A 71,526-nucleotide genomic window follows, 5' to 3' on the forward strand; every position below is an offset into this window, starting at 1 on the left:
TGTGTTCCTATAAGGCATCAGCGAGGCTGGCATGGGAGGGGTCTGACCAAGAAGACAGGCCATAGAGCAGGAGACCAGCAAGTGTGAGAATCCAGAGCAAGTCACAGAAGTCATCTCAAAGCCATTCTTGGATGACAGAAGAGGACCTTGAGAGGTCGGTTCTAAGAACAAACCTGCTTCCTGTTGGATACAAGGAAGCTCTTCTTTGGCCTTCATGGCTCTGATGGAGTTGTGACCCTTGCCATCTCTGCTGCCTAATTGTTTTAGAAGACAGAGTTCTCAATCCTTTCTTTAATATCTTCTCCCTTGGGACAAATCAGAAAGACATGTGGGTATAATCAACAAAATAGTGGGGGGGGGGGTGGACATGGAGGGCAGGAAGCACCAGGATGCAGTGTCTGCTGTGGGATTCCAGCCCTATTCTAGGAAGATGGTGACAGTTCAGTTGTTGGCAGAGGTTGAAGTGAAGAGGGGGTGAAGAGGAAGCTTTGGAGGTTGGGGGTTGGTGAGAATGCCCCTAACACTGAGGTGGCTAATGTCTGTCATTACACATTCTTCACTGAACTCTGACCTACATATTGGTTTTGAGGTGGCAATGTGTGAGTCCCTGTAGCTCAGCAGTGTCACCTATGGAGGAGTGCCAATGGAAAACCAATGGGACACATGAGTACACTCCACAGTCAGATGGAGCCACCTGGCCTTAGTGTCAAGTACAAGGCAGACTGTAGTGAGACACCACCAGGAAAGTGCCTCCTGCCAGGGACCAGTAGCATTGACTTCAAGTTAGGTTCTAGAGAAATCAGAGCTTGTGACAATGACAATGTCGAGCATGTGTGTGAGAGCAGAGGTCTCCCTGTGACTCTGTACAGCAGGGCCTGACAGACAGCACACACACACATACACACACACACACACACACACACACACCGAGACAGGGCAGGACAGAATGGCAGCCACCCATTTCTTCTAACATTGCAAGCAAACACGCCCTACAGAAAGTTAAGAGGTAAAAATCCCATCATGCCTTCTACCAAATGGAAAGGGGGAGGGGAACCCTGACTCACTACCTGAGGTGGGCTGACAGGGTGCTCCCAAAAACTGATGGTAAGGAGGCCCTGATTTGAGTACCTCATAGGGATGCCGGAGGAGGCTGGGTGGACAGTACTCTTCCCCATCCTTATTTCACAGACAGGCTCAATCTGGCCAGTCCATAGTATCCAAAAATTCCAGTTCATATGGTCCTTAGGGTCTAGACTGCATCATTGAGGTAAGAGAAGCTAAACCAATAATCCCTGTGTTGCTGAGACACTGAGACTGCCCCAAATATTGTATATTTACTGTTAGCCTTGTCTTGTTTAACTCCAGTGAGACAGCAGGGCAGGACCAGAGAATTTAAACAACAGGCTCAAGGTCACACAGGTAGTCTTCAATGTCATAACATCCCAGGACTCAAATCCAGTCACCCTGAGTACAGAGCCTGAATTTGAAATCTACACTTCAAAGTATGTCTCTCTAAAGGGAATCTTGCTATCAGTACAACCCTCTGGCCCAGAAGGGCACGAGTCGCTATAGCCCTCGAGGACTGAGTCTTGTGCTGCCCTGACTCACCTTCCTCCTAGCTTGTGAATGTCCCCCCTGAGGTAACACCAAAAGTGGAAAATGGAGAGGCCTATCTAGATAAGAAAGACTATAAGAGATTTTCAGAGGGAGAAACTAGGAAGATGCACACACCAGGACCTAGACAGTGCTGAGGCCTGTGAGTGGGGACCCAGAGACTTCAGCAGACTTCACTGGGAAGAGGAAGAAGCCCAGTCAGTACGAAACAGACAAGGCTGAAGGGCACGGCACTGTGAGGAGCAAGCCTGGAGAAGGAGCTACGTAAGTCTTCTCTCCTGTGCTTTGTTCCTGAGCCATAGAGATGGCACAAAAGACCATGACACTGGGCTGGGTGGCTGCCATCTTGTTGCTACAGATGGCGCTTGCACAACGCCCCAGATGGACCCTGAATGGCAGGCCCCGCGTATTCTCAGACCTGAGTGTTTATGAGATCAGGATTGTGCAGGACTTCCTGATGAACAGAAAGGAGCTGCAGCTACAGCCATCTGAGACACCAGCTTTGGGCAAGAACTCAGTGTACCTCATAGAAATGCTGCTACCCGATAAGGAGGATGTGCTGGATTTTCTGGACAAAGGAAAAAGGAATCCTGTGCGGGAAGCCCGTGTCGTCATCTTCTTTGGTGCTCAGGAGCACCCTAAAGTCACTGAGTTTGCTGTTGGGCCCATGCCAACACCAATCTACATGCGAGAAATAGCCCCCGGGCCTGGGCACAATCCATCCTGGGCATCTAGACCCATTTCCAAAGCAGAGTACAGCCTCATCCACCGTGTCCTGACAGAAGCCACCAAGCCTCTGCATCAGTTCTTCCTTGACATCACTGACTACTCACTAGACGACCATACTGAGGAAGGCCTGATCTTCACGTATATGGCCCCCCATAGCACAAAGTCTAGCAAGCGCTATAGCTGGTTCATATTGCAACGCTATATGGCGAACCACTCCCTGCAGCCCACAGGCCTGGAGATCCTTCTGGATCATGGGAGCACAGATGTGCAGTACTGGGAAGTGAAGCAGCTCTGTTATAATGGGAAGCTCTACAACAGCACAGAGGAACTGGCTCAGAAATACGCAGATGGAGAAGTGAGTGCCATGGTTCTCATGGACTCGGTTGGCAAGGACACAGAGAAGCCCCTAGTCTTCTCTTCCTCCAATATCCCAGAGGAGGCCATCAGCACGGCTAGACCCAGAGTGTCTGAGCCCCATGTTCCTGGCTATAGCGTAGAGGACAACACCGTATTCTACAGAGATTGGATCTTCTCCTTCCGGCTAAGACCCTCCTCTGGCCTGCAGATCCTGAACGTGCATTTCCAGGGTGTGCGTATTGCATATGAAGTCAGTGTACAAGAGACTGTGGCACAGTTCGGAGGACATATATCTGCAGGCACTCGGGCCAAGTACATGGATGTGGGCTGGGGTCCTGGCAGTGCTACTCGCCAATTAGCTGCTGGCATTGATTGTCCAGACACAGCCACCTTCCTCGAAGTCATTCATCACTATGACACCGACAAACCAGTCTCCTATCCACAAGCTCTCTGTCTCTTTGAGATGCCAGCAGAAATGCCAATTGGACACCACTTTAACTCCAACTTTAGAGAAGACTTTGACTCTAGTGCAGGGACAGATGGACACATGCTGGTGCTACGGACAATCTCAACAGTCCACCACTATGATTATATTTGGGACTTCATTTTCTACCCTAATGGGTCAATGGAGGCAAAGATGCGAGCCACTGGTTTGGTCCATGCCACCTTCTACCTGCCTGAGGAGATGCGCTACATCTCTCAGTCACAGACCCATCTATTCAGCAACACCCACACCCACCTTGTACATTATCGTATTGACCTGGATGTAGCAGGTAGGATTCAGGATCACACCAACTCAGATACTCAAATACTACCCACATATAACTTCGCTCCATAGGTTGGAGCTAAAGAGTCCTTGGCACAATATCAGGAGACTGTTTTAGCCATGTTCTGTGCAAAAAGAAACACACACTCCTGGAAAATGGTGGTAGTAAATAGTACCTAGGGTTACCCTGATTGTGGAGTGTGCACCTTATTGACTCTAGAGTAGAATGTTGCATAGGGAATTCCATGGAAATTAAACAATGCTTTAGCCTAGCACTTATGATACCATCTGGGAGTGCTCAGTGTGTTTCTTATAACTGTCATCATAAGAAGAGAAGTAGTGTTTGGCATCACATCCCATAAATGAACAAGGCCACCAGAACCAGATAGGTGGTTTCCATATGCTCATTCTCACTGGGTCCTCTGGTCAGGACTACAGACAGACTGTCCTCAGGCCTGCAGAAACAGGGGCTCCCTGTTTTACATGATTAAAAATAGACACACTGGAGTAGGCTCTCCAGAGAATAGTGGGATCACAGTGACAACATCACAGTTGTCAGGAATGACCCTCGAGCTGTCCTCTGGTTCTCTGGCTTCTGGTTTGCTTGTTCTTCTAGCCCATGCTGCCAGCCTAGTGTCTGGCCCTAGCCTGGCTTCTTGACAATTGTCTATGGTTATTGTCTAGTTGGAGACCCTGGGGTAGAGGAAGCCAGATTCTGTTTCAACAGCTGATTCTTACCCTTTCCCCCTTCCTGCCTCCAGGCACCCAGAACAGCTTCCAGACACTGCAGACCGTTCCGGAAAGCACCACCAACTCTGAGAAGCTGAGCTCTCACGGACTTGCAAATACCCTAAAGCAAACAAATTACAGCCAGGAGCACCAGGCAGCCTTCCACTTTGGAAAGCCGCTTCCCAATTACCTAATCTTTAGCAACCTCCATAGAACCCATGTGGGCCACAGGAGCAGGTACTGCCTGCAGATCTACTCCAAACTCCATCAGGTGCAACTGCCAGACTGGCAAAAGAAGCGAGGTATCTCTTGGGCCAGGTGAGTTTGGGAACCATGGCCATGGGTTCCCCATAGTGATTATGTGTTCTGTTTGGACTTTTGTCCTGGAAGGTTCATGTCTGTGTTTGGATCTGGATATGTACCCATGTAAAGTCCAGGATGGGGTGGAAATGCTTACAGAGATCCTGGCCCTAAGATGGTGATGGGCAATTTTCCAGACCCCCTAGGGTATAAATATTCATCATGGAGAAGGACTAAATTCTCCATCCTTGACACTGGGGGTGTTACCTGGAAAGAGGCCAGATGCAACTCCAGTGCCCAAAGCCGTTGGCTTCTTCTCTACCTGTAGGTACCCCTTGGCTGTGACTGAGTACCAAGACTCTGAGAAGTGCAGCAGCAGCATCTACAGACAAAATAATCTTCGGAATCCCCCCGTGGTCTTCAAGGATTTTATTCAGAATGATGCAAACATTGAAGATAAGGTAATGTCCCAGTACCCACTGCCCACCTCAGGCCTGTCACCAACCACTGCCTAGACCTGTCGCTGGTCCCAGATGCTGTACTTATTGAATGGTAGGCAAGTTCAGGGGTCATAGCAGATGTGGAACTGAGGATATCCAATGAGGTCTGCAGGCACAGCAAGCCAGAGTGACGTCAGATGGCTAGTACTCAGCACTGTCCTGGTCACTGAAGCCTTTGTCTCTCCCATAGGATTTGGTGGCCTGGGTCACAGCGGGCTTCCGCAACATGCCCCATCCTGAGGATAGTACCAACACGACCACACCTGAGAGCTCTGTGGGCTTTGTGCTCTGGCCCTTCGACCTCCATGGCTTCTAGCTACAACTACAACGGCAGCAGGCACTGCATCCCTGGAGACAGAGCTTGCCTGATGCTCCCTCCTTTCAACCACAATAGGACCTATAACCCTGTACAAAGAAACCTGACTCAGCTCCTGATTAACAGCCCCAGATCAGCACAAGAGTAGACAATAAATCCTTCTACTTCTACCCTCAAATGTTGCTTCTTAATGGTCGGGTGTCAGGGAGGGAATGGGCCACACCCTCATGGGTGGCCATGGTTACCTTCAAACTTGTCTGCTGACCCCAGAAAGACATTAATGACAAGAGCAGAGAAACCTCCTAAGACACTAAAAATCTCAGGTAGGTTTTTCAACATTTGAGGTTTCCAGCTGTCTGTCAGGAAGGATGTAGGGAAATGTCCCACCTCAATGACAGCCATACAGAGGAAGCTACTACAGGGAAACCTAAAAAGATTATCAACACTCTTAATCCTCTGGCCAGTGTTCTACATCTAAGGTTTACTCCCATCAGCCCTCTAGAAACATAGGTAAAACATACTGCATGTGTTGTTGTTATCTGTGATAGCAAAAATGTGCAGAAGACCAACCTCCCATCTATAAGGAAGAATAGTGCAGTACACTAGGGCTCAGCCATGCTCAGGGCCAGGTGATAGAAAAGTATATGAGCGGGGCCAGTCTGTGGACTGTGGGAAAACCGCAGATTAAGTCGGAGGCTAAGATGGCAGATAATAGCACGCATGCGCGCTGTCTGTTTAAGAATGTGAGGAACTCATGCTCCATCTTCCCCAGGAATGAAAGGTAGAAGGCCTCCGGTGCCATTGAAAGCTGAAGGAACAGGGAAGGGGATTTTCCTTCATGGCTCGGTTAGAGACACAGCACTAACCACTCCAGGGCTGGAACTGGACCGAGGCAACCCTGGGCACCTGAGTTCAGATCCCTGGCTCCTACGAAAAGATGCACATGGGGCTGTATGTCTCTAATCCCAGCACAAGGACGCTTGCAGAGAGGCAGATCCCTTGAGCCTGCTGGTCGTCCATTATAGCAGAATCAGTGAGCTAGAGAGAGATCCAGTGAGGGACCCTGAAGAGAATGAGGAACAGCCACACCCTCCACAGGGATGTGTGTACATATGTGCATGGATACTGGCAGACTCCTGTGTGTACACACAAGGACACACACCCACACATATACAACATGTGAGAGAGAACAGAAGAACTGAAAGAACTAACAAGTCAGGTGTGGAATTTCCTACCCCGAGCCAAAGGATACAGACAGGGGGCACACACTGTCTCTCCAATACAACTCGGCATCTGCATGGAGGTCAGGGTCCCCAACAAAGAGTCTGAAAACCGAGAGGAAGCCAAGCTCAAGGGTTCAATAAGACTGATCCCATTTTCTTCCTCCTCCACAAGAAATGAATGCTGTGATGGACTGGCTCACAGGGGTTCACAAAGAGTACATTAGAAGCCAGACGGTGCCTTCTGTGGGCATGCCTGTTCTCTGTCTCCATCTCCGTCTCCCCTCTCTGTTTCCCTCTACTATAGTGGTGAATTAATTAAACCACTTTGGCTCCCACTGGGTCATGCAAGTGCTGCACCCACCCAAGAGCTCTCTGAATTCACAAATGAAACATGTACATAACACACACACACACACACACACACACACCAGTTGATTTTGATATCTCTTGATCAATCAGCTCAATGGCTAAACACTTCTAAACTCCCCTGCAGCTAGCAAATACTACCCTCCGGTATTCCTGAGTTAACATCTTTTAAAATCTATATTTCATCTCTGCTAACCCAGACCCAATCAGGGAAGAGACCCTTAGGTCCCCTTTTCATCTCGCTACTTCCTCATTCCCCATCTTGGCGTTTCTCCTCCTCCTCCTCCTCCTCCTCCTCCTCCTCCTCCTCCTCCTCCTCCTCCTCCTCCTCCTCCTCCTCCTCCTCCTTCTTCTTCTTCTTCTCTCTCTCTCTCTCTCTCTCTCTCTCTCTCTCTCTCTCTCCCCCCCCCTCACCCTTGCCCAAGCAAGCAATCAAAAAATTCCCACTTCCATCTCCCTGCCCAGCCGTTGGCTATGTGGCAATTCTTTATTACCAATATAAGCTAGCTGGGGACAGGAACCCTGAGGAAGCTGCTTTGGGGAGCCAAATTAAGACAAAGCAATTCCCAACACTCTCCTTCTCTCCTTCTCTCCTTCTCTCCTTCTCTCCTTCTCTCCTCTCCCTCTCTTCCTCTCTCCCTCTTTCCCTCTCTCCCTCTCTCCCTCTCCCCCTCCCTCTTCCCCTCCCCCTCCCTCTCCCCACAGCACCTCTTGCTTTCTGTCTTTCCCCACTTGTCTGACCCCACTGTGTGTGCAGTGGAGGCTTAGTTGTTCCTACTGAGTGGGACCAGAGGCATCCAGAGCAGAGTTCAAGGTCTGCTCTGACAGGACGCCAGTGATGTTAGCAAAAAGTAGGCCAGGAAGTACAAAACCTGAGTGAGTGGCAGAAAGCCACTTCACAGGACACTGGGGTGACAGGAGGACTCTGAGAAGAGGTGAGCTGCAGACACGCCTCCAGTCTGCCCCCATGGCAATCACTGGCTTCCAAGTTCTCCCTGGAGCTGAGGGCCTCACCGCCTTTGCCCGGCCACCCTTCCCAGGCTGTGTCAGGAAAAGGAGATTCCAAACCACGCTTCCACATCTCCGTCCTCGCAAACAAAGCTGGAAGAGAGTTATAGATGAGAAAGTGTAATGCAGGAGGCCAGCCATGAATGAACACAGATCAGGATAAATAATGTGAATTTGCCAAAGAATCAGTAAAAATAATATGTTAATAGGGGAGCTTATTGGGAAGAAAAGGCTTGCTCAGAGCTTGAAGGAAGTAAAAGAAGGTAATTGGGGGAATTATGACAAGGTATAGTCTACTTATAGGTCTGAAACTATGGAAGAATGAATAAAGCTTTAAAACCCTGCACAAGCTCAACCCAGACAACATCCCAGCACGGGATCCCAGAGGGAGCCAAAGCCTCACCCCAGCTGAGGAGCCTTTGGCAATCAATAGCTGCTGGGAGGAAGAGCCAGCCCTCTTTAAGGGTGTGGCCCCAGTAGGTTGATTCACTCAGTAGATAGCTACATATTCTAGAGTATATGGGTAGCACAAATTGTACTCAATTTAAAAAAGAGAAGGGAGTTGCAAAATTGGGTAGGTAGGGAAAAGGAATGGATCTGGTAGAGTTGGGGAAGGATAAAAATGACATAAAATACATTGCATGAAATTCTCAAAGAACCAACAAAAATATTACATGTTATGACACTAAAAACCAAATCCTGGGCTGGTCAATGATGGCGCACGCCTGTAATCCCAGCACTTGGGAGGCAGAGGCAGGCGGATCTCTGAGTTTAAGGCCAGCCTAGTTTGCAGACAGCCAAGGATCACACAGAGAAACCCTGTCAGGGGTGAGGAGGGGCAAGAAACAGGCCAAAATCCAGGATTCTAGGTTCTAGGTTCATCCATTTCCTATCATGGAAAAAGAGGGCTCATGCTGGTGTCTCCTCCCCTGAGGGTCCATACCTGATTAATGGTTGACAAGGGATGGGAAGGTATGTCCTCCAGTGGCAAGTTGCCCGTATTCAGGGATTCGAACCCTCACCATGCTCCCGCAAGCAATTGTAGTGAAGTTCGCAGAATACCCAGTGCACAGCAAAGTTGGAAGGAGCCTGTGCAGAACAGGAAAGGAGTGGGCAGGACTCACCTGTGTGTAGCAGGGGAAGGAGTAGGGGCATGACTTCAAAGCATCTTGTTTATGAATGAAACATCATAATGAAACCTCTCATTACATATGTGCTAATTGAAACATTTATGAAGCAGTAGGTGACAGAGAGAAGAGAGGTGTGAGAACAGGAGAGCTGACCCTGCCTCTTGCCTACTGCAGCACTAGGGAGAGAGAGCAGCCCCTGCACCTCGCCTGAACAGCACAGTAAAGCTGACCCCGATGTTGTGAGCACAGATGAGCCCCAAGGGTGTGAGAACAGGAGGGCTGACTCTGCCCTTGCTGGCGGCAGCATTGGACGGGCAGGAGAGGTCACCCCTGTGGTGTGGGTGCCTGAGAGCTGGTGGGCTGGCCAGCTCAGATACCTCTCAGGTCCGGGTCCAGGGCTTTGAATTGGCCCACCCTAACATTACCCCACTGATGAACTGCTGGAGTGCTTGAAGGGTCCGATCCTACAGATCCAAAACCACAGGATCTCCATGACACAGGGCAACAGCAGGATTTCTGAGAGGAGCCCCAGTGAGGTTCCAGTGTTCATAGAGCAGCAGAAACCTGTCGGGAGCCATCATAGGACAAGCTAATAACTAGCAGGTGATCTTCCTGAGATGAGTCTGTTTTGGATTAATAAATGATCCACAACAGATTTTAGATTAATAAATAATCCACAGTAATTCATAGGCAAGACTCAAGAGAAAATCATTTTAGGAAAGATTCCTGCTTTTAATTTGCTTTTACTGTTATTAATAAACATATATAACAATCACTAAATATTAGCCCACCCTTTTAAGCACATCTCTGCAGAACTATAAAGATGTACTTAGTGATGCTATATAGACAATAGATGACTTCTTAATTCTTAATAATGATCCTATACGAATTTCTAAAATTGTATCAGTATGTACTAGGCTCTTTTATGGTGGACTGCCATTACATCCTTTGTGATATGGTGGACTGCCATTACATCCTTTCTGATCGTCAAACGCAATGAAAACTCTTCCAGTCTCTGTCACCAGTTAATTGCTTCTACTGCTCGGAGCACATTCCGAAAGGTTGTAAAACCATTAACCAAAGGACATAAACAGGTAACTACAATTTATTATAGGTGTCAGAGCAGAAGATAAAATATTGACTGTGTTTATCTACACAAAACTTCAGTAATAACTTAGTTATGCTTTTCTCACTCTCCATGAACCTGTGGAGCTGAGACAGGGGATGAATGTTCAGTCAGATAATTACTCCTAGTAGATATGCATGATAAACATTCTCTGTTGTGAACTTCTTATTTGAGTTATGATTTGAACTTATGTGTAAACTTGTGATGAACTTTTTACCCTGAAAGATGTCTAAGTGCTGAGGACACAGAGAGGAATGTGAATTTCCTTTGCTCTACTTAGGAGCTTCCTGCTTTTCCCCTTTTTCTTAGAGAGTTTTCACAGGAAACTTTTACAACTTAGAAATAAACACTAAATTCACTTTTCCTTCCTGTGACTTCAACTAGCGGGCTGAAAGTTAGAACAGAGCAGCTCCTGCTGAGATAGAACAACAGCCACTTTACTTAATCCCTTGCTGTTTTAGGATGAGGTGTTATGTGCCAGAGACTGCAGTTTCTGGCCTCAGAGAAACACAGAAGTCAGGTTACAGCTACAGCAGCAAAGTAACTTAGACTTAGATAAGTAAACTTTTTTTTTATTATTCATCAATCCTAAGTATACAGTAGGACAAAAGTCTTACCCTCCACCAACCCTTTTCATCCTCCACTGCCTCAAGTAGAAACCTCAACAAAAAAGACCATGTTGACTGGGGCTGCGGCAGAAGCCAGAGGCCTTGTACCAGAGCAGTGAGTCATCGCAATGAACATTTGCAAGCAGAAAAGTATGGAGTACACTGTGGTATGCTACAACTTCCACAACAAGATTTTTTTCTTCTTTGTTGAGGAGGAGGTTGCAAGGATAGTGGAGAGGAGATGAGTGGGATTGGGGTACATGATGTGAAACTCACAAAGAACCAATAAAAAGTTTTTTTTAAACTTATAAAAAACTGAAACCTAGGGCATGGGAAGATAGTTCAGTTATTTAAATGCTGGCCTTGAAAACACAAGACATTAATTTGATCCCAGAACTCACAAGAGGGAAAGTTAGTTGCTGTTCCACACTTTTTGTTGTTGTTGTTGTTGTTGTTGTTGTTGTTGTTTTGAGACAGGGTTTCTCTGTGTAGCCCTGGCTGTCCTGGAACTCACTTTGTAGACCAGGCTGGCCTCGAACTCAGAAATCCACGTGCCTCTGCCTCCTAAGTACTGGGATTAAAGGTGTTGTTCCACAATCAGAACACTGAGCATACAAAACAAAGAATGGATATTGAAAGCTTCAAGGAAGAAAGAACAAGTTACACATAAAGTCAGATACATATCAATAGCACTTGACACTTCAGTGGGGATTTTGAAAGCCAGGAGGACCTGGATTGATGCTGTACAATTTATAAAAGACCACAGATGACAGCAAAACTATCAGTCACAATTGGAAGGACAAATAAAAACGTGTCATGATGAAAACAGATTTAGGGAATTTATGTCTTCTAAGCTAGCTTTATGGGAATCATTAGAATGACTACTTTGGTCTGAAGAAAAGATTAAACACGCCCAAGAGGGCACAAGGAATAAATAATCCCAGAACAGTAAACCAAAAGAAATCTAAGAAAATACCACCCCAACAGTAGCCACCAAAACAGTAGGAGTTAAGAAACAGTGTTCAGTAGTAACTCTCAATATTAATGGTCTCAAACCCCTCAAAACACAGACTGACAGATTGAATCAGAAAAAAGGATTCTCTTTCTTTCTTTCTTTCTTTCTTTCTTTCTTTCTTTCTTTCTTTCTTTCTTTCTGAGTCTCTTTGATTTTCAAACTGTGGTATAGCTTTTATTTATATGTAATTTATAAGCTCAGACATATTTCATAAAAGATGTACCAATTTCAACCCTAAAGTAGTGTAAGCTAGGCAGCAGAACTGGATAATGAATAAGAATTCCTTAGACTAATACAGAACCATCTTTTTTCTTGTATCCAAGAAACACAGCTCATATCAATGACAGATTATCTTAGGATAAAGGGATATAAACAAAAGGGTATTTCAAGCAAATAGAACAAAGAAACAAGCAGATATAGCTATTCTAATATCTTTCAAAATCTGTCTCAAACCAGAAATGATCAGAAGAGCTAAGGAAAAACATTTCACACTCACTGAAGGAAAAAAACTCACTGAGATGATGTTATAATTCTAAACATTTGTGAACCAAATACAAGGGCACCGTGTTCATGAGAGAGACACTGCTGTATCTAAAACCATAGGCCTTACCACTCTTGCCAAAAAGACATCCTGACAAAAAAAATAAGGAAACTCTGGGGTTAAATGGTATCATAAGTCAAATGGATCTAAATGACACCTACAGAAAACCCCATCCAAACACCAAAGAATACACATGGAACTTTCTCTAAAATAAACCATATATTGGGACACAAAACAAGCCTCAACAAGTACAGGAAGGCTGAAATAAAACCAGGCATTCTGTCTGACCACAAAGGAATAAAACTGGATATCAACAAGAACATAAACAGCAGAAAGTACACAGACTGGTGAAACCTAAACAACAGGCTGCTGGGTGAGAGCTGGGTCAACGGGAAAAAGCAAGAGGGAAGTTTTCAAATTCCAAGAATGAAAATGAAAATATGACAAAATCTACGATGCACGATGACAGCAATCCTAAGAGGGACGTTATAACAATAAACGCCTGCATCAAAAGGCTGATGAGATTCTGAATTCATAACTTAATGATGTGCAGCCTTCACATGGCTTCCCTGAGGCACGTTTCTGTACATGGCAACACACAAATGCACCTAATGCATTACCACATTGACCTGGATGGGATGGGGCAGCTGAGGCTCAACATAGACTTCTCCAGGCCTTTAGCTGCTTCTCGTTATCTCCTTCACTGCACAGAGACCAGAGGGATAGGACTCTATGAACAAACCAGGCTTACTCTTTCAACCTGCTACCTGGCAACATAAAACATGTGCCCCGAGAACTGTTGGCAGCAAACTTAGCCCGAGGGTAACCCTGTATGTGGGGTGTGAGTGTCCCGTGGCCAGCTGCTTGGTATGTATGTGATAGGGACACAGTCAATGCCTGTGAGGACAAGATCCTGGTGCCTAGCACAATAAGATACTTTCCAGTAACATCTAGGATGCTTGGAGTGTTGCTTGGATAAGTGATGTTGGCACCAAAGAATGGCATGGGAGTGATTTTGGAATCAGACCCACTAATAGAACAAGGCTATGAGACCACATGGATGGTTTCCATCCAAACGACTCTATTTTGCCCTCTAGCCAAACATTCCTCAGGCCTGTGGCAAACATGGCTGCCTCTTCTCCAAGGTCAAAAACAGCAAACAGGCTAGAGTACAGCTCTGTAGCAAACAGCCAAAGTTCAACCTAAAACATACACAGTTGGCAGGAGTGACCCATTCATTGTCCCCTAGCTGTCTGCTTTAGAATCTGCTGCACCTCCTATCCACACTGCTAATGCAATTCCTGCCCACGCAGTGCTTCTTGCTGCCAGCTGGCCATGACATGGCATGCTTTGGAGAGACCTGGAACAGAGAAAAGGTGTCTGCCCCAACACTGGACTCCCACCCTCCGTCTTCCCTCATGTCTCTGCATCGTCCAGACACTGAAAATGAGGCAGACCACCACCAACCCCAGGAGTCTGAGAAATCAAATCATGCAACACACGCTGGAGCAGACACAGTACTCCTAGGAAGACTTGGTGGTTTTCTACTTCAAACAGATTCTGCCCTAGCACCTGCTCTTTAGCAGCTCCAACAAGAGGCCCGGGGCCACTGAAGCAACTTCCGCCCGAAGATTTAGTTCCATCACCAGGCAGATGCTGCCCAAAGGCTGGAAGGAGTGAGTTCACCTGGACCAGGTGTGAAGGCCTGAGAGGAAGGATAGAATGCCTAAAGGTTCTCCTGTGTGTGTGTGTGTGTGTGTGTGTGTGTGTGTGTGTGTGTATGTTCATCTGGATGTATGTTACCATGCACTCAGGACGGACAGGAATCACTTATGGATATTCTGGCCCTCGGATGACAGATTATGATGGGAAGCCCTCCAGATTCCTGGCAGTTAATCACTCCTGGGCAGGAGGCAACGTTCACATTTCTTATCCCATGCCCAGAGCCACATGGGTTCTTCTCCTCCAAGCAGATACCACTGGCATTGGCCAAATACTAAGAATTCACCTGGTTCCGCAACAGCACCTACAACCCAAGACAGTTCCTGGGAAGCTTCCCTGTCCATCCTTGCCTGTGATGACCGGGGCCAGGAGATACAGAGGAAGAAGAGCCGAGGCTCTCAGCAGTCCACCAGCTCCCCAGGCGATGGGGAGGGGGCAGGCACACCACGGGCCCAGGGCACATTATGGATGAGAGGGTTAAAAAATAAGTGTAAGAGCCAGTGAATGAATACAAGGACACAGGGTCTTCTGGATGCCACGGGACAGCTGCATAGACAAACTCGGAGTTGTGATCGTGTGCACAAGCCCTGTGCACGTTCACATCAGACCAAATGCCAGCATGGAGAGGAGAGAAATCCTGCTCCTAGCTGAGGAACAATTGACAACTGAGAGCCTCGGGGAGGGAGTTTTGTTTGTTTTTTTTAATACGTTCGCCACTTGCATGTCAGTGGCAACCAACCATTGCTATGTTTAGGTCAAGCAGGGCTGAAGGTGCCCTCACCAGGAGGGGAATCATGCCTGGTACTGGACGCCTAGGCAGCTTCCCGGGGCCAGTGAGGTCATAGATGTAAGCCAAGAGTCCATGACCACCACTCCAAAAGGCCAGCATTGATCCTTTACAACATCCTAAATCTTATCAGTATCCCCACAAACAAATGTAGCTACCACCCCTCATCAAAGAAGCTTCTTTTTACAGCCAATGGGGGCCATCACAGAAAACTACAGCTAACACAATGCAGAGCTCAATGGATCACGGGAAGCCCAACCCCAACAGATACAACCATGTCACAGCTACTGCATGTACAGCTCAGAGAACATGACTGAGAAGAGGCAGAACTATTTTAAGACTCAAACTACCAGGAAGTCTGCTGTAAAATAGTCTCTCCTAGAAATGGTTGCATAGAGAAGACCAGAACAATAGCAACATCAATGGATGTGTTAACTTGGAAGAGGGAAAATTTGTGGGGGATCAGGGGTTTCCCACCTCAAGACAAAGAGACAAAGAACTATAGGTACTGATAAGTGTTGAGAGGAGAATTAGCCTCTCCCAAGGACAAGCCCCCTTTGGTTGTCCAATGCAAAGTAGTCAGCCTTGATATACATACATGATATATATGCATGTGTGTATATGTATATATGTATATATACACATATGTATTATTTTGTTTTGAGAAAGGGGTGAACATCGCCAAAACTTAGTGTAGGTAATTTTTAAAACACAAATTTAAAAATAAGGTCTAAATAATAATTAAGAGGGAAGGCCCTTGCTGAGGCCAGGTCTTGATTTTGAACAGGGACAGAGGATGCGAACTTGACATAGAGAGCCAAGTGGGAAAACTTCTCTAGAGAGAAGAATCCAGAAGGAAAATGGTCTTATGTGTACACTGAGTGTGAGGTATGTTATACAGAAATGCATTTATAAGCAGACCAAGCACGAGGCATCCCCAAGGCCCGGGTCCTCTGGTCTAGCTCCTCGCTGCAGTCTCTGGTAAACACCTCTGCCTCCCTTTGCCTAACTCTTACTCTGAAAGCCATTATTGAGTGACATGCACCCAAATATCTAGTCCAAGTGTTGAGAGGTGAAAGACACACACCAGACAGAGCTCTGTCCATCTCTGTGTCTGTCTCAACAAGAGAGTGTTCTCTACATTTCTCATAACGACTATATTCAGTTAGCCAAAGGTAATTGATTCCCTATGACAGCAAAAGCCCCTCAGACTCCATCCACCTACTCACAACCCAGGACTTAAACAAGGCCTCAGGACCCCACCCCCTCTTCATATGTGAGGAGTTGAGCTAGAGACATAGAGAGAGATTTGAGTGAAATGCCTTGTCCTGAGCATGTTGTATTTCTGTCACCTTGCTTCTCTCCACACTCACAGGATATGCACGCTGCTGCTGTCATTATATTTTTCTGTCGAGTATAATAGAGAACCAGAGAGTTTAACACAACCAAGATAATCAGGTTGTCCTTAGTGATGTGACTTCCCAGGACTTGGACCCAGGCAGCTTAACCCCAGGGCCTGAATCTGAGCAAATACACTAACATTCAAAATGCACCCCCTTAAAATGTAATTTGTATCATAGAGGCACTTTTTTTTCTGTTGGTCCAGCCCTCTGTCCCACCAGGACAGAGCCACTTCATAGCTTTAGATGACTAAGTCTTGGGCCACTGTGGCTGCAGATGGCAGAAGAATGTTCCCCACTGAGATGACACCAGAAGTGGCGAAATGGAAGAGTTTATGTAAATCAGAAAAGCCAAGATTCACAGATGAGGCAGAAGTAAGCAAACACATGCCCAGCCTTGGGAACCATGGCAACCCAGCCACTCCAGCTCTGCTCTCCACTGGGGGTAGACATGAAAGCAAAGTCAGTAGAAAAAGCAGACAACACTTGGGGATGAGCTAGTCTGGGGTATTGGCCTGGAGACGGAAATACTTAAATCTTCAGCTCAGCTCTGTCCTGAACTCTGGAGCCCTGGGGCTGGTCTTGAAGGAACCGGACACGGGATTAAGTGGCTGACACCTTGATGTTACAGATGTTCATGACAATGCCCCAGGTGGACTCTCGATGACAATGCCGGAGTGTTCTGGGTGCTGGATTTGTGGGCTAAAGGTTAAGTTGTCCACAGCTTACTAGAAAACATGAAGGAGCTGGAACTGCAGCCATTGTGACACCAACTTCGGCCAAGAACTCTGAGTACCTTATAGAGATGCTGGTGCTCAGGAAGAAAGATGTGCTGGATTTTCTGGATAAAGAAAAAAAAGACATTCTAAGCAAGGAACTCAATATTCTCATCTTTGGGGGCCAGGGCCGCTGGAACCTTGGACAGCTGTCACGCCTGTGCCACAGCCTCTACACGTGAGAGCACCTTCCCTGTCGCAGGATGACGCTAGTCCTGGGCTTCCAGATTCTCCAAAGCAGAGTATAGCCTCCTCTGTGACATGCTGGAGGAGGCTATCAAGTCACTGGATGAGTTTTGCTTGGCAGCCCCACGCTTCTCCTCTAGGACCATGTCATCTGATGTCAGGCCTTTAAGTGTGTAGCCTCTGTATCAGAGCCAGGAAAGTGCATAGCAGGTTTATCTTGGAGAACTGTGTGGAAGGACACTTGCTGCCCCCTACTGGATTGAAGAAGCAGGGAGAGTTCTACTCCGCACTGGAGAGTAGAACTGCCCTCCTCCAAATGCGATTTCTACAACAGAACAGAGGAGCTGGCTTAGAAATACAAGGATGGAAACATGAATACCACAGTCCTCAGGAACCCACTTCCCAAGAGCAAAGAGCAACCACTCCTCTTATCCTCCTGCAAGTCCTAGGGGAATTCCCCATCCTAGCACTGAGGCTTCCTCTGATGTAGTCCAGTCCCATCGGACATCATGGGTGGTCATGAGACAGCTTTGGTACCCAACTGGAGTCCAAAAAAGGCTGAGTGGGGCTGGAGTTCGCCCATCCTGGATTCACAGTGTAGTCTAAGTCCAGACAGTGCATATTACTCAAAATCTCTAAAGTGCTGTGGTCCAAACTATCATCAGAGTTACTCTGAAGAGACATGTAAGTGACATGCACTACTGGAAGGTCACAATTGAGTCCCCAAGCCTCTCACCTTGCTTCTCTCTGTAACCTTAGGAAACTGCATGCAGCTCCTGTCACTTCCATTCTACAGTTGGGACAAGGGAGACCTGGAGCCCTTAAACAACATGTGCACAGTCACACGAGTAATCCTTAGGGTTGGGATCTAGCAGGAATTGAACTCAGGCAGCTAAAACTGCACCTTGACATACACCTGAAATTTCAAAATGCATGCCTCTAAAAGATAATTTGCAGTATAAAATGGTGGTTTGGTTATCAGTACAACCCTCTGTCCCACCAGGACATAAGCCCCCTGTTGCTGAGAATGATCAGGCCTTGGGCTGCTGTGACTCAGGATGGGTCATGCTAGGAAATTTCCCCCAGTGAGAAAACACCAAGAGAATTGGGTAAAGTGAGCCATCTAGATAAGAAAGACTATAAGAGGTTTTCATTGCCTGGGGAAATAGGTGGATGCACACGGGGCCCGAACAGCACTGTGAACTGTGAGTAAGGACCCAGAGACCACATCTCTGGCTTCAGCTGGGTAAGGGAGGAAGCACAGTCAGGAGGATAAGACAGGGCTTAGCACCAAGGTGCGCTGGAGCGCTGACTTGGAGACAGAAATACCTAAGTCCTCTCCTCTCTTCTGCAGAGTTCCAGAGCCATGGGGTTGGCACAAAGGAGCTTGGCACTGGGCTGCATGGGCATCATGTTGGTTCTACAGGTGACCATGGCAGAGTGCCCCAACTGGATGCTGAATGGCAGGGCCCAGGTGTTTGCAGACCTGAGCACCCAGGAGATCGAGGCTGTGCACAGCTTCCTGATGCACAGGACAGAGCTGGAGCTGCAGCCATTAGGCGCACAGGCTTTAGACAAGAACTCTGTGTTCCTCATTGAGACGCTGCTGCCCACAAAGAAGGATGCCCTAGAGTTTCTGAACAAAGGAACCAAGCGTCTTGTGAGGGAAGCCCATGTCATCATTTTCTTTAGTGCCCAGGAGCACCCCAATGTCACCGAGTTTGCTGTAGGGCCCCTGCCACAGTCCATCTACATGAGAGAACTGACTGTCTCCCAGGCCAGAGAAACACCAATCCTGGGCATCCAGACCCATGTCCAAAGCAGAGCAAAGCCTTCTCTACCACAGAATCAAGGTGGCCACCACACAAAGCTTGCTGTGAGGCCTTTCCAGCAGCTAACTGTTAACTTGATTGATGTTGAGGGCCCTGTGCAGCGCAAAAAAACAAAGTTCTGTTCCAAAGACAGATTAGCAGATTAAACCACCTTTTCTCCTTATGCTTCTATCCCCCAAAGCTGCTTCCATACACTGCAGAACAGACAGGAAAACATCACTAACCCCAGGAACACAAGACATCACCAGATCCAATCCCTGCACCTGAACAGATGCAGTACTCCCAGGAGTATAGTGTTACCTTCTGATTTGGACAGACTCTGCCTCAGTATCTGTTTTTTTTTATCAGAGGGTCACAGGCACAGCTACTGCCTACAAATCTGCCCTGGACTCAGAAGATATTACCACCAGAATGGAGCAAGTGGGCTGTCACCTGGGTCAAATAAGGAGTCCCAGGGAATCTCAGGAGAAAGATCCCCTCAGAGACTGGCTGTGTGTACATGCTTCACTCCTGGAGGTCTCTGACTGTGTGCACTTAAGGAGGGGGTGGAGGGACTCATGACCATTGAACCTTGGATGGTGAATCCTATAGACTTGAGGAAATAACTTTCTTTCCAAGGAAGCAACATCTTACTGATTTCTTCTTTGCCTGCAGGTTCTGCCTGGCAGTGACCAAGTATCAGGAGCCGGAGCAGACCAGCACCAACCTATCCAACCAGAACCATCAGGGAGCCCCTTGGGTCCTGGAGAGCTTCCTTGAGAACAATAACAACATTGAAGATGAGGTACTGACCCAGTCCCCCTTGCCCACTGTCTTAGTCAGGGTTTCTATTCCTGCAAAAACATCATGACCAAGAAGCAAGTTGGGGAGGAAAGGGTTTATTCAGCTTACACATTCCACATTGTTGTTGATCACCAAAGGAAGTCAGGGCTGGAATTCAAGGAGGTCGGGAAGCAGGAGGCCATGGAGAGATGTTACTTACTGGCTTGCTTACCCTGGCTTGCTCAGCTTGCTTTCATACAGAACCCAAGGCTACCAGGCCAGGGATGGCACCACCCACAATGAGCCCTCCCCACCTTGATCATGAACTGAGAAAATGCCTCACAGTTGAATCTCATGGAGGCATTTCCTCACCTGAAGTTCATTTCTTTGTGGTTTGTGGCACAAACTTCAGCTTGTGCTAAATTGACACACAAAACCAGCCAGTACACCCACCTCTGGCTCTGTCACTAGTCTCTATGTGGACTTGGTCCTCGTCCTTAGAGTATGTTTTGCAGGATGGAGAGCAAGTTCAGAGGTCATGACATATAAGCCAATCTCTTTTAATGGGATTAAGGATATCTTGGGAAGTTTATAGACGAATCTAAAACTTGCTCTGCCTACTAAAGCCTGTGTCTGTTCCATGAGATCTGGTGGCCTGGGTCACAGTGGCCTTTCTGTACAGCCCTGATTATGAAGATGTCCCCAACATGGCTATACCTGGAAACTCCATAGTCTTCCTGTACCAGGCCTTCAACTTTTCCTACAGAGAAACCCACGAACAATTGCCACAACTCTGTCAGATAGTAGACAGCCAAAAGCAGGGACTGCCTGATGCCTCCTCCTTTTAACTATGAAGGAAGAATCAACAATCCTGTGTGGAAAGCCCAGCCTCGGGTCCCGGATAATAGCCCCAGAGGCCCACAGAGTCAAACAAAAGTCCTTCCAGTGTCCAACCTAGCACACTGCATCTTAGGATCAGTGGGAAAACATGGGCCAACACATACACACAGAGTCGGGTGATCTTGGGCTTCACTCTTGCTTGTGTACAGAAATGTCCCAAAAGACCACAATGATCAAGGCATAGAAAATCCACTAAGATAGTAGATTTCTGCATCAGTTGGGTTTTCAAGCCTTTGGCTCCATCTCATGGAGGCTGCAGGGGAACCGTACGATAGGAGGAACTCACATGCTGATGGTAGCTGCTATAGGGAAATTAACAAAAGTACCAGTACCTTTATGCATTAACTAATAGTCCAGCACCTCGGAGATGTCCCTAAGACCAATAAAAGTACACAAAAGGGGTGTGTGTGTGTGTGTGTGTGTGTGTACCGATTCATTGCACTATTATCTATAACCAACCTTCCTTCTGTGAGGATAAGCATTTCTACAAGCTGGGATATGGTTGCTCTTGATGCCAGGTGATAGGGGACAACTGTGAGTCAGGAAAGCCTGTGGATGTTATGGAAAACCGAGAGGTGAGCATTAAGTGGGAGGAGGAAAAATGACAGATTACACGATAGTAAGCTGACTTTATGTAGGGTGAGAAAGAAAGAAAGAAAGAGAGAGAGAGAGAGAGAGAGAGAGAGAGAGAGAGAGAGAGAGAGAGAAAGGAAGGAAGAAAGGAAGGAAGGAAGGAAGGAAGGAAGGAAGAAGAAAAGAAAGAAAGAAAGAAAGAAAGAAAGAAAGAAAGAAAGAAAGAAAGAAAGAAAGAAAGAAAGAAAGAAAGAAAGAAAGAAAGAAAGAAGAGGAAGGAAGGAAGGAAGGAAGGAAGGAAGGAAGGAAGGAAGGAAGGAAGGAAGGAAGAAGAAAAGAAAGAAAGAAAGAAAGAAAGAAAGAAAGAAAGGAAGGAAGGAAGGAAGAAAGAAAGAAAGAAAGAAAGAAAGAAAGAAAGAAAGAAAGAAAGAAAGAAAGAAAGAAAGAAAGAAAGAAAGGGAGGGAGGGAGGGAAGAAGGGAGGAAGGGAGGAAGGGAGGGAGAGAGGGAGGGAGGAAGGAAGGGAGGAAGGGAGGGAGAGAGGGAAGGAGGGAGAGTCATCTTTCCATGAAGGTGGCATAGGAGGGCATTGAGTTACCCTGAAAAAGCAGAAGGAGAAGGAAGCAGACTCCTCCACCATGGCTCTATCTGAGACACAGCCCTGGAGAACCCAGAGCTGGACAATGACTCAGTCATAGCATGCTTGCCACCCATGAAGGCCTGGGTTCAGATCCCAGACCTTCACACAATTTGGCACAGTCGTGTTTGTCTGTAACCCCCTCACTGAAGTGGGGTTAAAGAAGAGAGGCAAATGCTATGGCCTGACTGTCTAACCAGTCTAGTAGAGTCGGGGAGCTGCAAGTTCAGTGAAAGTGTTTGTCTCAAAAAAAATGAGGTAGAGAGACAACAAGAAGCACACCCAATATCTGCTTCTGACCTCAACAGGCAGGATGCACATACATTTATGGGTACCCATCACACCTACATATACACATGTACACACACACACACACACACACACACACACAAGAATACACAAGAACACATGCCCAAACATTCACCACATACCAGAGAGAGAGAGAGAGAGAGAGAGAGAGAGAGAGAGAGAGATCCCAACCTGGAGAATCATTACCCAAGGCATGTGAGGCAACTTGAATAGGTGAATGTGGACATCCCTGCCCAGGTGCTGTGAACATAGGAAAGCAGAAAAGCAAACAAATAAGACCCTGCACTTTCCTCCAACACCATGACCCTCAGATTATACAGAGCTCTCACCCATGACAACTCTCAAATTCAACACTAAGAAAGTTTCAGGTTGTGGTTTCTCAGGACCTACACCCATGCACCTCAATCCAGGAGGATGAATTGGAAAGTCTACAAGAAATTTCAAAACATGGTCTCCCCAAAAAAGGCAATTATTGCCTCAAACATGAGTTCTGAGAACTCTGTGGGTTTTTTCCCCTCTGCATGTTGACCAGATGTAGGTCTCTGTTAATTACCAACTCCTGCAAGAAGAAGCTTCTCTGCCAAGCACTGAGACACATTCTGGTCTGTGGGTGTGATGGTAAGTCATTGGGAGTGTAGCCGAGTGGTGGATAGCGTGGGGTTCTCCCCTAGGACCTCTGACCTTTCTAGTCACACGCCGTCGGCCCTTTAATGGTGGTAGGTATGGTTTCCATGTCAGCAGGGCAGGCCTTCAATCCAATGAGAAAACACTTAGAACAAAATTCCCACAGAAGGAGACACAGAGACAACGTGTGGAGCAGAGTCTGAGGGAAAGACCATCCAGAGACTACCCCACCTAGTGATCCATCCCATACACAGTTACAAAACCCAGACACTATTATTGATGCCCACAAGTGCTTGCTGACTGGAACCAGATATAACTGTCACCTGGGAATCTCTGCTAGTGCATGACAAATACAGTGAGGTACACTCTCAGCCAGCCATTGAACTGAGAACAGGGTCCCCAGTGGAGGAGCTAGAGAAAGGACCCAAGGAGCTGAAGGGGTTTGCAGCATCTTAGGAGGAACAACAATATGAGTCACCCCCAGTACTCCCAGAGCTCCCAGGGACAAAACCATCACAAAGAGTACACATGGAGTTACCCATGGCTCCAGACACATAGGCAGCAGAGGACGGTCTTGCTACACACCAAAGGGAGGAGAGGCCCTGGTCCTGGAAAGACTTGATGCTGTAGTGTAGAGAAATACCAAGACAGGGAAGCGGGAAAGGGTTGATTGGGGAAGGGGAGATGGCTTATGGGATTTTTGGAGGGAAGGGGAACCAGGAAAGGGGACAACATTTGAAATGTAAATGAAGAACATATCTAATAAAAAATTTAAAAAAAAGAAAAGAAAAAAAGAAAATGCTTGGTTATTCCCACACCATTTGTGTCACTAAGAGGGGTGAATATGTTTAATACACTGTGAAATTCTCAAAGAACTAATTTTTAAAATGTAAAGGTAGTTCTGCTGTGAGCATCTTCCTCTGCCTAGCCAGGAGAGGAGCACATTTTAGCACTTAATGACCAAGCCTTGGGTCACTGTGACTCAGGATACACCTGGGGCTAAAGGATGTTTCCCTACTTAGATAACACCCAAAATAGAGGAGAATGTGTACTTTTATCTGAATAAGAAAAACTCTAAGAGATTTTCAAGGAAAGAGGAAATGAAAAATGACATCCAGACAGCCCTGCAAATCTTGAGTAAGGACCCAGGGGCTACAGCTCTGGCTTTAACTGGAGCAAGGAATCTTGGGTGGGGTGTTGGGAAAAGATATGACCTTGGGACAAGGCCTTCTGAGATGCTAGGCAGGAAAGGAAAATCCCTCTCACCTCTGTTGTGCTCCAGAGCTGTGGGATGCTGAAGGGCTGTTGGCCCTGCGATGTGTGAGTACCACCTTGATTCTATAAGTGACCCCAGGTGGACCCTGGATGGCAGGCACAGGCACTGCAGGACTTGAGTTGTCATGCGCTACGATCCATGAACACCTCCCGACTAACATAGAGGACCTGGAACTCGAGCCGCCCAAGACACTTTCTTTAGGTAGTAACTCCATGTACCTTGGAAATGCTGACACTCAGTAATGGTGCTGAATTGTTGGGATAATGGGAAAAAACATCCTGTGCAGAAACCCTGGCCTCTTCAGTGGTCAGAGTTTAAATCATATGGCCAAGGTCACTAGATTGTCTTCAGCATTGTGCTGTACCAGGACTTGAACCCAGGCAGCTTGACTCGGATCAGCACTTGAATGACTAAACTGAATCCCAAAGCACACTCATCAGACAGGTTACCAGATACGCCAAAGGCTGATTTTGCTGTTAGTTCAGCTTTCTGTCTCACTAGGAAGCAAGTGCTACTTACTATCTATGGATCTTGATTGGGGACATTTTCTCTGAGGATTAAAGAATTAAAAGGTAGAGCAAGTCCCAGATGCAGCAGACAACAACACGTACAAACTGTTAAAAGTGAAAGACACCTGGAGAGAGAAAGACAGAGATGACAGAGAAAGAGATGAAGACAGTAAGACAGAAAGAGAAATGGAGAGAGACAGAAAAAGACAGAGACAGGGAATGAGACAGAGGTGGGGGGAACAGACAGACAGACAAAAGCAGGGATAAAGAAAGAGAGGCAGAGAGAGAAAGACAAGAGAGGGACAGAAAGAGAGAACCAGAGACAGAGAGGCAGGAAGAGAGAGAGAAGCTTTGAAAACCATCGTGGGAATTTGTTCCATGAAAGTTTTAAGTGGTGTTGGCGGCCAGGGATGTCCTCTTCCCCTAATTTTGGGTTGGTCAGTTTAAACAAAGAAAGAAGAGCTGGCAGTCCTGAAGCTTCAGGTAAACATATTCAGGACCAGCCTTGGACATATCCAACCACCCCAGATAGGTAAGGAAGCAGGGGCCCTGTTGAAGAAAGGAAATGCCTACAAGCCTTTGTCCAGGGACAGAAGGTGAGAAAGGACCCAGAAGCTAGCCTTCCTTGTTACCTATCTGTGGCCTTTTCTCTGTCTGTCTGTCTAACAGAGATCTGTCTAGCTCCCGGTGCCTCACAACCACATTGCTGCCCTTGAGGACACAATCTTGGGCTTCTGTGACTCAAGGTGTGCCTGTCCTAGGAAATGGTTACTCACTGAGACACTTAGAAGTTTTCCTAGATAGAAAATAGTATAAGAGGTTAGTGGATGAAGCAGGAAATAAGCAGACTCTCATGGGGCCTGGATGACCAAGAAGCATGTAACAACAGACTTCCGCTCTAGCTTCAGCTGCAGAACCAGGAAGAAGCTCAGAGGGTAGGAACAAGATGTGTCTGTCTTAAGGACAAGGGACTCTGAGGGAATTCCCAAGGCCTCTCCTCCTCCAGGCCATCGAAGTAGCTCAGATAAGCTTGGTGCTGTGGCAATTACCACCATCTTGGTGTCACAAGCCACCATGGAAGAGAGCCCCATTGGAAGTGGGCCCTAAATGTGAAGGAAGAGGTGTTCTTTGAACTCAGTGCCCATGAGCTGAATGTCCTACACACTTTCCTGATGAACAACCTGCAGGTGAAGTTACAGCCATCCAGTGAGCTGACTTTGGCCAGGAACTCCATGTTCCTTAACGAGATGCTGGCAAGCAAGAAGCAATCTTGGATTTTCTGGATAAAGGAACAAGACATCCTTCCTGTGTTACAGCCCATGTCCTAATCGTTTTTTTTGGAACCCAAGAGCATGCCACCATCTCTGAGATTTCTGTGGAGCGCTTGCCACAGCCCTTCAATATGCAAGAATTATCACCCAGACCAGAGCACCATCCATCCTGGGTATCCAGACTCATCTCCACATCTCCAAAGCAGAGTATGGCCTCCTCTATTGTATGCTGAAGGAGCCCACAAAGCCCCCATATCAGTTTTCTCTTGACGGTACTGGCTTCTCCAGATCTGTAACAGCAAGTGCCTGGTATTGTGGTCTGGCACAGTATCAAGTCCAGCCAGTGATGAGGCAGTTTATCAGCTGTTTCTGAACTGGCTCAGAATTATGAGTTTGGAGAAGTGGACACAATAGCCCTTGTGCACCCATCTCCCAAGAGCACAATGCAGCCCACATCCATCTGTTACTACAAGCTCCAGGGCAAGTTTGTCTATGAGGTTGACCCTCTCACAGACCACTCCCACTGCCTTCACTAGGATCTTGGAAAGAGCAATGCGTTCTGTGGGAAATAGGGGGTTTCCCTCCAAGCTGTGTTCTTCCTCTGACAGTGTCCCATTAATGTGTACTTTGGTGTTTAGCATAAGGCCTAGAAGGTCTTGTAATTGTAGCAACATCTGGAAGACACATCTGTAGACATTCAGGCAAGGTAGGTGGGTTTGAGCATGGGCCTTGGTCATGTCACTCATGAATTAACACCTGGCCTTGACACAGTAACCCTCCTAGATGCCACCCCCCACTATGACAGTGATCACTCTGCTATCTACAAGCCCTCAATGCCTCTGAAATGACAACAAGGCTGTCCCTTCAGTTCTTCTTTAGCTCCAGCTTTTGAGGGGCCTTCATCTTCTGTGTGGAGGTTAATTCACACATACTGGTTTTGCAGGCAAACATAACAGTCTACACTTTCAATTGTATCTAGAATTTTATCTTCTTCCTAACAGGATGATAAAGGCCAAAATACACACCACACGTTATGTACATGCTGCCTTCTACACCCCAGAATGGCTGGCACACAGCACTTACCTGCACATATATGTACTTGACAAAAGCCATGCCTTCCTATACATTATCATGTTGATTTGGACATGATAGTTAGGACTCAGGAACATATTTTCCCAGTCATGCCACTGTTTTCCACCAATAACTTTACTCCGTAGAAGACGAAGCTAGGAACTTCTGGTATCAATTCAAGACTACTTATTAGGACTAACTCCTTTAATAGGGAGGACAATGTGCACCCCCACAATGGTGGCAGTGAGTGGTCTCCTGGTCTTTCCCAGAATGTGGGGTGTTCAGCTGCTAAGTGAAGAGAGAATAGAATGGTACAGAATAAGGGAAAGAAATGCCATAGACAGGAGAAAGGCCACTGCCTGGCACTCTGAGTTGGTGCCATCTGGGGGTGTTCCATGGGCTTCTTGGATAAACATTTCACCACAGAGGAGTGGCATGGCTGTGATCCCTGGTAGCAGAGCAAGGCCACCAGGACCAGGTAGATGGCTTCCCCTGCTTATCCTCACTTGTGCTTTTAGTGAACTGCACAATGGCAGGTATCAAATGTGGCTGGCTATTCTTAAGAGGTAAAAGATGGTAGTAAGGGGAGAATGGATCACAACCCTCTAGAGAGCAGCCTACAACCACTGAAACCGACATAACTGCCATGGCTGACCCGTGCTGGTCTGTCATTTATTCTCTCTGATAGTTGGTTTGCTTAGCATCCCCACCCACACTGCTAGCTCAGTGTCTGCACTCAGCATTGCTACTTCATGGTGGGTAGCTGTGGATTTGGTCCATATTGGAGGTACCAGGGCAGAGGTTCCAACAGTAGCTTAGTTTCTCACCATCTTTCTCCCCTCAGTCCTTCAAGCATAAAAATCAACTTCTAGACTCTGAAGGTCAGCAGAAAAATACTCCACCCACCCTTGAAAAGACATAGATACCACCTAACTCAGTTCACACTTGAGCAGACCCAACACTCCAGAGAGTGCTGGGCTACCTTCTACCACAGAAAGACTCTTCCAAAGAACTTCATCCTTAGAAGTCCCCAAAATCACCTCTGAAGCCAAGGACACAACTATGGCCTCAGATATACCTCAAGATCAAGCAGCTGCAGCCGCTAGCTCATCAGGAGCTGGGTGTTGTCACCTGGAGTGGCCATTAACTTTTTTATTGCTATGATAAAAGACCATGACCAAGGCAACTTATAGAAGCATTTGTTTAGGCTTATGGTTTCCCAGAGGGTCAAGTGTCCATCATGGCAAGGAAACATGTTGGCAAGTAGCAGGCAATATGACAGGAAGAGGACTCTGAGGGTACACTTCTTAAGCTATAAGCCCCAAGTAGAGAGAGAAAACTGAAAGTAGGGCAAGGCTTAAGCTCTCAAAGCCTGCGCTTAGGAATGGGCTTCCTCCAACAAGGCCACGCCCTTTAAACCTCCCCCAAATAAGACTACCTACCAACCGGGGACTAACTATCCAAGCACCCTAGAGTATAAGGGATGTTTCTCATCTGAGCCAGTACAGGAGGTAAGGAGACCCGGGGAGTATGGAGAAGAGGCTAGGGACTCATCTGGGTGGTTGTGTGAGTCCATCTATGCTGCTGTCCCTGAGGTTCCATGTCTATGCCTGCATTTAGCTGTGCAACCTCATGCACTCTGGGGGTGGAGGGAGTAGAGGGGCTTGTGTGTATGTGTGTATATAGCTACAGTCATGTCTGGAACTTCATCTTCTATTCAAGCTGGGTAATGGAGGCCAGGATGTGTTGCAGAATGTTTGATCATATTAACAACCCTGAGAATGTGAAATGGAAAGCCCTTTTTCTTGTTGTGGTGTGGCTCAGCCCATGCACATACCTTTAACTCCAAGAGCTTTCTGCTTTCTGTAAACAAACAGTTGTGGTGTGGCTCAACCCTAACACACACCTTTAACCCACGAGCTTTCTGTAAACAAGAGCTAAATAAAGTCAACAATAGGTCAAGAGGCAGAACAAGCAACCAATTGACAGGAAGTGAACATAAGAAAATCCAGGAAAAAGAAAGGAGGGTCTTTGAGTTGGAGGGTATTTAAGATGTTGTGGAGAAAGAGAAGGGGCTTTTCCCTTTTCTTACTGGGATGTTGGTGGAGTAGGAAGATCAGCTAGGTGCTTTCTCTGCACCTCTGAGCTATCAGGCTTCCACCAAAGTGTCTGGCTCCTCAGTCTGCATCTGTTAAATAGAACATTTCTTTAAAAAAAAAAAATAACAACATTTTGGCCCTCCAATTTGTGGCATGACTCCACAGACAAGGAAAGCACTCCCCAGCTGCAGACACACTGAGACACCATCAGATTTGGTAACTCACCTAGGAAGTCCTTAAGGAGAGAGTAAAGGATGGGAAGTACTGTAATAGAAAGCTTTAGGATCCTGTGCAGTGAGACTTTAGATGGCTTGAAAATAGAAGCAGGAAATGAAAAGCTAACTGAAATGGACTCAATACTGATTATGACTATTATCATTTTGGTATTTCATATCTTATCCTTAACAGACATAGTGGCTTTCTGTACCTGCTCAAAGAAAACAATCTTTGGAGATACAGGAAAAAAGAAAATTTTTTGGAGATACAGGAAAAAGAAAATAAAGCAAAAAAGTGTATTGATAAGATACAAGCCTTATAAGGAAAATTAAAGAGACTTATAAATAAAAATGAGGAAAATACTCAGACACAGACAAAGAAATTTGGACAGGCCTTAGAAAGACCTATAAATGAAAATAAGCAAAATATTCAGATACAGAAAGAGGAATTTAGACAAACCTTTAAAAGACTGATAAATGAGAATAAGAAAAGTATTCATGGCTGCAGAAGGAGAGAAGCCCCGTGGCCACAATCGCTGCCTGCCGGGACAGAAAGGGGTCACTAGGTACTGTATCACCCTGAGCTTTAGATCTCTGGTGGTGCAAACCGCCAGGGGTCTGCCTGCGCCAAGGAACTGAGCACATAGGCGGTTTGTCTGCCAGCCCGCCGGGCGTGGGGCCTGTGTCCTGCCCAGAGAGCAGCAGAGGAAGAGATTCCCTGTGGCCATATTCGCGCCCTGGCGGGACAGAAAAGCATCACTAGGTACTGGATCACCCTGAGCTTTATTAGATCTCTGGGGGTGCAAATCTCCAGGGGTCTGCCTGCACTCAGGAACTGAGCACATAGGCAGTTCATCTGCAAGCCAGTCCATCTCAGGACCTGTGTCCTATGTGAGAATCAACAGAGGGAGTGACCCCCACCACACCATCTTCACTCCATAATAGAGCAGACAGAGAACACCTGGTTGACCTTGACAACCTAAGTATAACATTGCTTGAGGCAAGGCACAAAAGAGGAAGCCAGCATATCAGTAATCTGTGCCAGAGGAAACCCAGTCATCCAGTGTTGCAGAAATAACCTTAAAGATCCACAGTAGGTTGAAGCACCAGCCAGTGACAATAAGACCATCTAACACCTGGGAGAACTAGATGGCTAAAGGCAAATGTAGGAATGTTACTAACAGAAACCAAGGCATTATGGCAGCATCTGAACCCAATTCTCCAACAATAGCAAGTCCTGGATACCCCAACACACCAGAAAAACAAGATTTGGATTTAAAATCACTGGTCATGATGCTGGTACAGGAACACATGAAGGACATACTTAAAGAAATTCAGGAGAAAATGGATCAAAAATTAGAAGCCCTTACAAGGGAAACACAAAAATCATTGAAAGAAATTCAGGAGCATACAAAAGCCAATAAGGAGGAAACACAAAAAAATCACTTAAAGAAATACAGGAGAACTTTGATCAAGAGGGAAAAGTCATGAAAGAGGAAACACAAAAAATCTCTTAAAGAATTAGAGGAAAACACAAACAAGCAAATGACAGAACTGAGCAAAAACTTCCAGGATCTAAAAACAGACGTAGAAACAACTAAGAAAGCACAAAGGGAGACAGCTTTGGAGATAGAAAAACTTGGGAAGAAATCAGGGACCATAGACACAAATATCAACAACAGAATACAGGAGATAGAAGAAAGAATCTCAGGTGCCAAAGATACCATAGAAACTATGGACTCAACAGTTAAAGAAAATGCAAAATGCAAAAAGCTTGTAACCCAAAACATCCAGTAAATCCAGGACACAATGAGAAAGCCAAATCTAAGGATTATAGGAATTGATGAGAGTGAAGATTTACAACTTAAAGGGTCAGCAAACATCTTCAACAAAATTATGGAAGAAAACTTCCCTAACCTAAAGAGAGAGATGCCCATGAATATACAAGAAGCCTACAGAACTCCAAACAGACTGGACCAGAACAGAAATACCTCCCGTCACATAATAATCAAAACCCCAAATGTACTAAACAAAGAAAGAATACTTAGGGCAGTAAGAGAAAAAGGGCAAGTAACATATAAAGGAAGACCTATCAGAATTACAACAGATTTCTCACCAGAGACCATGAAAGCTAGAAGATCCGGGGGGAGCTCATGCAGACTCTAAGAGAACGCAAATGCCAGCTGAGACTACTATACCCAGCGAAACTCTCATTCACTATAGATGGAGAAACCAAGATATTCCATAACAAAACCAAATTTACACAATATCTTTCCACAAACCCAGTCCTACAAAGGATAATAGGGGGAAAACACCATTACAATGAGGGAAACTATACCCTGGAAAAAGCAGGATATTAAGCTTCTTTCATCAAACCAAAAGAAGATAACCACACACGTATAAAATTAAAATCAAAAAATGATAGGAAGAAATAACCACTACTCCTTATTATCTCTTAACATCAATGGACTCAATTCCCCAATAAAAAGATATAGGCTAACAGACTGGTTATGTAAACAGGACCCTACATTTTGCTGCATACAGGAAACACACCTCAGTGTCAAAGACAAAAACTACCTTAGAGTAAAAGGCTGGAAGACAATTCTACAAGCAAATGGTCCCAGGAAACAAGCCGGAGTTGCCATTCTAATATCAGATAAAATTGACTTTCAACCTAATGTCATCAAAAGAGACATGGAAGGTCACTTCTTGCTGGTCAAAGGAAAAATCCAACAAGAAGAACTCTCAATCCTAAACATCTATGCCCCAAATTCAAGGATGCCCTTATTCATAAAAGAAACTTTACTAAAGCTCAAAGCACACATTGCACCTAACACGATAATTGTGGGTGACTTCAACACTCCACTCTCACCAATGGACCGATCAGGAAAACAGAAACTAAACAGGGAGACAGTGAAACTAATTGAAGCTTTGGACCAATAGGAGTTAACAGATATATATAGAACTTTTCATCCCAAAGCAAAAGAATATACCTTTTTCTCAGCACCTCATGGTACCTTCTCAAAAACAGATCATATAGTTGATCACAAGACAGACCTCAACAAATATAAGAAGATTGAAATAATCCCATGCCTCCTATCAGATCACTATGGAGTAAAAGTGGTCTTTAATAACAATAAAAACAACAGAAAGTCCACATACACATGGAACCTGAACAATACTCTACTCAATGATACCTTGGTCAAGGAAGAAATAAAGAAAGAAACCAAAGATTTCTTAGAATTTAATGAAAATGAAGGCACAACATACACAAATCTATGGGACACAATGAAAGCAGTGCTAAGAGGAAAACTCATAATTTTGAGTGCCTCCAAAAAGAAATTCGAGAGAGCATACACTAGAAGATTAATGGAACAACTGAAAGCCCTGGAACAAAAAGAAACTAATTCACCCAGGAGGAGAAGAAGACAGGAAATCATCAAACTCAGGGCTGGAATCAATCAAGTAGAAACCAAGAGAACCATTCAAAGAATCAACAAAACCAAAAGCTGGTTCTTTGAAAAAATCAACAAGATAGATAAACCCTTAGCCAGACTAACCAAAGGGCACAGAGAAAGTATCCAAATTAACAAAATTAGAAATGAAAACGGAGATATTACAACAGAAACAGAGGAAATTCAAAAAAATCATAGGATCCTACTAAAAAACCTGTACTCAACATAACTGGAGAATCTGGAGGAAATGAACATTTTCTTAGACAGATACCAATTACCAAAATTAAACCAGGATCAAATAGACCATCTAAACAGACCCATAACCCCTAAAGAAATAGAAGGGGTCATAGATAGCCTTCTGACCAAAAAAAAGCACAGGACCAGATGGTTTCAGTGCAGAATTCTATCAGACCTTCAAAGAAGACTTAACACCAATACTCTTCAAACTTTTCCACCAAGTAGAAACAGAAGGAACACTACCCAACTCCTTCTTCGAAGCCACTATTACGCTGATACCAAAACCACACAAAGATCCAACTAAGAAAGAGAATTTCAGGCCAATTTCCCTTATGAATATCGATGAAAAAATACTAAATAAAATTCTTGCCCACCGAATCCAAGAACACATCAAAACAATCATCCACCTTGATCAGGGATGGTTCAATATAAGGAAATCCATAAATGCTATCCACTACATAAACAAACTCAAAGAAAAAAACCACATGATCATTTCATTAGATGCTGAAAAAGCATTTGACAAAATTCAGCATCCTTTCCTGCAAAAAGTCTTGGAAAGGACAGGAATTCAAGGCCCATATCTAAACATAGTAAAAGCAATATACAGCAAACCGGTAGCCAACATCAAACTAAATGGAGAGAAACTTGAAGCAATCCCACTAAAATCAGGGACTAGACAAGGCTTCCCCCTCTCTCCATATCTTTTCAATATAGTTCTTGAAGTCCTAGCTAGAGCAATTAGACAACATAAGGAAGTCAAAGGGATACAAATTGGAAAGGAAGAAGTCAAACTATCACTATTTGCAGATGATATGATAGTATACTTAAGTGACCCTAAAAACTCTACTAGAGAACTCTTACAGCTGATAAACAACTTTAGCAAAGTGGCTGGCTACAAAATCAACTCAAGCAAATCAGTAGTCTTTATATATTCAAAGGACAAGCAGACTGAGAAAGAAATTAGGGAAATGACCCCCTTCACAATAGCTACAAACAGTATAAAGTATCTTGGGGTGACTCTAACCAAACAAGTGAAAGACCTATATGACAAGAACTTCAGATCTCTGAAGAAGGAAATCGAAGAAGATATCAGAAAATGGAAAACTCTTCCATGCTCATGGATTGGCAGGATTAATATAGTTAAAATGGCCATCTTGCCAAAGGCAATCTACAGATTCAGTGCTATCCCCATAAAAATCCCAACCCAGTTCTTCATAGATCTAGAAAGAGCAATTCTCAAATTCATCTGGAATAACAAAAAACCCAGGATAGATAAAACTATTCTCAACAGTAAAAGAACTTCAGGGGGATTCAGTATCCCAGACTTTAAACTTTACTACAGAGCAATAGTGATAAAAAAAAAAAAAAACTGCATGGTACTGGTACAATGTCAGGCAAGCGGATCAATGGAATAGGATTGAAGACCCAGAAATGAACCAACACACCTATTGTCACTTGATCTTCAACAAAGGAGCTGAAAGCATACAGTGGAAAAAAGATAGTCTTTTCAACAAATGGTGCTGGTTCATTTGAAGGTCAGCATGCAGAAGAATGCGAATCGATCCATTCTTATCTCCTTGTACTAAGCTCAACTCCAAATGGTTTTATGGACCTCCACATAAAACCTGACACACTGAAACTAATAGAAAAGAACCTGGGAAAGGCCCTTGAGGACATGAGCACAGGGGAAAAGTTCCTGAATAGAACACCAATAGCGTATGCTCTAAGATCAAGAATTGACAAATGGGACCTTATAAAACTACAAAGTTTCTGTAAGGCAAAGGACACTGTCAAAAGGACAAAACGTCAACCAACAGATTGGGAAAGGATCTTCACCAACCCTAAATCCGACAGAGGGCTAATATCTAATATATACAAAGAACTCAAGAAGGTAGAACCCAGAGAACCAAATAACCCCATTAAAAAGTGGGGTATGGAGCTAAACAAAGAATTTTCACATGAAGAACTTTGGAGGGCTGAGAAACACCTTAAGAAATGTTCAACATCATTAATCATTAGGGAAATGCAAATCAAAACAACCCTGAGATTTCACCTCATACGAGTCAGAATGGCTAAGGTTAAAAACTCAGGAGACAGCAGGTATTGGCGAGGATGTAGAGAAAGAGGAACACTCCTCCACTGCTGGTGGGATTGCAAGATGGTACAACCACTTTAGAAATCAGTCTGGTGGTTCCTCAGAAAACTGGGCATGACATTTCCTGAGGACCCTGTTATACCTCTCCTGGGCATATACCCAGAGGATTCTTCAGCATGCAATAAGGACACATGCTCCACTATGTTCATAGCAGCCCTATTTGTAGTAGCCAGAAGCTGGAAAGAACCCAGGTGTCCTTCAACGGAGGAATGGATACAAAAAAAATGTGGTATATTTACACAATGGAGTACTATTCAGCCATTAGAAACAATGAATTCATGAAATTCTTAGACAAATGGATGGAGCTGGAAAACATCATACTAAGTGAGGTAACCCAGTCTCAAAAGATCAATCATGGTATGCGCTCACTGATAAGTGGATATTAGCCTAGAAACTTTGAATACCCAAGACATAATCCACATATTAAATGATGTCCAAAGAGAATGGAAGAGTGGTCCCTGGTTCTGGAAAGACTCAGTGCAGCAGTATAGGGGAATTCCAGAACAGGGGAGTGGGAAGGGGTAGATGGAGGAACAGGGGGAGGGAAGAGGGCTTATGGGACTTGCAGGGAGTGGGGACCCAGAAAAGGGGAAATCATTTGAAATGTAAATAAAAAATATATCAATAAAAAAAAGAAAAGTATTCATATATAGACATAGAAAGAGGAATTTAGACAAGACCCTACCAGGACTCCACACAATTGTAAGAGAGCTGTCCAAGGTTGTTAGAAAACCAACTTTAGTTTATCCAGTTACTGTATAAAATATACATACCAGCAGACAGTAAGTACCCCCAAGGTTATGAAGACGTTTATAGAGTCCTGCAGACATATTACATTTGAGGAGATTGAGGAAAGTGGTCATTTCCTATGGTTTACATTCACCCTCTGTGCAGCAGATATTGAACTCATGAGCAACTCCGAACAGAGTTACTACCCAACACTGGAAAGATTTGGCAACAGCAATACTGGAAACTGGTCCACAGTTACAATGGTCAACACCGTAGAAAGAGGCAGCTAGGGCCATAGAACAAATGAAATCAGGCTAAAGGCATTGATGTTTCCCAAGATCAGTTGCTAGGCGAAGGTAAATATACTGAATTACAAAGCCAACTTGAATTTAATGATGACACCTCGTCACTATGTCATTTAGCAGCTTTAAATGATTGGAATAAGGTTGGAGAATCAGGAAAGAGGTCTGACACTTCGATTCCGATGCCACTTAGTTGTAGTTTTTGCTTTGGTCTCTAATCATTTGTGGCAGTTTGTCAAAATCCTTGTTTTCTGGCCTTTCCCGGGAGAGACCAGAATTATACTAAAATCATATAAATGTAAAAGAAGCCTTCACTGGTTTTTTTGCAAAGATTGACTTCAGCTGTAAATAAAATAGTATCAAATTCAGAAGTCAGAAAAATACTCGTAGAATCTTTGGCTTTTGAAAATGCTAATTTGGAATCCAAAAGGGTGATTAGACCTTTAAAGACAAGATCAGCACCAATAGAAGAATGGATAAGAAATATGGCGATATTGGACTTCACATTTATAATTCTAATCTGGTAGAAAAAGTAATTTCTAAAAAGTCTCAAGAAAAGTCAAAATGGCAGATGTTTTAATTGTAGTAAGTAAGGTTATTTGAAAAGGGATTTTAGGCAAGGTGCTCCTAGAAACAATATTTTCTTCTTTAAATTATTCAAAAGGAAGGCCTGAGCCTTCTGGAGTATGCATAAAGTGTGTCAAAGGCCAGCACTGGACTAATGAAAACAGGTCAACAAGAAATAGGTAAGGTCACTCTTTGGCATTGGGAAACACCCTAAGGGGCCTCTCACAGGCCCTGATATCAAATTTGACTCAATCAATCCCTGTCAACATCAGAGGAACTCAGCCACAGAGCAATTAAAAGATTTAATGTCTGTTGTTAAACAGAGCACTGATCTGGATATAATTGAGGACAGACCAGCTTCAATAGATAAAACAAAAAATTCGGGAGAGAACAGAAAACAAGCATTTTGGCAAACCGCTATAAATGATTAGAGACCAAAGCAAAAAATACAAATAAATGGCATTGAAAGTGAAGGGTTAGTAGACACAGGAGCAGATGTAACAATAATGTCACCAAAATCTTGGTGTGAAAATTGACTTTCTCGGGAGGTAAATATTCAGCTTCTAGGGATTAGAACTTTATCTCACATAAAACAAAGTACAAGATGAAAGAAATATACAAGGCAGAAGGACAAATAGGAAAATTAAAGCCATGTGTGGTTAATATAGCCATGAATTTATTGAGATGTGATTTGTTGCAACAATGGAAAACACAGATTAACATTCCCTCAGTCTCAGAAACAAACCATAAAATGAAAAATGCTTCTGAGAAAAATATTAAAAGGTATTACCAAGAACAGTCATAGACTGTCCAGGTTGTTCATAAACAGGATATAACAGGAATTGGTCTTTCAAAGTTACCAACTCCCCTAACTTTAATATTAATTTACCAAAGGCACGCTTGCCTTACTGGCATGAAATGAAAAATGGGTTTTCTTAAATCACCTGTCTCAATTCCATATTAGAATGTAGATTGCAAGTGGCCGCTCCACCTTGGACTCAGCCTTCCAGTTTCCTCCTAAATATAAAGAGGAAAGCTTTTTTTATTTAGTGTTTTTTTTTATTCGATATAATTTATTTACATTTCAAATGATTTCCCCTTTTCTAGCCCCCCCCCACTCCCCGAAAGTCCCGTAAGCCCCCTTCTCTTCCCCTGTCCTCCCTCCCACCCCTTCCCAGTTCCCCGTTCTGGTTTTGCCAAATACTGTTTCACTGAGTCTTTCCAGAACCAGGGACTACTCCTGCTTTCTTCTTGTATCTCATTTGATGTGTGGATTATGTTTTGGGTATTCCAGTTTTCTAGGTTAATAACCACTTATTAGTGAGTGCATACCATGATTCACCTTTTGAGTCTGGGTTACCTCACTTAGTATGATGTTCTCTAGCTCCATCCATTTGCCTAAGAATTTCATGAATTCATTGTTTCTAATGGCTGAATAGTACTCCATTGTGTAGATATACCACATTTTTTGCATCCACTCTTCTGTTGAGGGATACCTGGGTTCTTTCCAGCAGAACTCCACTAGAGAGCTCCTACAGCTGATAAACAACTTCAGCAAAGTGGCAGGTTATAAAATCAACTCAAGCAAATCAGTGGCCTTCCTATACTCAAAGGATAAGCAGGCTGAGAAAGAAATTAGGGAAATGACCCCCTTCACAATAGCCACAAACAGTATAAAGTATCTTGGGGTGACTCTTACCAAACATGCGAAAGATCTGTATGACAAGAACTTCAAGACTCTGAAGAAGGAAATGGAAGAAGACCTCAAAAAATGGGAAAACCTCCCATGCTCATGGATCGGTAGAATCAATATATTTAGTGTTTTTAAAACACACAAGAGATTTGAAGTGTTTTAAGTAAATTCAAAGGGTTACTACAGTTCAAACTTGTTTTCTAAATCCCTAGGAGTCAGAGAGATTTGGAGCTAAGATAAAATTTTTGAGCAGGGAGGTGGTAGCCCCTGCCTTTAGTCCCAGCAGACAGGAGGATCCTAAAAGTTAGTCGGTTTCTAAAACTCTAGAGCTAAACTGGTTCTCATCTTTAATTCGAGCACTTGGAAGGTAGAGGTGGGCATATATGAATTGTAATTATTTAAATATATTTAAATATATATCTTACAAAAGGTAGGCTGAAATTCAAAGTGAATGTCCCGTGACCTAAAAATAAACATATTTAAATCGTGAATGTGTGTGTGTGTGTGTGTGTGTGTGTGTGTGCAAAAGGTGGAAAATAGGTATATTTATTCAATAAGGCATATTTAGTTTCAAATTTTCAAAATAATTTTTAAATTTTCAATTGAAAGATAATTTTTCTATTGCCAAAAACCTTTTGCCTAGAAAAAGATAACATGCCATAAAAGGGAACTCCCCAGAGTTAGGATTGGGGCAAGGGGTTGTTTTTATCTTTCCAGGAGAATAAAAGCATCCAACTAAGGAACCCAGAGACCACAGGACTAATGAAATATGTGAAGGAAAATGACAATCATCAAGAGAAGATGTCCCAAGAAAAAGAGTAAGTTGGCCAAGTGCTACCACCCACCTCCATCCTGTCCCTCTGCCCTCTACAGACACAAATGGCAAATAGTCTTCACGTGGTCCCAATTCTACTAAAAAATTAAACTGGCTTTGGGCTTGGAGCATGGCTCTCTCCTTCTCTAAACCCATGAATGCTGGTTAAAGGAAAATCCAAAATTTCTGTCTCTTATCCAAAGAGACACCTGGTATGGGATAGAGGTCTGTGTCTGTGTGTCTTGGTGGGCATACTCAAATCCTCGGAGGATCAGAGTGCATGCCATTGCCTGTAGATACCCAGCTGATTCTCAGCCTGGATGCAGCCCTGACACTGACCGAGTGCTGGGAGCTTGACATGGATGACAGAAGTCTGTAAACTGAAACAGCCTCTGGGATCCGCCATGGTTTTTAAAGCGTACACTCAGGACAGTGGGGTACTGACACTGACGCCCCCTCCTCTGTCCTCTCTAGGCTCTACGTGGATCTCTTCCTGTCCCATGGGCTGTAGCTTGAGCGGAGGACAAGTCCCACAGTTATGACACATAGGTCTACTCTTTCAGATGGGGCTTGAGGGGCTTAAGGAAGTTTGTAGGCACATCTGAGTAAGTCCCAAGTCAGAAGCCCCTCAAATGGTTGGTACTCAACACTACTCTGCCCGCGTCTCCCCAATAGGATCTGGTGGCCCTGTTTATAGTGGGCTTCCTACAAATAACCTGTTCTGACATGTTCTCAGAAAGGTCACACCTGGGAACTCCATAGCCTTTTTGCTCAAAGTTTTTCCTAGAAGATCCACCAATCCAATGGCTTTCAGAGACGTTGTGATTGTGACCTGTGCACAAAGGTGACAACTACATCAGGAGCTGAATCTCTGGACCCAAAGCCTGCCTGACACTTACTCCTTTTGTTTACAATGGACTACATATTTGTGTGTGAAAAATCGAGCCCCAGCTCCTACCTAATAGCCCCAAATCCCCACAAGGACATCTCCCACCTTTGTAAAATTTCTTAGAGCTGTGGGGAGCTTTGCACAACATGCACAGATGTGTTCAGGGGACCCATTCCTATCTCACTGCTGTGCCCCCAAAGACCTTTATGATCTGAGCAAAGGAAGCCCATGGGATACTGGATTTCTCCATTAGATGGGCTTTTCAATATCTGAGGCTTTCTGGTCCCTTTCATGCAGGGGAACTTCCCCACTTCAGTGATGGGCATGCAGAAGGAGGCAGCTATAGAAAATCTACCAAAATATCACTGATACCTTTGCTCTGGTCATTGTGCCAGCATCTAAGGTTTACCCCCAAAGATCTCTCTTTAAACACACAAAGTGTGTGTGTGTGTGTGTGTGTGTGTGTGTGAGTGAGTGTGTGTGTGTGTGTGTGTGTGTGTGTGTGTGTGTGTGTGTGCTGAATCACTGTGGTGCTGTCTGTACCAATGCAAGTCTGGTAACAATAGACTTTCCATCTGTAAGGGGGAACATGTCAGTATATTAGAGCATAGCTGCACCCCTGTGCCAACTAATGGGAAAAACTATGAGTGATAAGTCCGTAGAGCTGAGAGAGACCCTGCAGGATATATTGAGTGGGAGAAGAAAATGGCAGAGGATAAACATGCACCATGTGCTACTTTGGAGAAAGAACAGGGGGTACTAAAGTTCCCGGTTATAGAAACTGGAAGGAGCTGAAGTGCTCTTGAACAGGTAGGTCAAGGAAAACAGTTTTTCTCCTTTTAGAAACACAGCATTGAAGAACTCCAGGAATGAAGGTGGGACAGAGATAGAGTCAGAAAAGTGTTTGTCACCAGGCTTGAAGACCTGAGTTCACATCCCCAACATGGAAAATGGGACACCATGTAGCAGGACAGAAGCCCAGAATTGGAGCTAAAGGACAAAGGCAGGCAGGTCCCTGACATCTGCTCAGCATCTAAGTCTTTCAGAATCAATGAATTCCAGGTTAAATGAGAGATCCTGACTCAAAAACTACTGTGGAGAATGAGTGAGAAGACAGTAGCAACCTCTGTTCTCCAGACCAATGAGTAGGCACATAAGAACACACATACACATACACATACACATCACACACACATCACACACACACATACATACACACATACATACATACATACATACATACATACATACATACATACATACATAGAGAGGAAACACACACACATACATAGAGAGGAGAGAGACAGAGAGAGAGAAAGAGAGAGAGAGAGAGAGAGAGAGAGAGAGAGAGAGAGAGAGAGAGAGAGAGAATGAATAAAGGAAAGTAGCCCAGAGCTAAGAAGTTGCAGAGGGCATATGGAGATGTTAACAGTTCCCTCTACAGACTAAAGGACAGATTGCCGGAAGAACAGTGGGTGCCCCTTAATGAAGTTAAGCCCAGGCCCAAGACTGAGAGTCCCTTGGTGGGCAGGGTTCTAGGCAGTTTGGACCAGAGGAACAAGATACGAACTTAGAATATGGAGACAAGTGGGCAAGCTTGTCTTTGGGGAAGAAACCAACAGAAAATTCAGCCCTGGATTGTGCTCCCCACACTTGTGAGTGGGACATGTGACGTAAGGAAGCACATTTCCTAACAGAAGCATGTTGGCAGTGCACAGTTCTACACCCAGCTCTCCACCATGTGCCTGGGGACTGCCCCAGCTTCCCTCCACTAAATTCCTCTTCTGAGATTGAATTTTAAAGCCAGGCATGGAAGCACACACCTTTAATCTCAGCACTCAGGAGGCAGAGGCAGGCAGATTTCTGAGTTTGAGGCCAGCCTGGTCTACAGAGTGAGTTCCAGGACAGACAGGGCTATACAGAGACACCCTGTCTTGAAAAACAAACAAGAAACTCCTCATCTCCATCAAAACTGCTAGCTGTACCCAGGATGCCTATAACTGGCCCAGTACCACAGGCTCCTGAGCCCCTCATGGTGCCTCTATCACCAGTTTTCTCCACAAAATTTTTCTAGTCGGGGGAACCTACAGCAATGAATTACCTATGATCAAAAGGACCACTCAGAGTCTTCCACTTCCTCACAGGCCATGAGTTAAGCTTTGACCTCATCAAGTCCTCATGAGTGAAACTTCTGCTTGAGACCCAGACGGAGCCTTGAGTGGAGAGCAAAGGTCAGATAGGGTCTTCCAACATCAGTGACAGGGTGCAAGGCTTTGGGGAAGAATGTTCATCTGGGGCCCAGGAACACCCCAGTCAGGATCCGCAGAAACAAGGCCTGATGAGAGTGATTGTGCAAAGCCAGTGTGCAAAGCCAGTGTGTGCAAAGCCAGTGTGTGCAAAGCCAATATGTGCAAAGCCAGTGTGTCCCAGGAACTCTGCATACAGCAGGACCTGGCAGGAACCTCACTAGCAGGTACAAGAAAGGACGGGGCTGCAGGGGCTGAGGTCTGTCAGTACCACAAGCAACTCTGCCTTTCCAGCCGGTGGCAGTGGGCTACATTTGCAATTGTCAGGTATGAACTCCCACCTTGTAAGTGGGCCTTAGATACATTTAGATGGCTGTCCATCACCACAACATAGGTGGCACCACTGCACCATACAGGATGCCTTTGTCAGACCATTCACAGTTCATTTGTAGGCTTTATGGTAGATTAGGACTATTGATTGTTCTTCTTCCTTGGAAGTTTGAACGGACGTTGTGAAAGCGTAAGACCCAGTCCTTAAGTAAGAGGCTTCCAAGTCAGACAAGATTAAATTCCTACAAGTCTTTTCTCTGAAGGATGTAATATTTCCAGCAATTGAGCCTTGCCTTCAAGCTGTGAGAAGCAACCAGTGGCGGTGCCAATAGCCTACACTACTCTGAGAGATCCATGGACATCCCTTGACCAGCAACTCAAAGGGAAACTTCCCATGCCTAGCTCTGTGCTCGCTGTGGGTCAGCAGCTCTTTGGGGAAGAGGGGTCAATATCACCTTGGATGGTGTAATTACATTTAAGTGTGTCTGTGTCTATGCCTGTGCCTGTGCCTGTGCCTGTGCCTGTGCCTGTGCCTGTGCCTGTGCCTGTGTCTGTGTCTGTGTCTGCATCTATATCTCTGCGCAGAGTAGTGTTTCTTCAGTAAGCTTATAAAATGTTTCCTGTGGCTTTTTCAAACATTATCTCTCCAACCCACCAGCCTTACTTTCTTATATCATCCTCCCTTCCTGAACTTTCAACATTTCACCTAAATTTCAGCATGCAACCCTCTAAATAATCATCCGTTGACTCACAAATGGAATTTTGCTATCACTACAGCCCTCTGGCCTACCAGAGCTCAGGCCATTTGTAGCCCTTGAGGAGCAAGCCTTGAGCTGCTGTGACTCACTGCGCCCTGCTGAAGAATGCCCCTCAGTGTTATAACACCAAAAGGGGGAAACAGTAGGAGATATCTAGATAAGAAAGACTATAAAAGGTTTTCCTACCCTGGAGGAAATAGGTGGATGCACACGGGGCCCGAACAGCACTGTGAACTGTGAGTAAGGACCCAGAGACCACAGCTCTGGCTTCAGCTGGTTAAGGGAGGAAGCACAGTTAGGAGGATAAGACAGGGCTTAGCGACAAGGTGCTCTGGAGCGCTGGCTTGGAGATAGAAATACCTAAGTTCTCTCCTCTCTTCTGCTGAGTTCCAGAGCCATGGGGTTGGCACAAAGGAGCTTGGCACTGGGCTGCATGGGCATCGTGTTGGTTCTACAGGTGACCATGGCAGAGTGCCCCAACTGGATGCTGAAAGGCAGGGCCCAGGTGTTTGCAGACCTGAGCACCCAGGAGATCGAGGCTGTGCACAGCTTCCTGATGCACAGGACAGAGCTGGAGCTGCAGCCATTAGGCGCACAGGCTTTAGACAAGAACTCTGTGTTTCTCATTGAGACGCTGCTGCCCACAAAGAAGGATGCCCTGGAGTTTCTGAACAAAGGAACCAAGCGTCCTGTGCGGGAAGCCCGTGTTATCATTTTCTTTAGTGCCCAGGAGCACCCCAATGTCACCGAGTTTGCTGTAGGGCCCCTGCCACAGCCCGTCTACATGAGAGAACTGTCCCCCAGGCCAGAGAAACATCGATCCTGGGCATCCAGACCCATGTCCAAAGCAGAGCAAAGCCTTCTCTACCACAAAATCAAGGCGGCCACTACACCCTTACAGGAATTTTTCCTTGGCACCACTGGCTTCTCATTAGAGGACTGCAATGGCCAGTGTCTGACCTTCACCAATGTGGCCCCCCATAGTGTGGAGTCTAGACATCGGGCCACCTGGTTCCTCTTGCAGCGCATCGTAAAAGATCATGTGCTGCAACCCACAGGTCTGGAGATCCTTGTGGATCATGGGAGCACAGATGTCCAGGACTGGAGAATAGAGCAGGTCTGGTATAAAGGGAAGCTCTACAACAGCCCAGAGGAACTGGCTCAGAAATATGCAGATGGAGAAGTAGACACAGTGGTCCTCAAGGACCTGCTGCCCAAGAACACAGAACTGCCACAAATCTTTAACAAGCCTGGTGAGAAGTTCCCAATGCCCCTCAGAAAATCTGGTCCCCATGTGGAACAAGGCAATGGTTCCAGATACCACCTAGAGGGTAACACTGTGATCTACAAAGACTGGAGTTTCTCCTTCCAGCTTCGACCTTCTTCTGGGCTGCAGATATTGAATGTGCACTTCAGGAATGAGTATATAGCCTATGAGATCAGCGTGCAGGAAGCTATGGCTGTGCATAGAGAAAAAACACCTGCAGGAGAGATGACCAAGACTATGGATCTAGGCTGGAGCCTGGGCAGAGTAACTCATGAGTTAGCTCCTGGCATCAACTGTCCAGAGACAGCCACCTTCCTAGATGTCATCCACTACGATGACACTAATGGGCCTGTCCGTTATCCACGGGCCCTCTGCATCTTTGAGATACCCACAGGGGAGCCTGTTAGGCCCACCTTTAACACCAACTCTGCAGGCAAAATCAACTTCTTTTCAGATGTAATGGGACACAAGCTGGTGCTACGGGCAACCTCAGCGTTCTACAATTTTGATTATATCTGGGACTTCATCTTCTATACTTCTGGCATGATCTCAGCCAAGATGCATGCCACAGGTTATGTCCACACCACCATCTATACCCGTGAAGGACTGAGAGAGACTCATCTGTTGACTCATCAACTTGGCAACAGCCACACCCACCTTGTGCATTACCGTGTTGACCTGGACGTGGCAGGTAGGACTTGGAATCAGACTCTCTGTGTCACTTAGTTGTTTCCCACCATTCACGTTACCTCACAGAGATAGGGCTGAGACTCCCTGATGTTAACTGGAGGTATTCAGGGTCTCCTTCCCCCCATCTGAGAAATAGTGACTGTGAATGATACCCTAGTGGTACCCAGAATTTTAGGTGTACATCTGCCTTGGGTCTGAATTCAATGATACAGAGAGGAGGGGAGAAAGAAGTATAATGGGCAGGAGGGAAGAAATGTCACTGTCTAGCCCTTTCAGACAGTCTCTACTGGATATATAATATCACCACTGTGTAGTGCCATGGCTCTGACATTTGACATCAAAGTGAGTAACAGAACAAGGCCATCAGGATCAGATGGATATCTGTCACCCATGAATCTCATTTGTTTTTATGGCCCAGAACATTGCTTCAGGAAGATTCAGACCTTCAGCAACACAGGCTATCCCCTTCTCCAGGCTTAAAACTACAGCAAGCAGGCTGTATCGCAGCTCTCTTGAAAAAAGCCTGGGTCACAGCAAAACTACCCCATTTTCCAGGACTGAGGCATGAGCCATCCTCTAGCTTCTGAGAGTGGGGATTCACTTAGTTCCCCAGCCCACACTGTTGACCCATCTTCTGCCCCACCCCATGCTGCTTCCTGCTGGCTACTGGCTGTGTGTATGGTCCATGCTGGAGATCCAGGATGAAAGGAGAAAGTTTCCAATCTAAGCTTGATTCTAAACCTTCTTCTCCCCTCATGTTTCCAGGCACCAACAACAGCTTCCACACACTGCAGACCAGGCAGAAAAACAACACCAACTCCAGCAGCCCAAGACACCTGGTGCAGGGTGTGATGGAGAAGACACAGTATTCCCAGGAGCGCCAGGCCACCTTCTCCTTTGGGCAGACTCTGCCTTCATTCCTGCTCTTTAGCAGCCCCAAAAAAGATATCTGGGGATACCGGCGCAGCTACCGCTTAAAAATCTACTCCACATCTGAGCAGAGGCTGACCCCAGAAACCCAAGAGGACTTGGCTTTCAGCTGGGCCCGGTGAGGAGTCGGTGGGAGCTCCTCTCCAGCTGTGAATGTCTTTCTGAGCTTCACCTTTTGAGGCTCTGAGTCCATGTGTGAGTCTGAGTGTGTATCCTCGTGCACTTGGGGAGGGAAGGGGTGAGCTCATGGGGCTCTTGGCCCTCAGATGGCTTTGAGCATTCTTGCAAAGTCCCGGGAAATAACCATTCATTGTGAGGAAACACCAACTTCCCCATCTGTGGCACTGAGGATGTTCTGAGCCCTAGTGGGGTCTCCAGCACTCAGAGCCACCCGACTTCTTCTCAATCTGCAGGTACTCCCTGGCAGTGAGCAAATACTCAGACTCTGAACGGTACAGCACCAGCATCTACAACCAGAATCACCCCTGGGATCCCCCTGTGGTCTTTGAGGATTTCCTTCAGGACAATGAGAATATTGACGACCAGGTACTAGACCAGTCTCTTCCCTCCTATGGTCTTCTCACCACCTCTAACTCCACCTGTCCCTGGTCCTAGAAGTGTGGCTTTCTGGTGAAGGGCAAGTTCAGAGGTCATGAAAGATGAGTCAACCTCTTTTCAATGGGGCTAAGACTCTGGGGAAAATTTATAGACACATCTTAAAATGGCCCAGACCTTCCAGGGTTCACAATCAGTACTTCCTAGCCCACTAAATACTTTGTCTCTCCCACAGGACTTGGTGGCCTGGGTGACAGTGGGCTTCTCTCACGGGCCCCACTCTGAAGCTGTCCCATATATGGCCTCATCTAGGAATTTCGTAGGTTTTTTGCTCCTACCTTTCAACTTCTTTCATATCACTGAAAAACACCTAGGTACAAGCGCCACAGATGCAGCAGACACTGGATCTCTGGGGGCAGGGTCTGCCTGATGCCTCCTCTATTCAACTTCAATGGAGGCCTACAACCCTGTGTCAAGAGTCCAGGCCCGGCTCCTGCTCTATTACCATACCCCATACCCCACAAGGACATTCAATAAACGCTGACATCCTTCCCTTCTGTGTTGCTTCTAGAACTGTGGAGGGTGTGGACCACATACTCAGATACGTGGCCATGGGCTCCATATACAGTTATCTACTGCATGCCAAAAGACCTCCATAACCAAGGTTATAGTTTCTATGAGATGGACTTTTCAATATCTGAGGCTTTGCCCTGCCTCTTAGGGCAGATTTATGGGAACTGTCACACCTCAGTGCTGGACATGCAGAAGAAAGCTGTTAAGGCAAACTCTAAAAGATTACCAGCATCTCTCCCTTTTGTTGTTGTTTTAGCATCTAAAGTTTTCCCCTAAGATCCTTTTATCAACAAATGACAAAACACATGTGTGTGCTGATTCACAGTAAAGCTGTATGCAACAAGCAAAGTCTGGAGACAACGGACTCTGCACCTGTGGGGAAGAACAGTTCAATCAACGAAGGCACAGCCCCACCATGGTGCCACATGATAGGGAGACAGTGAATGAGTCGGGACTGTAGGGAACCGCTTACAGGATGGCTGACAACCATGCACACTGTGCTAACTTTTGTGTATGGTGAATAGGAGGAAACTAAGAATCTTTTATAGGAATTAAAGGTGGACAGTATATAGGTGTCTTCAAAAAGTAGAAGGAGACAAGGAAACAGTTTTCCAGAGCACATCTATTGGGAACACAGCCGTTAACAACTCCAGATCTGGAGTTAGATTGATAGCTTAGTCCTTGCCATGCAGCTATGAGAAGCTGCAGTCAGGTGTCCAGCATCCTTATAAGAAGGGAGAAGCATAGGGCCACATGGAGACAGACAATCCCTAGGTTCCCTGACTTAAGGTTCTAGCTAAATCAGTGAACTCTAGGTTCAGTGAGAAATCCTGTCTCCAAACAAAAAGTGGAAAGAAGAGACTTTGTTCACCAGGAAACCACGCTCAGAAACATGAACACATGCACAAGCGTATCGAAATACACAAAAGAGAGAGGAAGAAGGTGGGTGTGCTAGCACATGCCTTCAGTTTCAGCAGAGAATTAAAGTTAGTTTGAGACCAACCTGGTCTACATAGCAAATTCCAGGCCAGCCAGTGCTGCACGGTGAAAGAGAGAGGGGGAGACAGAAGGAATCCATGAGTGTAAAATGAATCATTCCTAAGCCAAGATTTTCCCCATAGTGGGGGAAGAGGGACATTGTTTAGAGCAGCAAAGACATCATTTAGAGCATCCAAAAGAACTGAAGAGACAGACATGGACTTTTCCAACCTGGAGCTCTAGACAGAGGAAAACGAGAGCAAACAGGGAACCCTACATTTCCTCCACACTATGACTTCAGTGCTTTGCAAAGATGTAGCTCATGACAGGTTTCAGAACCTACACAAAAATAGCCCTTCCTTGTTGTGATTAGCCATTACTTCAACACAGGACCACCTCTGATCCTAGAGTCTGAAATTGAATGACTATACAAATTTCAAAATGCAGGTAGCTCTGTTTACAGTACAGCCTTCTGTCCTACCGTGAGAGAGCACTTTGTACTCCTTGGATCAAGGTTTGGTATCAAGCTGTGTCCCAGTATGTTCCCTCACTAAGATAACACCAAACAAGGGGAGGAAACAGGAGTTTACCTGCACAAGAGACACACAGGTGAAGGAGGAAATAGATAGAACTGCACACCATCACTTAGGCTTGAACAGGGCTGTGGACCAAGTGGAGAGCCAGAGACTCCAGCTCAAGCTGCAGCTAGCCTCAGAGGAAGAAGCTGAGATGTGGTAGAATGACTAGGCCTAGAAACTAAGCTCTGAGGTACCCGCTTGGAGAGGGAAATACCTGTGCCTTCTCCTTTCCCATGTTCCAGAGCCACAGTGTTGACATGAAAGCCCTTGGCACTGGGCTAGGTGAATGCAGTCTTGGTACTACACCTGGACAGGGTTGAGTGTCCTAGGTGGAGCCTGAATATTTTTTAAGAGTTATTTATTATTGTATGTAAGTACACTGTAGCTGTCTTCAGACACACCAGAAGAGGGTGTCAGATCTCATTACAGATGGTTGGGAGTCACCATGTGGTTGCTGGGATTTGAACTCAGGATCTCCAGAAGAGCAGTCAGTGCTCCTAACCACTGAGGCATCTCTCCAGGCCCCAGAATTTCAAACCACAGGTATCCTGAGGTACAAACCTCCTCGTTGAACAGGAAGGAACAGGACCTGCAGCCATCTTGGCAATAACTTCAGTCAAGAGCTTCGTGTTCCTCATGGAGATGATAATGCCTAAGAAGAAAGGCAAGCTGAGATTTCTCCACAAAAGAACAACATCTCCTGGGGCTGCAGACTGTATCATCATCATTAATGCTCAGGAGTGGAGCACTTCCGTGTCACCAGGAGTGGAGCACTTCCGTGTCACCAGGAGTGGAGCACTTCAGTATCACCAATTTTGCACTGGAATCCTACTGTGACCTAGATCCTAGAGTGTGTTCCCCTGAGCCAGGGGAATAGCCATGAGTTTTGAGTTTCAAGACCCATTTCTAAAGCAAATTATAACCTGTTCTGCAAAACCTAAGAGGGCCAGCAAGCCTATGTTGATTTTTTCTTGGTACTACCAGCTTCTTACCAAGATAGAGCCAGCGTGTGACATTCAGCTTTATGTCCTACCATAGTGGGAGGTTCGCAAGAGCCACAGCAGGTTCATCATGCAGCACTGTGACGATGTGGAAGATGTCATTGTGCACCCCACAGGGTGAGCAATCCTAGTGGATCCTGGAGCCCAGATGTCCAGGACTGGAGAGTGGAGTGGCTCTGGTAATAATGGCAAGTTCTCCAACAGCTCAGAGGAACTGGCTCAGGAAAGCACAGATGGAGAAGTGGACATGGTGGTCCTCAACAGCCACTGCCCAAGAACACAGAGCAGCCTCCGATCTTACCCTCCTACAAACCCCATAGAGATTTATTTCATCATGCCCCAAGCACGGCTGACCCCCAACTCAGCACAGCCTTACTTTCCCCACTACAGCCTAGAGGCCAGCAGTGTGCTCCACGGACGGTGGAGCGTCTCCTTCCTGCTGAGGTCCTCTTCTGGGCTGCAGATCCTTTATGTGAGCCTTGCATTTAATGTACCACCTACAAGGTCAGTGTGCAAGAGGTCATGGCTTTTATAGAAGACACACACAGCTGTGTGCATTCAGACCCAGTACATGAACCTGGGCAGGGTCACTGTGACTTGCTCCCTGGAATTGACTGAACCACAGTCACATTCCTAGATGCTCTCCACAAGACACCAGATTTCTCCATCAGATGGGTTTTCTAATATCTGAGGCTTTCAGCTGTCTTTTGTGCAGGAGAATGGCCCCACCTCAGTGATGGGCATGCTGAAGGGGGCAACTATAGAAAGTCTAGCAAAAGCACTAATACCTATGGCTGGTCATTGTTCCAGCATCTAAAGTTTACCCCAAAGATCTCTCTCTCTCTCTTTGTGTGTGTGTGTGTGTGTGTGTGTGTGTGTGTGTGCTGAATCACTGTGGTGCTGTCTGCACCAATGCAAATCTGATAACAATAGACTTTCCATCTGTAAGGGGGAGCAGGTCAGTACGTTAGAGCACAGCTGCAGCCCAGTCCCAAGTAATGGAAAGCCTGTATGAGTGGTCAGTCTGTAGACTGGGGGGTGGGGGGAACTCTGCAGATCTCTGCAAGTTTGAGGCCAGCCTGGTCTGCAAAGTGAGTTCCAGGACAGTCAGGGCTACACAGAAAAACCCTGTCTTGAATACAACAAACAAACCAAAAAACCCCACAACCTTAAAGATGGATGTGGGAAAAAGTTCCATCACTAAGGTGCTTGCCACTAGACATGAGGACCTGAGTTCAGATCCCCAACACAGTAGAACTGAGCACAGTGTAGTATGGAGTTGGTAGAAAACTACAGAGATTTTTGACAGACCAGGCTCAAAGAATCACTGAGCTCAAGCTTCGGCGAGAAATCCCAACTCAATAAATACAATGAAGAACGAATAAGATGCAGGATCAGAAAGCTAGGGAGAGCTGGAGGGAAGAGAGCAGTGGTTTCACACAGAATAGCAGCAGTCTCTCCCTCTCTCTCTCCCTCTCTCTCTCTCTCTCTCTCTCTCTCTCTCTCACACACACACACACACTATGATTTTCTGTGTGTTTGTGTGTCTGTATGTTTGACTCTCACACACACACATACACACACCCACTTGCTGTGTGTCTGTGTATCTTTCTCATACATACACAGACTCATACTCGTCTGTCTGTCTGTCTGTCTGTCTCTCTCTCACACACACACACATACACACACACACACACCATCTTCCTTAGGCTCCCTGAGGTGGGACAATTCACCTATAGCCTCCATGAGAGGGACCTGAACACCTCAGACAGTGAAAAACTCATCTAACACAAAAATGTAGTATCTCCTTTAGCTCTCTTTGCCCTGGACATAGAGAGAGAGAGACAGGCAGGCAGGCAGGCAGGCAGACAGGCAGACAGGCAGGCAGACAGGCAGATAGGCAGATGGACAAACAGACAGACAGACAGACAAAGAGAGACAGGGAGGCTGTTGCTACCTGTCATGGTTAGAGTTTCTATTACTGCCACAAACCACCAGGACCAACCCAATGTGGCTTACGCTTCCACATCACAGTTCATCACTAGAGGAAGTCAGGACAGGAACTCAAGCAGGGCAGGGATCTGGAGGCAGGAGCTGACAGAGAGGAGTGCTCTGACTGGTTTGTTCATCGTGGCATGCACAATCTGCTTTCTTATAGAACCCAGTACTACCAGCCCAGCGATGGCACCACTCATAATGGGCTGTGACCTCCCCATCAATGACTAATTAAGGAAATGATGCCTTATGAACTTGCCTATAGCCTGATCTTATGAAGACATTTTCTCAACTAAGGTTCCCTCCTCTCAGATGACTCTGGCTTGTGTCAAGTTGACATAAACTAGCCAGCACATGCCCCTGCTAAGCTGATGCCAGCACATGCCCCTGCTAAGCTGATGCCAGCTTGAGGACTGAAAGCCACTACTCACTTCTCCACTTTTTTCTAGCTTTCTGATCATGTTGTCCATGCTTAGGGGATTGGTGGCATTTATAAGTGACACCAATGTCAGCAGTGTGACACTGCAGAGCTCACAGATGCCTCCAATGGGACACCAACGAGCCTGGAAGGCAAGGGAGTCAACAAGCAGGGAAGCATGGTATGGGGGAGCAGACAGGGAGACACAGAGGCTAGGAAGAGCAAAGGCCAGAAGGAGGTGGCGGGTGGCCACTCCAGGACACTCTTCAGGGATGGAGAAGGTCCCTTTTCAGGTGGGTTGCAAGGAGAGGCCCTGCCTCCTGTCTGCAGCAGGGAGGGTCATTTGCCTTGGCTTCTACATCATTTGTCCCTCAGCTACCTCTGAGCATCATCCTGCTGCTTCTGGTATGTCACAGAGTGTCCTGAGTCTCTCTCCTGCACCTCATCCTTTGATTTAAAGTGGGAGACCAGTCAGGAAGAACATGAGACACAGAAATATGTACCGCCTACTGAAGGATTACTGGTATGCCCCAAGGACAAAATCCGAGTAGACGGCCTGGATAAGACTGCAGAGTGGGAGGATCAGGGAGAGTTTGGAGGACTTGGAAATGGGGGAAAACACTACCTGACACTGCAGTGGCAGCTGCCTGTGACACATGCTTGTCCTGATCTCCTGGATGCACAGCAAACAGGAGCCCTGGGGTTCTATATGGACTCTGGTGGTAATGCGGTAACCTGGTGACTCAGCCTCTGTGGCAACATGGACCAGTGGATTGATGCTGGTAGCTTGTGGGATGGAAAGCCAGGAAGAGAACAAGCATCCCTCAGACCCCACACGGAAAAAAGCTGGTGTGGTAGTACATACTTGTAATTCCAGAGCTAAGGGGAGCATCGCATCTTGACCAGCCCAATGGCCTGCTTGTCTGGTTCTAGGCCAAGAACCTCACCTCAAAAAAAAAAAAAAAAAAAAAAAAAAAAGCTAAAGTTCAGATGTTGTGGTCTACACCTGTAATTCCAGAACTGGGAGATAGAAGCAGGAGAATTAAAAGTTCAAAGCCACCAACAGCTACATAATCAATCTGATTCTAGCCTGGGTTAAATTAGAGCCTCTTTCAAACAAAAGAAGAGGAGGAGAAAGAGGAATCGAAGGAGAACCAGAAGGGTAAATGGCCCCTGCCGAATGACACACTTAGTTTTCTTCTGAAATCCACACCCAGGTGCATAGAAGCAACATGCCTTAGCAACTACACACTAACACATACCGTGGAGTCCACTTTGCCTATGTAATGGAGAGATGACTAAGATGTTAATAGCATTTGGTGCTCTTGCAGAGTACCTAGATCTGGTCTCCAGCACCCACACTAAGGCTTACAACTATCTACAATTCCAGTTTCAGGGTATAAAATGCCCTCTTCAGATTTCCATGATAATCTTCATGTATGTGGTGTGCATACATACACTCAGGCATACACATATACTGGTAAATAAAGTGGTGATACTCTGTTATGCTTGCAGACGGGAGCCTGGCATAACTGACCTCTGAGAGGCTCCGTCCAGTAGCTGACTGAAACAGAGCCACACAGCCAAATATTGGATGGAGCTCTGGGAGTCTTGGGGAAGAGTTGGGGAAGGATTGTGGGCCCCGGATGGGACGGAAGCTGCACACGAAGAATGACAGAGCCAACTCCTTGGACCCTCAGGGGCTCTCAGAGACACTGCCAACCAATGAGCGTACACAGGCTGGTCCTAAGCCTCCTGCACATATGTAGCGGATGTGCAGCTCAGTCTTCATGTGAGTCCCCAACGATTGGGGGAAGGCTGTCCCTAAAGCTGTTGGCTGTCTGTGGGTCCAGTTCTCCTAACTGGACTCCTTGTCTTGCCTCAGTGGGAGAGGTTGTGCCTTGCCCTGCAGAGACTTGGTGTGCCAGGGTGAGGGGAAGACCCAGGGGGGCTCCACCCTGTCAGGGGAAAAGGGGATGGGGCGAAGGATTGTGTGATGGGGACTGGGAGAGGGTAGCAATCAGGATGTGCAGTGAATGAATGAATGAATGAATGGAAAAAATAAAATTTTAAAATTAAACACTAGAATCAGAGCGGAGCTCCTGTCCTTCTCAGTTTGTACTATAAAAGGTCCTTGTCCCACCCGCTCCTGTCAGACTGGATTTATACTATAATGATTGTGAGTGCCAGCCCCTGCCACCAACTCTGAAAGGCACAAGTTTCCAACAGAGGGAAACTCTGGGACATTTCCTCAGTCACACAGGCATGAGACTCCACAGGGAGGAGGCTAGGACATACATCGGAGAGGGCCTCTCAGACCAGTCTTGGCAGTGATCACCAGGGCCAGCAGACACAGGACAGAAGAGCTGAGGCTCCCACAGCCCAACGGCTCACAGGGGATGGGGAGAGGATGGAGAGGGGAGGGGGAGGGGAGGGGGGGCAGCACACACTTTTCACTGCTGCTGGCAGGAAATCTCATTCTCTGCAGACTAAATGCCAATGTGCTGAGGGACCGTGAAGGGGGACAGAGTCAGATCCAGGACCAAGGCAGAAAGTTCCTTGGAAGAGGAAGATTCTAACAAACTTAGAGCAACAGGATTCGAACTTGGTATAAAGATCCAAGTGAGAAAAGTTCCTGGACAGAAGAAGCCAACAGAAAAGTTCAGCCTTATCTGAGCACACAGTTGTGATCCCCATATTTGTGAGTGGGACATATGACATAAGAACACATGTCCCTACTTCCTGCTCTAAAACTGAATTTTAATTGAAATTCACCCAAGTTCTCACCCTCAAGGGAACTGCTGGTGTTTCCTGGTCCCCTGGAGCCAGCCCAGTGACGCAGACCCCTGAGCCCCGCCCTCTGCCTCTGTTGCCAGATTTCTCTCCCAAAGGCTTAGGAGTTGCATTGTGGATGTACCAGCCAGGCATGGGCATGCCGAGGTCACGCTCTCTCCGCATGTTGATCAGTTGTGGCTCTCGGTAACAGTTACCGTCTGTTACAACAAGAAGCTTCTTGGATGAGGAATGAGAGGGAGCTTCACTTATCCATGGGTGCAAGGGCAAGATTTAAAATATAGTTAGATATTACATTGATTTTAAAAAATAGCAACAGTAAGTTCTCCTCTAGGGTCTACGACCATCAAATCCATCGGGTATACAAGCAAGCATGAATTCCTTTCAATTAGATACCTATTGCTTACCCTGAGATAAAAATGTCACTGACGCGCCATCAGGGATGCCTTTCCAGGCTGGTCACTGTTGTGATCCATTCAGCTGGGTAGGATGTTAGACTGCTTTTCTCCCTTGGTTGCTTGAATTACACCTTCTGACATGTGAGAGCTACTCCTCAGATATGAGACTTCTGGGTCATTCCAGCTTCCTATGTCTTCCAAGTCCTATGGCCAATGAGTGTATTCATCCATGGGTTCTTACCCACATGCTGTAGACAGCCCCCAAAAGCAATGGTAGTCCCTATACTGTTTTGGGAGTCTCCTAAACCACCCTGGCCAATAACTTGTTTCTTAGTTTGTTTTCTATCGCTATGATAAACACCATAACCCAAACCAGCTTTGGCAGGTAAGGATTTATTTTACTTTACAACTTACAGTTTCTCATGAAGGAAAGTCAGGACAGGAACCTGGAGGCAGAAACTGAAACAGAGGCCGTGGAACAATGCTGCTGACTGACTCCATCAGACTGCTCTCTCGGGCAGCCCATGACCACCTGCCTGCAGGTTATACCACCTGTAAGCTGAGCCATCTGGCATCAATTATAAATTAATAAAATGCTCTATAGATTAGCTATAGTCAATCTAATGGGAGCATTTTTCTCATTTGAGACTCCTCTTCCCATTTAACTCAAGTTCAAATTAAAGTTTGTGTCAAGTTGACAAAAATAAAAACTGCTAGCACTCTGTGCCTGCCACCAGAACTTTTGTTCCTAACCTTTTTGGTGAAAAACAGCATCTTGTGTAGCATAGCCACACTTTATATTTATATACTATAGAGAGAGACTATTTTATGTACTATAAAATATGTAATATAATAAATAAAATGTAAGGTTGTGTAAGCATATAAAATAATATTTGTATTTTCGGACATCCTTATGTTCTCTCTGCATCACTCTCTCTTCACATACTTTAAACATTAACCCAAATTTCAACATGCATCCCCATAAAATGTAATTTGTTGCACAGGAAAGAGAATTTTGCTCTCACTAAAGTCCCTGACAGAAGCAGGACAGAAGCAGCTTGTAACCCTTGTTGGGATAGTCTTGGCTGTGACTTGTGTGCCCCCTAATGAATGTTTTGTGATTGTTGGAAAACTGAAAGAGGAAAGAATGGTGGGGAATATCTAAATAAGAAAGAATATAAGACACTTTCAGATGAGGAAGGAAATGGGTGGATTCATATGGAGACCCAGACAGCACTGTGAACTGTGAGTCAGGGCCCAGAGACCACAGCTCCGGCTTCAGCTGGGTAAGGGAGGAAGCACAGTCAGGAGGATAAGACAGGGCTTAGCAACAAGGTGCGCTGGAGCGCTGGCTTGGAGACAGAAATACCTAAGTCCTCTCCTCTCTTCTGCTGAGTTCCAGAGCCATGGGGTTGGCACAAAGGAGCTTGGCACTGGGCTGCATGGGCATCGTGTTGGTTCTATAGGTGACCATGTCAGAGTGCCCCAACTGGACGTTGGGCTAGCAACAGCAATGCCCTGGTGTTTACAAAGTAGCCAGGAGATCAAGGCCGTGCACAGCTTCCTGATGGGTAGGACGGAGCTGGAGCTACAGGCATTAGGCACACCGGCTTTAGACAAGAACTCTGTGTTCCTCTTTTAGATGCTGCTGCCCAAGAAGTGTGTCCTAGAATTTCTGGATAAGGAACAAGATGTGCTGTGCAAGAAGCCCATGTTGTCAGATTCCCTGTGCCCAGGAGCACCCTGATGTCATTGAGTTTGCTGGGAGGGGGAGGGAGCCTTACTAAATCCCATCTATACAAGAGAACTGTTCCAGGCTAGGGAAACATCAATCCTGAGTGTCCAGACCAACATCCAAAGCAGAGTAAAGCCTTCTCTATCACAGAATCAAAGCAGCAATCATACCCTTACATGGGGTTTCCTTGACACCACCAGATTCTCATTAGAGGATTGCAATGGCCAGTGTCTGACCTTCACCCATGTGCCTCCCCATAGTGTGAAGACATCAGGCCACCTGGATTCTCTTACACTGCATTATAAGAGACCAGCGGCTGCAGATAATTGTGGATCGTGGGAGCACAGATGTCCAGGACTGGAGAGGGCAGTCAGTCTGGAATAATTGCAAGCTCTAGAACACCCCAGAGGAACTGGCTCAGAAATATGCAGATAGAGAATGGACATGGCAGACTCACTGTTGAGGACCCACTGTCCAAGAGCCCAGAGAAGCTGTGTATCTTTAACCATCTTAGTGGAAATTTCTTAAGGCACCTTAGCAAATCTGTCCCATGTGGAACAAGCCAATGGTCCCTAACACAGTCTAGGAGACAACACTGAAATACGCCAAAGGCTGGAGTTGTCCCCTTTGGGTCAGTGTTAAAGAGGCTATGGCTTTGCATAGTGAAGACAAGCTCACAAGATAGATGGCCAAGACCACAGATAGGGGCTGGGGCTTGGGCACTGTTGCCCATGAAGTAGTTCCTCTGCCATCAACTGTCCAAAGATAGCCCCCTTCCTAGAGTTCATCCACTACTATGACACGGATAGCTTTGTCCACCATCCATGGTCCCTCTTCATCTTTGAGAAGGTCATAAGTACCTGGTAAGACCATGCTTAACAGCAGCTTTACGGACAAATTCAGCTCATTGTCTGAATGGACACATGCTCATACTATAAACAACTTTAGCACTCTACAATTTTGTAGAGAGAATCTCTTATAAGCATCACCTGTCAATAAAAAAAGCTTATGGCCAATGAGCTAAGGCAGGAAATAGTAGGTGGGACATCCAAGAGGGGGAGGAGATTCTGGGAGAGAGTCAAGCACAGGAGGATTTGCCTCAGGAGGAGAGACACATGGAACCGAGCAAAGGCAACCAGCCATGTGGCTTACATAGAACAGGATAAATGGGTTATCATGAGCTAGCCAAACAACATAGGAAGCTTTGGCCAAGGCATTTGTACATCTATTTAAGTATCAGAGTCATTATTTCAGGAGCTTGGGGCCAGAAGGAAAATTGAGAGCTTACATCACAGTTTTCATTGTGTCTGGGACTTTATCTTGTCCACTGGTGGCATAATCAAAATACACACCTCCAGATAAATTCACACCACTCCATGCACTAACTTCTACAACCAGGACTACTCCTAGAATCCCCCTGTGGTCTTTGAGGATGTCCTTCAGGATGATGAGAATACTGAAGACCAGGTACTAGACATTAATGACATTAGTGACATAGTAACTAGCAACGTTCTAGACATTAGTGTCCAGTAGGACCAGAGTCATCACTTCTTTACCCACCAACGCTTTCTATCTCGCCCATAGGATTTGCTTACCTGGATGGTAAGCTTCTTGCACAAGCTTGCTTCTAAGCTGTCCTCGCCTAAAACCTCCATAAACTCCTTGTTCCAGCCTTTTGACTTCTCTATCACTCAGAAACATGCAGCTGTATCAGACCTATCAGACACATATTGCCACAGACATGTCAGACACTGGATCCGTGAGCACAGGTCTACCTCATGCCTGCTCCTTTCAACCTCAGAGGAACCTATGAATCTGTGTCCAGCCCCAACCCTGTCCAACAGCCACAGAGCCACACAAGGGTAGACAGAAAACCATTCGGCTTCCACCACGTGCTCTGCTTTTTAGAGCTGTGGAAAGCATGGGCCACATACTCAGATGGGTGGCTGTGGAGTGGATTCATGTTTTTCTGGTGTACCCTTAAAGATCTCCATGTCCAGGGCAAAGGAAGCCAAATGAGGTACTGAACTTTTTACTGTCTGGAATGTCTGGGTCTCCCTCATGGAAGCTGTGGGTGTATTTTCCCACCTAAGTGATGGTGGGTCTTAGGAAACCGTATATGTGCAACTGCTTGAGCATATACAAGTGTGTGTGTGTGTGTGTGTGTGTGTGTGTGTGTGTTGCCACTCCAGCAACATAATATATAGCTTGACTGAAAGCCACTGCTCCCTTTATCCTACTTTTCCTAGCTGATGGTGTTGTGCATGCAGTGGGGATTCAGAGATTCTTGCTGAGTGGGAGCAGAGGCAGCCAGAACACAGCTCAGAGGCCCATGGAATAGGACACTGAGTAGGCTGTAAGAAAGCCAGGAGAACAGAGGAACAAAGAGGACACTCCAGGGCATTCTGATGGGAAATAGGGCAGCACTGCCAGGAGGGGGTTGCATGGAATGGACATGTCTCTGATCTGCAGCAGGGAGGGTCACTGGCTGCTAAGTTCTTCCTTACCCTGTAACTCCCTTGCCATCGTAACCCTCCCCTTGTTGCCCACTTACATCAGAGAAGAGGGTTCTAAACACTTCCTCATCTTCTTCCTCCTCCACAAAGCAAAATGACATTTGGAGATAAGAGATTCTGGAGGGAGATCAGCTGTGAAGGACATGGAGGCACAGGAAAACACAGTCCCTTCTGTAGGAATCGTGCTGTCCAGGATGACTGCAACGTATCAGTGATTGGCAGGGGCATAACTGCAGGGAGGGGGAGCAGGGAAAGGGCAGAGGATTTAAGGTCATTGGAACAAACACTCCTCAGTACTGGGATGGCATGGGGCCTGTCATTACACATTTGTCAGGATTCTTTGGATGTGTGTCGAGATGAACCTTGGCGTACATTATGAGTTTGGTGTGTCGATGGAGTCTCTATGGGTCAGCAGTCGGCACTCATGAACCACACTGTTGGATGCTGATGGTGGGGAGACTCAAGGAAAGAGTCAAAGATATGGAGAAGCTAGCTCCCTATCCCTCCTCTTCAAACTGCTGTAATGCCAAAACTGCTCTAAAAATGAGGCCTATGGACCCACCAGCATCCTTTCATGGGAGGGAGTGGGAGTCATAAAGCCCATTTTCCCCAGGTGAATAACCATCAAATGTGCCTGTGCAAGCGACCTCATTAACTCAGTGAGTTACAAGAATAAAGGCATGAGACTAAGGGAGACATTGCTTGGAAAGAGAAAGCCATTTAGCTGGAGGTGGCGCCATGGGAAAGAGCAATGAAGGGTTGGTGAAGTTACCTGTTGTAGAGGTGTGAAATTGTGAAAGACTAAGCAAATTTTTAAAAACAAGAAATCTGAGCTGGATGTGCTGGTGCATGTTTTTAATCCCAGCACTTGCATGGCAAAGGCAGACGTATTTCTGTGAGTTCACAACTAGCTTGATCAATGTGACAAGTTCCAAATGAGCCAGGGCTGTATAGTGAGCCCTGTCTGAGACCAAAACACAAAGTCTAGGTCTCCACAAGATTTAGAGGGGATTACTGGGATCCGACCTCCCCAAGGATAAGAGAAGGAGAGATTTTCTTCAGTGGTATATCTTCCATCATGTTGCCCATAATCATATATGCATATTTGCTCTTGTGCTCTTGTGACAAACTATGATAAAACTCACTTTGTCACCAAGTGTGTGTGTGTGTGTGTGTGTGTGTGTGTGTGTGTGTGTAAAAGGATCAAGCTAGAAAGTAGAAAAGGATGATCAGGAGTTAGAGAGGGAAGAAAATTTAAATATTTTACTATTCATTAAATATTATATATTTATAACATACTATATTGATATATTTACTCAAAATAAATATATATTTATATGAAGATAATGTGTTTGGACCAAACCCACTCCCCCATACCACTATTTTCCTTCTTCATGTGCTCTTTTGTTGATATCCACCCAATCCACTCCTTTCTGCTTGTATGTGCAGGAGTGTGAGATAGTCTACTGGAGCATGGGTAGCTCTCAGGGCCCACATTCCTGAAGAAAACTGACTCTCTCTTAGCAGCCATCAATTACCAATAGTTCCTCAGAGAGGGGCTGGATGTTATAAGCCCTTCCCATCCATTCATGGGGCTAGCTTGATTTTGTGAAAGTCTTGTCCATCAGTAACAGCTAGTGTGAGTTCATGAGTTCATCAGGTCCAGCAAATACTATGTCTCTGAAGATATCTATTCCCTTAACCCTTATAATCTTTCTCCATCCTCTTCTAAAATGGTCCCAAGCTTTGTGGGGAAGAGGTATAATGTAGATGTCCTATGTTCTCTTTATCTCTACATGTTGACAGGTGTGAGTCTGTGTTAAATACCATCTACTGAAGAAAGGAGATACACTAATCTATGGTATAAAAGTACAAACTTAGAGAACTATGTCAAATATGTCAACAATAGTACTAGACTGTTCCCTAGATAGACAGCCATGGGGATTTGACCTGGTTAACAGTACTAGGCATGATTTCCATCCTAAACAATATAGAAAAAACAGCCAAGGTTATGTAAGAAAGGAAAGAGAGACAGAGAGATAGAGACAGACAGACAGAGAAAGAGAGAGAGAGAGAGAGAACATAAAGATATGAAATACACTTTTAAATAAAGAATCCTGTCCAAAAACAGACGGTAGATCTATAGTGGAGTTCATGTCCTCCTCCCTGGTTCTGAGTTCATCCAGAAGCCTCTTGTCTCATCCACAAGGCACCATAGCAACAAAGGGAAGTCCTCTAGCTGGGCCATTTCCATTAAGTCAAACAAGCATGACATTCCATAGGTAAGCTAGGAAAATGCAAAGGAACCCGCAGGCCAGCCTTGACAGTGATCACCAGGGCCAACAGGCACAAGGACAAAAGAGCTGAGGCACACGCGCATGCACACGCACACGCACACACATGAGCACGCACACGTGCACTCACACACACTAAGCTGGTTCATGCTGGGTGAGCCCAGCAGCTCACAGGGGATGGGGCAGGTACAGCACACATCTCTCACTGTTGCAGTCTGGAGATCTTGTTCTCTGGAGACTAAATAACAACGTGCTAAGGGACAGTGAGCAGGATGCCCAGGACCAAGACAGGGAATCCCTTGGTGAGGTAGAGTGTTAACCAACTTTGAAGAAAGACAGAGGATACAAACTTGATATAAAGAAATCAAGTGGAACTATTTCTCTGGACAGAAGAATCCCCAGGAAAACCAGTACCTGTGAGCACACAGGCTGTTCCTGACACTTGTGAGAGGCGCATACAACACAAGACATTTCCAAGGCCTGTGATCCAGTTCCTCCTTCATGGCCCTCAGGAGTACCTGTGCTTCCTTTTGCCTAATTACTATCCTGAAAGCCATTTTTAGGTAAAATTCACCCTGGTCCTTAGCCCTACACACCATTACTGGTGGAGAATACATAGCAATGTTGACCCACCACCACCCCCTTCAATGGAGGAGTTTTCTCCAGATTCCTGCCAATCAACGAAACTCAAGGCAGTTCACCTGTAACAGCAAGGATCTCTCAGAATTGTACCACCTACCCTGAGAACCAAGTCATAATCAGGGTCTTTGAACCTCACCAAACCTATGGGAGGGAGTACAGCTAGAGGCCCAGAGGCACCATTGAGTGGGACTGCAGACAGGAGTGAGGCCACTCCTGTGGAGGTAAGTACACAGGAAAGAGCTCCTTGTTGGGACTCAGCAGTATCCAGATCAGCTTAGGAACTGGAAGAACCAGGCGTGGTAACAGTAATAACATGTACACAAGAGACAAAGGCTCCATGCACTCTGCATATAGTATGACTGGCCAGCCCCCCTCAACCGCAAGTACAAGAGACAGCAGCATGACAGCCAGAATGACAAGGCATCCTTTACTGTTGTTTGGGGGACCTTGTTGAACAATAAAACGTCTGACCATGCCTTCTCCGCCAAAAGAGAGAGAATGATATATCCCTGACCTGGTCCTCCCTGACGTACTTCACAGGATAACCTCACACGAGTGTTCAAATAGCCTTGACTACCCTCTCCTTGCTCCACAGCCTAGACCCAGTGCAGCCAGTGCAGGGCTCGGAACCTCCAGTATTCTGGGGCCCAGACTATCATCAGGGTTCACTTTAAAGAGAATTCATAGCACGCCGTGTATTCCAGAGGGCCGGGGCTGTTCCACACGTGTCCACTTAGAGTCGACTTCTTTCTCTCCCAAGCCTTAGAGATGCACTTGCTGCTGCTGCCATTTCCACTCCACAGGGGAAGGCAGTGGGTGCCCAGAGCATTTCACAAGCTGGCCGAGCTCCCATAGTAGTTCCTAGCCTTGAAACTTCCCAGGACTTTACCCCAGGCAGTGTGAGCCCAGAGCCTGCACTTTGTACATTCACACTAAATTTGTTGCATTCAGAAGGGAATTTTGCTATCAGCACAGCCCCCTTCCTTTCCAGAACAGAAGTGTACTTCGTCACCAGTAAGGATCAAGGCTCTGCAGCTGTGGCTCATGGTGTTCCTGGCTGATAAATGCTCCCCAGCAGAGAAAACACTGAGAAAAGGAGAAACACATGGGTGATATCTAGATAAGAGAGAGTATAAGAGATTGGACAATAAGAAAGGAAACAACTCTATGCACAGAGAGATCTAGACAGCACTGAGGACAGCTCTGGCCTCATCTGGATAAAGGAAGGAGTTCGCCTAAGAACTGGGGGCTCTGAGGTGCTTGCTCGGAGACGGAAATACCTGAGAGCTCTCCTCCGCTGTGTTTTGGAACCATGAGCCTGGTAGGAAGGATCGTGGCTCTGGGTTGGATGACTACCATCTTGGTGGGACAGATGTCTATAGCAAAGCGCTCCTGGTGGGCATTGAATGCCAAGCCCCGGGTATTGTGGGACTTGAGTGCCGAGGAGCTAGAGTGTGTGCACAACTTCCTGATGAGCAGGAAGGAGCTGATGCTGCAGCCGTCCACGGTACCGACTTTGGCCAAGAACTCCGTATTCCTCATTGAAATGCTGATGCCCAAGAAGTATGAGGTACTGGCTTTCCTAGATGAAGGGGCCACGCTTCCTTTACGGGAAGCCCGTGTCCTGATCTACTTCGGTGCCCAGGAGTACCCCAATGTCACCGAGTATGCCGTGGGGCCCGTGGAACAGCCCATGTACATGCGAAAACTGAACCGCAAGGGAGGCCAGGAACTGTCATGGGCATCCAGACCCATGTCCAAAGTAGAGTCTGCCCTCCTCTTCCATGCCCTGAAGACAGCCACCAAGCCCTTACAAGAGTTTTTCTTTGATACCACTGGCTTCACACTGGAGGACTGCAATGGTGGCTGCCTGACCTTTACCAACGTTGGCCCTCGTGCTATGACATTTGGAAAGCGCCAGAGCTGGTTTCTTTTGCAACGCTTTATGAATGGCTACTTCCTGCAGCCCACAGGGCTAGAGATCCTTATGGATCATGGGAGTGCAGATGTCCAGGACTGGCGAGTAGAGCAGGTCTGGTATAATGGCAGGTTCTATGACAGCCCAGAGGAACTGGCTCAGAAGTACGCAGATGGAGAAGTGGACACAGTGGTCCTCGAGGACCCACGGCCCAAGACTACAGAGCGGTCTCCTCAGTTCTCCACCTACAAGCCCCATGCTGAATTTCCCATGCCCATCAGCAAGGGTGGCTCTCGAGTGGTCCGGCCTGATCCTGAATTTCCCATACCCATCAGCAAGGGTGGTCCTCAAATGGCCCACCCCCATGCTAAATTCCCCATGCCCATCAGCAAGGGTGGATTTCAAGTGGTCCCACCCCATGCTAAATTTCCCATGCCCATTAGCAAGGGTGGCCCTCAAGTTGTCCAGCCTGATCCTGAATTTCCCATGCCCATCAGCAAGGGTGGCCCTCGAGTGGCCCAGGTCCATGCTAAATTCCCCATGCCCATCAGCAAGGGTGGCCCTCGAGTGGCCCAGGTCCATGCTAAATTCCCCATGCCTGTCAGCAAGGGTGGCCCTCAAGTGGCCCAGACCCATACTAAATTCCTCATGCCCGTCAGCAAGGGTGGATTTCAAGTAGTCCAGCCCTATGCTCAATTTCCTGTGCCTATCAGCAAGGGGGACCCTCAAATGGCCCAGCCCAATGTTCCCCGCTACAGACTAAAACACAACTCTGTACTGTATGGAGACTGGAGCTTCTTCTTCAAGCTGCACTCTTCTTATGGGCTTCAGCTCTTTAATGTACACTTCAGAGGTGAACGCATCGCCTATGAGGTTGGTGTGCAAGAGGTTATGGCGCTGTATAGAGGACACCCAGCTGCAGGCAGGAAGACCAAGTACATGGATGTGGGCTGGGGCCTAGGAGGTATTACTCATCAGCTAACTCCTGGGATTGACTGTCCCTACAAAGCCACCTTCCTGGATGCCATCCACTACTATGACAGTGACGGTCCTGTCCTCTCTCAGCGAGCCCTCTGTGTCTTTGAAGTGCCCGAGGGAGCTCCCCTTAGGCAATACTTTAACTCCAACTTTAGAAATGGCTTCAGTTCCTATGACAGGCTGAGTGGACCCAGGCTGGTTCTGAGGACAGCATCAACGATCCACAATCACGATTACATCTGGGACTTCATCTTCCACTCCAGTGGCATGATGGAGGGCAAGATGTATGCCACCGGGTATGTTCATGCTACTTTCTACACCCCAGGAGGGCTGCTCTACCGCAGTCGCCTGCACACCGACCTACTTGGAAATGTTCACTCCCACCTAGCGCACTACCGCATCGACCTGGATGTAGCAGGTAGGTCTTGAGACCAGATCCTCCCAGGCACTAAACTGTCCAAATACTTCATAACAAGAGACAGGCTAAGACTCCCCAGCACAAAATCAGCTGTGTTCATTCAGTCTTCTTACATACATAAAGAAACATCATGCACTCCTAAAAAAATGGGGACAGCAAATGGTACTCTAAGAAGATTGCCCTAAATGTGCTATGTGCTTGCTTTGTTGAGCATGAGTGGAATGGTATACAAGGCTGGGGAAGAAGTGATGTGAAAGGTTAGAAATTCTACCTCCCCACACACGTAGGTAGTGGGTGTGTATAGTTTTGTCTTCATATGGATCCCGAACAGCTGGAGCAGGGCCTATCTCAAAAGCTGTTACCTGTAAGATATGTTCTTCTAGTTGGGCTGCCTTGTCTGGCCTCAGTGGGAGAGGATGCACCTGGCACACAGAGACTTGATGTGCCAGAGTGGGGGGATAGCCAGGGAGCCCTCACCCACTCAGAGGAGAAAAGGGTATGAGGGAAGGATTATGGGAGAGGGTGAGAGGGAGGGGCAGTGAGTGGGATGTAAAGTGAGTAGGTAAAATAATAATTTTGGTGATAGTGATAATAATAATAACAATAATAATAATAGGAAGAAAGAAAGAAAGAAAGAAAGAAAGAGAGAGAGAGAGAGAGAGAGAGAGAGAGAGAGAGAAAGAAAGAAAGAAAGAAAGAAAGAAAGAAAGAAAGAAAGAAAGAGAGAGAGAGAGAGAGAGAAAGAAAGAGAGAGAGAAAGAAAGAAAGGCTACTCCCAGCACTGAGATGAACACAGTGTCATCTGGGTGTCCACTGTTTCTTGGATAAAGATGTCATCACAGAGGCATAGCATGGCTGTGATGCTCAACATCAAATCCTATAACAGAACAATGTCCTCAATATGTCTGTCAGGACCAGATGGGTAGCTGCTACCCTCTCAGCCCTGATTGGCCCTCTATTCCAGAATATACCAATACTACTCAGGCCTGAGAAACATACCATGTCTCTTAAGGTTAAAAGTTCAGGAAGCCGACTGGATCTCTAGAAATCAGTCTGTGGTCACCCCTTCTGACACAGCTGTGTAGCTCCTCTGTGGCCTCCCTTCTCCCCACAGTGCTAACCGAGTGCCTGGCCCCAGCTTCTTCCCATGGACTGACTGTGGGTGTGGCTTAGATGGAGATCATGCAAAACAGGGAGGAAGTTTCTGACCCAGCCCTTGACTCTTGCCCTCCTCTCCTGGTGATATTAGGTACCAAGAACAACTTCCAGACACTGAAAATGAGAACGGGAAGCACCATCAATCCCTGGGACCGGAGAAGCCAGCAGGTCAAGCCCATCCTCGACAAGACCCAGTACTCCTGGGAGCGCCAGGCCGCCTTCCACTTCAGGCAGACTCTGCCCAAGTACCTGCTTTTCAGCAACACTGAAAAACGTTTGTTGGGTCACAGACGCAGCTACCGCCTGCACATCCCCTCCACGGCCGAGCAAACGCTGCCCCCGGGCTGGCAAACCTCACCCGCTTTCATGTGGCCCAGGTGAGGGGATTCCGGCAAGCTGCCGAGGAAGGCCTGGAGCTCCCTCGGTGACCTCATATAGGACCAGTGTCTGCCCAAGAGGCCATGCTTCTGCTGGCCTCTGAATCAGCCTCCTAACGCATGAGGGAGGGAGTGGGGAGCTCGTGGGAATCCTGGCTGGCAGATGTAAGCCTTTCGGGTCCATGAGAGACTATCCCTCATTCAGGGCCTGCAGCAATGTCCCTGTCCTTGGCTGTGATGGTGGTCTCTTGAGGGGACCAGAGGCAGTCCCCATTTCTGAAGCTACTCTACTTTCTACGCTACTCTGCTTGCAGGTACCAGCTGGCAGTGACGAAGTACCAGGAGTCTGAGCGGTTCCACGGTAGCCTTTACAACCAGAACCACCACTGGGCTTATCCTATGGTGTTTGAGAACTTCATTCACAACAATGAAAACATTGAAGATGAGGTACTGATCCGGTCTCCTTTGCCCACCTCTGGTCTTGTCACTAGGCAACGACAAGATTTTGCTGGCCCCAGGATTGTGGCTGGTGGTGTAGGGCAAGTTCAGAGACCAGGACAGATGGGTTCACCTCTTTGAAATGGGGCTAAGGATATATTGGGATGTTCATATATATATATACACACATATGTATTATGTATAAAACACCCCAGTCCCCGGGGTCCTCGGGTAGCCAGTATTCAGCACTGCCCTACACACTGAGACTCATATTTCTACCATAGGACTTGGTGGCCTGGGTGACAGTTGGCCTCTCACACAACCACCATCCTGACAATGCCCCCAGCATGGCCACACCAGGGAACTCTGCAGGATTCTTGCTCCAGCCATTTGATTTCTACAACAGCTTCCAGAGATATACAGGTACGAAAGCCACAGAGACATCAGGCACTGGGTCCTTGAAAGATCTACTCAGTGCCTCACAGTTCAGCTACGTGAGACACACGATCTTGTGTGAGGAGTCTGGCCCAGCTCCTGCCTAATAGCTCCAGGGACACCCATCCACACCCCACAAAGTGAAGAATAGCTCAACAAACCCTTTGGTGTCTATCACGGTATGCTGCCTCTTAGAGGCGCAGGTGCAGGGGAGCAGGGGAGCAGTATGAGCCCCATGCCCAGACAGTTAGCCTGGGCTCCATTCACATTTCCCTACTGTACCCCAAAAGACCACCTTAGGGGGGCAAAGCAATCAGAGAGAGACACTGGAGTCCTCTACCAGGTGAGTTTTCAATGTCTGAGGCTTTCTGATCCCTCTCAGGGAACCTTTTGGGGTACTGTCCCACCTAAATGGTGAGTAGGCAGAAGGAAGCTGCTATGGGAAATCTGACATGGTTAACAGCGTCTCACCCTTTGGCCGCTCTTCTAGCCTCTCCGACTCATGCCTTGTGTGTGTGTTGATTCGCCGTGTCGCTGTCTATGACAACAGAAGCCTGGAGACAACTGACTTTCCATCTGTAGTGAAGAATAGCTCAATAAACAAGGGCACTGCACCACTGTGCTGCCAGATGACAAAAGTTCCTGAGTCTTACATCTGTGGTCTACAGAAGAACCCTACAGGACATACCAAGTAGCAACGGAAAATAGGAAAGGACTAGTGTGCATTGCATTCATTGTGTGTGTGTGTGTGTGTGTGTGTGTGTGTGTGTGTGTCTGTGTCTGTGTCTGTGTGTGTCTGTGTGTGTCTGTATGAATGTATATGTGTCTCTGTGTGTCTGTGAGTCTGTGTGTATTTGTGTGTGTCTCTGTGTGTCTGTGTGTGTCAGTGTGTATGTATGTGTCTATGTAGTGTGTGTGCATGTGTGCATATATGCGTCTGTGTGTCTGTGTGTGTGTGTGTGTGTGTCTGTGTGTGTCTGTGTGTGTCTGTATGAATGTATATGTGTCTCTGTGTGTCTGTGAGTCTGTGTGTATTTGTGTGTGTCTCTGTGTGTCGGTGTGTATGTATGTGTCTATGTAGTGTGTGTGCATGTGTGCATATATGCGTCTGTGTGTGTGTGTGTGTGTGTGGTGTGTAAGGATGGGAGGAATGAAGGGGGACATATAGGTGCCCTTGAAGAGCTGAAAGAGGCAAGGAAACTGATTTTTCCCTTGTGTGTCCATTAGGAACCCAGCCCCAGGGAACTGCAGGGCTGGAGGTGGGACAGAGGCTCAGCCAGTAACATGTTTGCACTCAGACATAGAAACCTGAACCCCGATGCCCAGATGCCCAGCACACATGTAAAGCCAGGCATTGTGACCATGTCCATAGCCCAGCACTGATGTCAGGTAGGGCAGAGGCAAGATGGTCTCCTGAGCTCACTGGCCAGATGCTCCAGCAGAATTCAATGAGCTTGGGTTCAGCGAGAAAACCTGCCTCAAAAAAAAATGCAGAGAATGAGTGAGACACATAATTGCTGCTCTCAGTCCCATGCACGTGCACCAAAGAATACATGGCCACACATAGGAGATATATAAATACACAGAGTACACACAAACACAAAGATTAAAGATGTGGGGGCTGCTCCTCATTTATCCTCCTTCTCCACTGTCTGTGTGTACAGTGGGGTTTAGTGGTGCCCGTTGAGGGGAGCAGAGGCAGGCGGACCAGAGCTCACATGTCCATTGGATAGGTCACTAAGAAGGCCAGCAGGGAGGGAGGGAGGGAGAGGAAGAGGACCAGGTATGATGCAGGGGACAGGAGAGAGAAAACACAGAGGCCAAGAAAGTAAGGGCCAGGCCACTGGTGGTAGAGGATGGTGTTGCTAGTGTGTTTTGGGGAGTAGGCATGCCTCCTGTCTGTGGCTCGATTGCCACTGTGTTCCTCCCTGGGACTCCCATCCTATTATGTTGGAAGAGATTGTTCTCAGCCTCTTCCACACGTTTGCCCTTCTGTGCAAGAAAAAAGACATCTGGGGATGGGTGGTTGGAAAGTAGGAAGCCAGACATGGAGGGCACCAGGGATGCGTGCTGCCAGCTCCCTCTGGAGAGACAGCTAAGACAAAGGCTGAGCTGCAGGGAGGGAAGAATGAGGAGAGTTTCGGGATTGGGGCTCTGTGAGAAAGAACACTCTCTGACACTTCAATGGTTGGTGCCTGTCGCACATACTAGCTGTGTGTATGTCTGTGTATGTGTGTGTCTGTGTAGTGTGTGTATGTGTGTGTCTGTGTAGTGTGTGTGTGCATGTGTGTGTCTGTGTGTGTGCACCTAAGTGGTGTGTAAGGATGGGCCCAGCAAGCAGGAACACTGGACTAGCACTAGACTCTGGGTAGCAGTGAAGCAGCTCTGTGGCTTAGCATTTGGAGCATGTGAACCATAGTCTGGATGCTTAGAATAGGAGAGACGTGAGACATAGGGAGGAGATGTGAGGCAGTGCTCTTCACCTCTTCCTCAGTGTGGACACAAACCTAAAGCACCCCTGAAAACAGCCACAAGTGATGTCTGAGATTGTACAAGATAAGGCCCAACAACACCTTATCATGGGCAGGGGTGTCCCCGCGGTCCACTTCTCCCTGAAGAGGTATATGGAATTAATGCTTGACTGGAGAAGAGGAGTCCTTCCCCTCAGTGGTGTAGCCCCTGGCAAGTCACCCATGGCGGTGCACACAAAGCTCATCCATTGTCAAGTAAGCCACACTAACAAAACTACTGGATTATCAAAGGGGAGGGAGGGAGGGAGGGAGGGACGGAGGGAGGGGCTGAGCTTGGAGGAGGGAGATTCAAGGCATATGAAAGAATAAAAAAGTAAAGTGGAAGAGTACACTGTATGCATGTATCAAGATAATGCTTCAAATTATTATAATTGATATTTTCTCATAAAAACATTCTAGATGAAGTCTAGAGATTAGACAGATAGCTGAATTAAGTGACAGTCTTGCAAAATAAGTACA

The 71,526-nt window shown here is 46.4% G+C and overlaps 3 protein-coding genes across 3 annotated transcripts; all 3 read left to right on the forward strand.

The window, feature by feature from the left end:
* The first annotated feature begins 1,900 nt into the window (after positions 1-1,900).
* On the forward strand, positions 1,901-5,311 carry LOC127677437 (amiloride-sensitive amine oxidase [copper-containing]-like). Its single transcript, XM_052172520.1, has 4 exons — positions 1,901-3,473; positions 4,228-4,513; positions 4,824-4,956; positions 5,186-5,311. Exons 1-4 carry the CDS (start codon positions 1,919-1,921, stop codon positions 5,309-5,311), a joined length of 2,100 nt encoding a protein of 699 aa, XP_052028480.1. The 5' UTR covers positions 1,901-1,918.
* A 38,537-nt stretch (positions 5,312-43,848) lies between these two features.
* On the forward strand, positions 43,849-47,323 carry LOC127677438 (amiloride-sensitive amine oxidase [copper-containing]-like). Its single transcript, XM_052172521.1, has 4 exons — positions 43,849-45,409; positions 46,174-46,456; positions 46,752-46,884; positions 47,129-47,323. The coding sequence occupies exons 1-4, from the start codon at positions 43,849-43,851 to the stop codon at positions 47,321-47,323; spliced, it is 2,172 nt and encodes a 723-aa protein (XP_052028481.1).
* A 16,803-nt stretch (positions 47,324-64,126) lies between these two features.
* Positions 64,127-69,058, forward strand: LOC127677439 (amiloride-sensitive amine oxidase [copper-containing]-like). Its single transcript, XM_052172523.1, has 6 exons — positions 64,127-65,308; positions 65,417-66,128; positions 67,378-67,663; positions 67,978-68,110; positions 68,386-68,524; positions 69,027-69,058. Exons 1-6 carry the CDS (start codon positions 64,127-64,129, stop codon positions 69,056-69,058), a joined length of 2,484 nt encoding a protein of 827 aa, XP_052028483.1.
* The last annotated feature ends 2,468 nt before the right edge of the window (positions 69,059-71,526 follow it).

This window comes from Apodemus sylvaticus, chromosome 2 (genome assembly GCF_947179515.1).
Source record: "Apodemus sylvaticus chromosome 2, mApoSyl1.1, whole genome shotgun sequence".
Taxonomy (NCBI): Eukaryota; Metazoa; Chordata; class Mammalia; order Rodentia; family Muridae; genus Apodemus; species Apodemus sylvaticus.

Coding starts and splice junctions, on each gene's coding strand:
- LOC127677437 (XM_052172520.1), top strand. CDS start 1,919: ATGGCACAAAAGACCATGACACTGGGCTGGGTGGCTGCCATCTTGTTG. Junction 3,474..4,227: donor TATTGACCTGGATGTAGCAG/GTAGGATTCAGG, acceptor TCCTGCCTCCAG/GCACCCAGAACAGCTTCCAG. Junction 4,957..5,185: donor ATGCAAACATTGAAGATAAG/GTAATGTCCCAG, acceptor TCTCTCCCATAG/GATTTGGTGGCCTGGGTCAC.
- LOC127677438 (XM_052172521.1), top strand. CDS start 43,849: ATGGGGTTGGCACAAAGGAGCTTGGCACTGGGCTGCATGGGCATCGTG. Junction 45,410..46,173: donor TGTTGACCTGGACGTGGCAG/GTAGGACTTGGA, acceptor TCATGTTTCCAG/GCACCAACAACAGCTTCCAC. Junction 46,885..47,128: donor ATGAGAATATTGACGACCAG/GTACTAGACCAG, acceptor TCTCTCCCACAG/GACTTGGTGGCCTGGGTGAC.
- LOC127677439 (XM_052172523.1), top strand. CDS start 64,127: ATGAGCCTGGTAGGAAGGATCGTGGCTCTGGGTTGGATGACTACCATC. Junction 67,664..67,977: donor CCCGCTTTCATGTGGCCCAG/GTGAGGGGATTC, acceptor CTCTGCTTGCAG/GTACCAGCTGGCAGTGACGA. Junction 68,111..68,385: donor ATGAAAACATTGAAGATGAG/GTACTGATCCGG, acceptor TTTCTACCATAG/GACTTGGTGGCCTGGGTGAC.